The sequence below is a fragment of the Choristoneura fumiferana genome, chromosome 20, assembly GCF_025370935.1.
Source record: "Choristoneura fumiferana chromosome 20, NRCan_CFum_1, whole genome shotgun sequence".
Classification (NCBI taxonomy): Eukaryota; Metazoa; Arthropoda; class Insecta; order Lepidoptera; family Tortricidae; genus Choristoneura; species Choristoneura fumiferana.
Window position 1 is genome coordinate 1,669,608 of NC_133491.1, and position 72,089 is coordinate 1,741,696.

The following is a 72,089-nucleotide window of genomic DNA, read 5'->3' on the forward strand; positions in this document are numbered from 1 at the left end:
GTTAATTTTTAGTTTTTTGTATGTTCTTTAACTTTAGTATAACTATATCTACTAATTGTATGTTCTATGGATACTAAGCAATGAGTAAACATACTTATAGAGATAAATAGATACTTATACTTAAACTTAAATACATATTAAACATTCAAGACTCGAGAGCAAATATTCGTATTAGGTATGCATACAAATATCTGCCCCGGCCGGGAATCGAACCCTGACCTCAAGCTTCGTAGTCAGGTTCTCTAACCCTTTGCTATCCGGTCATCTACCGGTCGGTATAACTATATACTTAAAAATTCGATTTCAAAATTAAAAAAAAAATGAAAATCGACGTCTATGAGTGTGAAATTGTATCTAGGTATGAAACTATGTAAGCCACTGGTACGTAAGTATGACATATATGTACATGTAGTAGCTAAGGTAGGTTGATGAAAATAATAATGAAGCGGCGTGACACCGTAGGGCGAGCGTGAGAAAATCAGTGCTCGAGAGCTATGCCTGGGCCTGGGGCCAGGAAAACCGTGAGCTAAAGCTGGGGCTGCAGAGAACAAAACGTAACTTTAGATAAATAAGTTTATGTTAAAATTTCATTTTTAATACTAAATTTTTTTGCTTACTGTACTTTTGGTTGACTGTACTTGCATTGTCATCTAAACTGCATAGTCGTACCTCAAGTCGGTACTATTAACTATTGAGGAGTTCCCTCCCGCGGAGACGATCCTGGCAGGATCACCAAGATGTCACTACCAGATTATTGTATTGTCACCAAATTTACATAAGTATTCCAAATTTAAAGTCAATTGGATCGCTGGAAGTGGGTCAAACTTAGCTTCCAAGATTAATAACCAACAAAAAGTTGGAGAACCCCTGACTTTGTCACCTTAAAGTTCCATATCTCAAAAACGGAAGAACCGATTTTGATGAAACATGTCTAAGAACCATTGCTAGAAAACCTGCTGGCAAATAAAAAAACCGCATTCAAATCGGTCCACCCGTTTAAGAGCTACGATGCCACAGATAGACAGACAGATACGCAAAGCGGTGAAACTTATAACACCCCTCGTTTTGCTTTTTTAATATAAAAAATGGCATAAACACTGACATTTGCTGTGGCAAAGGGGATGTACTCAGCGTATGCTGTGACTTTTACATTTTCATAACATTAGATAGGGTTCTTTTTTTTTAAACTGACTCCTGACTCCTCCTTCTGAGTCCTGACTTTTTTTAACAAACTTAGTGCTTAAGACCTAGACGTGGTTGACCTGCTTTGTTATTTTGAATATTATTTCAAAATTCTTAGAATACTTTATTCAATGAATAATTTGTACTTTATAAAGTACATTCAGCTATTATTGTTAGTGTTAATTGTTCCTTTCCTTTACGCGTACGCGATGGCTCAGGATGATAATTCTTGATTTGAGTAATAGCACCATGCGTAAATTTAAACGAATAGCCGTCAAATATGGACGAAAAATGAAAAGACACATAGAGTCAACTCGTACCCAGCCGCCCGCTCGTTCCTTGGCCTAAGTTTTTCTGCAAAATAATATCCGTCCAGTAAGGCATGGCCGGTTTTTCCTCGGTGAAAGGTTGCAGGTAGCTAGAACCGAGACGACGGCCAACGGGACGTGTTCTGTGGGAAATCTAGCAGTGCTTTTTGTGAAATCCCTTGAAAAACTAGAAAGTAACGTTCATAAGCGATTTCTTGAATATAGAATATGTAGCGTTCTCTGTGTTGGTATTTTCCATTGACATCTGAGTACCTTACGGCACTAGACTGGCTGGCTGACTGACTGGCAGACAAAACACGCGGCGCATTAATCATCAATATTATACTTTGACAACAAACTCTGTCACGGACGTCAACAAACTATAGTGAAAGGTTCACAAAACCGCGCTGTGAACAAATTTTGTGCGCCGTTTTGATGTAAGAAACATGCACTCTATACTTTGAAGAAATAAAACTCTATACATTCAAATTCATATATTCTATATACTATATCAATCCGTACTAATATTATACTAGTAGCTAGGGCTACTACGAAATACGGACGGACGGAAACTACTATCCAGCGGGACCTATGCAATTTTCCGGGATAAAAACTATTTTCTGCCCTTCCCCGGGACTTGTACTATCCATATACCCAATTTCACCTAAATCGGTTCAGCGGTTAAGACGTGAAGATGTAGGTAACAAACAAACATACCTACTTACAAACTTTCGCAATTATAATTAATATTAGTGAGATTTACTTTGTTAAAAACAGAAATGTCTTCCTATAAAATACCTAAAGAGGCAGAGGTAAAGAACATTCTACAAGAAATGGAACGTTTATAATATTGTGAACTCAAGAAATATTCTGTACATTATTTATAGTTTTTAATCGCCAGTTTGGATCAAAATGTGATGACCTTCATATACGAATCTTTTCACAACTAAAGCACTGCATTAAATTTTATGAAATGTGGAATGGAAAAAAACTTGAACTTCATAGCAGAAACTCAAAAACTACGAGTGAGCGAATGAGTCCACGAAAGACAGTTATTAAATTATGTTATAAATATAAATCGAATTAATATTATGTAGCAAATTACGTATTAACATTGTGTTATTTTGTAAGTACCTACATTACGTATTTATCTACTTGCAAAGTAAGTAAAGAAAATTATGACTTTGTCTTATTACTTCTTTTATTCATCATCATCATCATCATCATTATTACTACGACTTCACAAAAAATGTTGGTGTTGTTGTTGTAACTCTTTATTGTACATAAAACATATGAAAATTACAATTAACAAGAGAAAGAGATGTACAAAGGCGAACTTATATACTACTACTTATACTACTTACTTTTATTACTTATTTATGTTATGATTAGAACCGCTTCTTCTGTGACCTTCTAGAGTCCAATGTTATCCTGAATGGACTATACATACAATTACTTTACTTTATCACCTATTAACATCTGGATATCGATAGTCAAGCGGCGGGGCTACTCAGAAATTCGAAAATCATTCGTGTTGTTCCGTCTCCCTCTGACTCTTATACTATTTAATAGGAGAGTGAGAGGGATGGTAGGATACGAACTTCGATTTTAGAATTTCGGAGTAGGCCCTCAGCACTTAACTAGTCCTAGTACTTTTTTGAAAGGTCAGGTCCAACCCACAGTCCTAATTCACCCGTTTAAATTGACCCTAGATTTAGAACCATTTAAACATCTAGGCCAACAAAAACTGATCGATTCGTGCCCCAATCAAATTAAAAATGATAATAGCCAAAGCTTAATTCGGTGCTGCGCTTTCCAGGAACATTGAAAAAACTAAAATGAACGCCGACAACGGTATCCGATGTTGCAAAAACTATGTTTCGAGATAAACGGGTTGGCTTGAACGCGCCAATTTTTAAAATGAGTTTTTTTTTTAATTTTAAATTTCTTTGCCGGTAAATTGCATAGATTAAGCAATGCTGCCAGTGATCGGATGAGGTTCAATTTTAAGAATAAAAGTTTTTTTTTTAATTTTAGTAACGGATTAAGACTAAGTGGCCACGGCTACTGTATGTGGTCGAAATACCGAGGTAAATTTTGGTATAATACCATCAGCCAAATATGTGGTCTACCACCCTAAAGTTAATAATCGTTTGTATGTCATAAAACAATGCCAATAGACGTGTCTGTCAACTTGAAAGTTCAACTTTAGCGACTCATTTGATAAGAACTGTTCTTGTATTGTACTTGTTGTTGTTCTTGTTGTTGGATCACTTATTTGGCTGACCGTACATCGTCGTAGTTTAGTACCGGGTACGCGGGTGTGGGTTGTTGCTAATTATGGAATGAGCGAGTTTTATGTTGTTTATTGACAATTATAATGTGATAAAAAATCATGACTTCATCAAACTCTTTTAAATATGTGAAAAAAAATGTAGAAACATTTTCAAGTAACAATTTAATCGTGCATTAAAAATATAAGTATCTAAACAAACGCAAAAAGTCCATTTTAAAAATTAAATCATGGCATTGTAAAGGAACGTCAATAATACCTAGGTAGAATTAAATCATAATTAAATTGAACTACATAAGTACTCGTACGTTCATTCAATATTTGTTTCAGCTGACATAAAACTACGTCCGAAATTTGATCATTTGAACTCAACTTACGAATCTAACCCAGTTGGCAGTTTAATCAATATGAAGATTTCATTTCAACCGAAACTTTACCCTTCACATAACCCACACACACAAAAATCGGTGAGTTTTTTATATACGAGCTGACGAAGGCAAGGAAAGCATACAGGGGGATTCGCGTGGGGTGCTGGGCGGGGCTTTGCCGTTGCAGCTGCATGGCTCAAAACCCCGTCAGTCGAGGCGCGAACGTCGAGTCCGCCACGACACATGTCAAAAGCACGCGCCAAAACCCGCGAACTTACGAACTGTCAAATTCAATTCGAACAGGTCATTGAATGAATGGAAAGGAGCACGTTGTGCTCATCCAGTTGTGAAACCATAGACTAATTGTTTTTTTCAGTGTAATGTAATTTTTGGGTTGTAGTGTTTTTGGAAATTGTTGATGTGTGCGAGCGAGAGGGAGATGGAAAGTCCGGGAGAGGAAGCGGGACGGAGTGCCGCCCCCGCGAATGGCTCCAATAAGATCATTGGGCGCAACGTGAATGGAACCAGTAAGTCACATCAGTCACATGCGTTTTTTTAAATGTTTTATTTTTAAATTCCACAAGTAGTTTATGTCCTGCATCTGTTTGACATTTCGTATGAGCTATAAATTATTGTTGCGTAAAAAAGATAGCAAAGGCGAAACTGATTTCGAACGAAATATTTAATATACGGAATTGAAATAACTAACTTGCTATGCCACCGTTGCACATAAAGTGCGTCTCATAATGCATACTTAGTTAGTTACTAAAATAAAATATGACACACTAGTCCCTCTTGTACTAAAAGCCGAAGTATGTCCGACATGTTTCGAACTAATCCGTGGTTCCATGTCAAGAAGAGCTCACGATTGGCTTTCCGTTCGAGCTCTCTTTGACAAGGAACCATGATTTTTTAATAAGTATGTCTGTATCACACGGTAGTTTTAAGTAACAGATTATGTTACTAATAATAAACCAATGCTTCTACATATTGCAGTTTAGTTCGCGCATATATTTAGACTTTCGCAAAGGAAAGCCTTGATTAAATCATATTTATACATTATATTTTCAAGCTCGCTTATGAAGATAACAATTAAGTTATTCTATATAGATTTTCTTTTCAGTAGGTACTTTTCTGTTTACATTGTATCCAATGTAGATTACTTAGTACAGTCAACGTCATAAATAAGTGATCACTTTTGTACCTAGTTGCTTTTCAATTTGGAGTTGAAATAAAAAATACAAAGACTCCAAAAATCAATCTTGAATTCTTAGCGGACGGAGTCGCGTTTACGGCTAGTAATTATTAAATTGTCACGATTACAGATACACAGTATCTTTTATTACTTTAGGTAATTGTATCTAATTAAAAAGCCCACCAAGTGCGAGTCAATGTCGCGCACTGAGTGTTCCATACATATCTATTAATAATTGAATATTCAGTCAGTATTAGCAGAGCTGACGAAACAGACAGACAGACAACACAGTGATCCTATAAGGTTCCTTTTTTTTGAGGTATTAATTATTATTAAATCTTGCAACTCTATTAGTTATGTATTTTATTTATTTATTTCAAAAACTTGACCTAAGTACATTCTAACAGTTTTGACACTAAGACACTGCACAAGACAAACACAAGCTTAGAGAGGGAAAGAAATTGAATAACAATATAATAAATAAGTATAACAAAAACAACTATTCTTAACTTTTCTTTACTTAACAAAAACATCCTGTACTTAACAAAACAAAAATTTAAATAAAGGTAGACATGTATGTATAGCATCCATCATCTCACAAAAGTTTAGACATTCAGTGCCCTTAGTGTAAGTTTTCGGTTACAAAATACGTCTCGATCGCGTTTGCGTTAAAATCTCAATTTGTATGGCAACACGAATAGCGACTCTGGCGGAACGTTTGCGAAGTTCGTGTTTCCATACAAATTGAGATTTTACGCGAACGCGATCGAGACGTATTATGTAACCGAAAACTTACACTAGGGGTACAGCACTTCTCTAGTCTAACGACCAGCCAACACATCACACTCTGGAGCTGATTATTAATGCAGAAATGTAATAGAGATCAATATAACTCTTTAACCCGAAAATATACATAATTATATTTTTTATGAGTTCACCATCAAAAATCCACCAGTTTTCTTCAACCAATACATAACCAATTAAACATATACCGTCCCTTCATTAAGAAAAGCTAGCTTTTTATGATATTACGCAAAAAACCCGGTTCGGAGAATTGACGGCGATGGGAATCGAACCCACTGCGGTAATTTGCGTTTTTCTCTCGCTTTGTCTTGGCGCCGTTTTTGCGTGCCCCTCTGACTCTTAATGCCCTGAGATCGGATGCTGAGCTCTTGATACTTGAAGTAAGTATTTGAATAAGGTGTGCTATTCAAGGAAACGTGAAACTTTGGAATATTTCAGGACCGGTACAATTTGGGGGATCTTCAAAAAAACCGGCCAAGTGCGAGCCGGGCTCGCGCACGAAGGGTTCCGTACCATTGTCTATACATTAGACATTAGCAAAAACGGCAATAAAATCAAGTTTGTTTGAGCCCCCCTTAAACATTTATTTCATTTTAATTTAATTATTTATTTTTAAAGTGATTATACAACTAAACATTCTGTGAATATTTCAAGCGTACCTGTAGCCGTTATTAATATAAAGCAAAAAAATGGCAAAACAATCACGTTTTTGTATGGGAGCGGAGCCCCCCCCCCCTTAAATATTTATTTTATTCTCTTTCTAGTATTTGTTGTTATAGCAACCATAGTAATACATAATCTGTGAAAATTTAAAATGTCTAACTATTACGACTCAAGAGATAGAGCGCTGTGACAGACGGACGGACAGACAGACAGACAAACAGCAGAGTCTCAGTAATAGGGTTCCCTTGGCACCCTTTGGGTACGAAACCCTAAAAAATGAGCCTACTTTTCTCAAAGGGCCAGCAACGCCTCCGTAACCCAGATTATGTTATGGATATCTATGGGCAGCGGTGATTGCTTTCCATCAGGTGATTCGCCTGCGCGTTGGCATCTATAATATAAATGAAGAGGTTTAGCATTCTCGACTGACATTAGATTTCCGAACTTCACTCAGTGCATCAAATACGTATATTATATCAAATGATCATTGTGTATTTCGTCCATTATTCTTTTTTAACTTTATGTAATTTGATATGCACTCGTTTCAGCGGATTAGACTAATTAATATTAGTCTAATTGATAATGATAATTCACGTAAAAGTATACATCGGATTTATTGGTTCAAAATCTAGTCACGACTTTGAACCAGTATATTATATATACATACTCATCATCGATCAATTAATGTATGTAAACATTTATTGTCATGCACAATTAAAAAAATAATGAAGTCTGTCGAAACGTTTGGGAAAAAATTAAACAATTTGTGGAATATTTTTTTAAAGATTAGTCCTTAATAACTAAACCTTAGGTATATACATACATAAGATTTTCCAGTATAAAATTAAATTATAATTATTCCTATTAGCATATGAACCATGACTTCAACTTTTGGCTGTTGTCCCTTTTATTTTTAATCCATTAAGTACTTAATTAATTTCTATTCTATCACTCAAGGATCAAAACCATTCCACGACAAATGCAATAAAAACCAGCCAGTGTATGCTGTCTGTGGAAAAACCGTGGAAAAGTCGGAAAAACTGCGCTCTCATTGTGCGCAGCAAAAACTTGCGTCTTGGGAAATCGCTAATGAAAACTGGCTGATTTAAAATAGGGCGGGAAAAAACAAAATGGCGTAAAGTTAGGTTACTTCATCAGAAGACACGAACAGACTAAACTAAAGCTGATTTCCTATCTTGGAATATGCAACTCGCGCAAAGTTTCCAAAAAGTTGAAAAAGTTCTCGGAAAATTCTGGAGATTTTCACAAGATACGACTTCATAGGAAATTTAAATTTAAGAAACGGAAAATTTCAATCCCCATACAAAATTGTAAGAAGTTTTCGTTCCTATACGAAAAGTTCCGCAATTTTGAAAAGTTTCCTTTGACTCATCAGTACTCGGTGAGCATACAACTAACACTGACAACCGGATGGCCAAGTGGTTCTCTAACCACTTGTCTACGAAGCTTGAAGTCCCGAGTTCGATTCCCGGCCGCGGGGCAGTTATATGTATGAATATTACGAATGTTTGTTCTCGGGTTTTGGATGTTTACGGGCTGTTTCACCATCCATTGATTAGTGTTCACTGACGGTTAAATGTGATGCCGTCTCTATTTGTTTTGTTCGAATAGACGGAGACGGCATCACATTTAACCGCCAGTTAACACTAATCAATGGATGGTAAAACAGCCCCTTAATATCTATGTTTATCCGTTGCCTAGTATCTATAGTAGAAGCTTTGCTTAGTTTGGGACTAGGTCAATTGGTATCAAGTGTCCCATGATATTTATTTTTTATTATTTTTAACTGTTTACCCTTTGGACAAAGGTGAATACCACGTGAACGTGTTGCTTAAGGTATTTTTAACCTATGTACAAACAGTCGATCACAAACATGACCGAGGAACCTTTGTGCTACTAATGTCATGTTGACATCTCACACGTCTAGTCATTGTCTAGGAAATCATAGTGAAATTGATTATTAAAAGGTTCCACCCTCGGTGGTGATTCAATTTGTTCGACTGTACAAACCTTCATACCAAGCGCCGCAGTGTTAATGGAGAAATGACTGATTTACGATAATGTTTCGGAACATACATTAATTTTATTTTAAAAATAAATGTATAATTTTTTTAATCAAACAATTCAAAATATTAGAACATTTCTGAGAAGTTGAAGTTGTAGATACTTACGTTGTATTTTTGAATTTATTGAAATATTATATTTTTATCGGAGTCATGTACCCAGGTGTCTGCAGACAGTGTAGAAAAATGTTCACTGCCGCCATAGAGAAAGTTTTTTTTTAAACAAATCTACTCTCAGTTTGAGACCTCGGCTATATAATACGATTAAGCCTTTTTAGGTGCCACCTCGCCTGTACTTACCGTATTTAAAGTATTCTGCATAAACAACCCATTAACGGTGTGTGGTAAAAAGAAAGATAAACGGCACGAGCAAAAAATAACTGTGACGTGACAGTCATACAAGTTGAATATAAACACGCACATTTAAGATTGGTTTTTGGAATCTTTTTGTATTTTTTATTTCAATTCCAAATTTTTACTTTTACGGTCATCCCGTAAAATCTAAATTGAAAATACAAACTGAAATATAGATGCACAGAAAAACCAGAAAAATAAGACCAGCACTGGGAATCGAACCCAGGTCCTCGGTATTCCGTACCGCGTGCTATACCGCTACACCAGCAGTGGTGACTGCTGGTCAACGGTACAGACACAAATTTCCCCTATGCACCTCATATCTCAGCTTGTTTGTTTCTTATTTAGCCACTTAAGCAGTGACGCTAGCGACATCTATACCGTAGCCCTCATCGAGAAACTTTCGGCACTCCATTTGAACCAACCGCTCACCCGGACAAGAGATGTCGTTACTAAGCAATCAAATTAAGATTGATTTTGGGAATCTTTTTTTTAACCAGCATAAATAAGACGCACATTTACTAAAATGGGTTAAAAAGCTGGCCATTTTTGAGAAGAAGCATCATTCTTTATTTCGCAACTAGCCTGTTCTATTGGCCGCGACTTCATCTCCTTAGAATTCTTTTCCGGGACAAAAACTATCCTATGTCCTTCCCCGGGACTCAAACTATCTGTAAACTAAATTTTATCTAAATCGGTTCAGCGGTTTAGTCGTGATGAGGTAACAAACAAACAGACTTACAAACATCTTACAAACTTTCGCATTCATAATATTAGTGCCAAGTGCAACTGACTCTGCACGTGGACGGTGTAATTACATTAAAACTTAGGTAGTTACGTATCACAACACATTTGAACACATCTTAAGAGAAGTTTCCCTGCTGGCCGCGCGGCCGCGTTATTTATTCGTTTGGGATATTGCTGTCTTTATCGCTCGTGACATAAGCGCTCGCAGCCGTCCCCCCCATGCCTTCCGCAACGACGTCCGTAATTTATATCGAGATAGATGTAGGCTTTTCAAGATTTGGGCGGTTGAATTTTAGGTTTCGTTGTCCTCATATTACACGAAAAGTGTAGCACAAAATCAATGATATTATTGTTCATTATATTTTCTATGCCTGTGTTTTTTTTGATTTTTGTAAAAATGCTTTATTACTCTGTAATTCTCGTGCAAAGTTGACATCTTTTTTTTGTCGACTTTTGAGCTCCTGTAATTCTGATAATATTTATATGAAAATCTGAAAAACTACAGGCATAGATAATTACGTCTAGTCCAAACTGACAAAATTTCATCTTTTTCTGTTGCCTAGTTTTCAAATGAGACTGGGACTACGTTTGTTTGGAGAATGGAACGAAGAGACTTCTCTTAATGAATCAATCAACCAATCAATCCTTTATTTGATAAAAGTAGGTAGGTATTATACAGGTGACAAAAAACAATAAAAATGTAAATAATCGAGTCTAAAATGACAGTTTTCTATGAACCGACATGTTTTTAAAGGCTTCCTCCTTTCAAATAATCTGGTTAAATATTTTTGTAGCGACCACAAATAGTTTTTCACGGCACTGCTCGAAAATGTGGTCATAGATAACCTAAATCCAGTACCCGAAACTGCATATATATGTACATTTAACAGCCGACACATTTATGGCGCGCAAAACACGACAACAATGTAACACATTACGAAAACAGGTCGTATCAATATATGTATTTCATAATAATACGATACGACTTTTTAGAATAATTTCTGAATTTCATTCCTGGCGTGCTGGCGTGGCGTGCGGGAGGGGTGACATACTATTTCTATTTCCTCGCAGTGATCGTGAAAAGCACAATGTTTAGTCTCGGCTAAAAGTGCAATAGATGAACTCGTATTGTCGAAGGACTTCAAACTAACTCGTTCATATATTGCTTACTTTCGTGCCTCTACAACTATATACTATTGTGTAATCTTAGTTACAATATTGCTGGCTGAATACCTCAAAGGAAACAAAATGAAATTTAAGCAGGAACGAGGCATACATGATATGAGATATGAGTATTACCTAACCCCATGTTGTTGTGTTATATATAGGTGACATAATATAACACAACGTCTTTACAAGGCACAATGTCTCAGATCATCTTTAAAGGTATTTACGAGTATAATATCTATTGAATATGTATCTCGAGAAAAATATGTAAATAAATTCGCCTTAAATGTATATTGCTTCACAAAAACCGCCCCTTAACCCACCACGAGTGAAATCTACATATTATGCAGATTTGCGCCAATTTTTACACAACTTCAGCATAATATCATAATAAACGTATATGGTTTAAGAATGCACACCTATATTCTTGATGTACAGCCACGGAAACACTTCCTGTTTTGTTTTTAAAAATGCGGCTGTATGGCTGTATGCAGGAAACGAGCGATGTTCTGAAATTAAAAATAAATACGGGTGTTTTATAGGGACAGCAATGCTGTAGGTATTGAAGGATAAACAAAAGGACAAAAACAATGTTTTAATATTTTTAATTTCAATGAATTCCATTTTCAAAATTGTAATCAGCTTAAGAACGATTGAATGGTTCGTTTTTATTTAATAATCGCAAGGATGTGGTTATAAATATTTCTACGAAACATATTGTAAAATGTAAACAATAAATATTTGTAAAATTAACAGGCGTACTTAAACAAAAAATACCAACTTAAAAATAAATGAATACATAATCATCCAGACGTGCCGGAAAAACACCACGAAAGTTGCAAATCCCGTCAAAATATGTCATTTCGGTAGCGAAATAAATATGGCGACGATCGCTAGCGCTTATTATAAATAATTAATGATTCCACCCGCTCTTATGCACGATAAAATGCCATTACGGTTTTCATCGGGGCCGTGCAAAAAACCGAAAACCGCCGACGGCCGAGCGCGCCCAAAAAAATACCTTTAAAAGCGCGCGGACATCGCTCGAATTCCCGCGGTTTTACGGACGGTCATTTGACTCCGCCATTATCTTGAGAATTAAACTGTAAAAAAGCAACGGGCCCGATAAAGGTATATTGTTTTTGTGACATAAATAAAGGGAATATGGAAAGGGCGCAAAGCCAGCCACCGCCGCCGTTTAATGGCGTCAACACGATAAATATTGTACTCATGAAAATTCAAGTCTTCGGAGACGAGACGACGCCTAAAAACAAGATCATTCCGTTTTTATTGGGACTCAGCGTGCAATACTTATATATGGGGTACTTTAATAATCATTTGATGGCTTTAATGAAGGCTGACAGTGTGACATTAAATACGTTCTTAATATAAATTTAGTGTGACAATATTTAATATAAATTTTAATAATGAATAATTATTGTATTGAAATTTAATCGATATCTATAGGTACATCAAGTTTTAGTTAGTGAACAAAGTATATCGCATTGTTAAAAATATCGGAAATAAAACAGTAATTGATTTGGTTATCGATTCGATTCGATTAGAAAAACATCAGTGTCTATGATGATTAGGTCCAACAGTTTTCTAATAGATGTATTGTTTTAGATCGAGACGAAAGTTCCTAGTTTTCTAATTTTTTTATTTATTTCAGACAGTATTTTTTAAATATTTATATTTGAACTTTTTAAAGTACGCTAGGATCCAAGCCGCTAGTAAAGTAAATTTTGAAATCGGAATGTACTTATTCATATATTTTTTTGAAAAATAATACCTGTATGCAGCGTTTTTTTCTAAAGAAGTAGGTTGCATTGAGTTGGTATTGGTAGTACTTTTTACCTTAGCGCCACATAAACATGGCCATTATAATATAATGAATGAGATGCTACATTATGTCTCTACTGTGCGTGGCTCTACTTAAAATAAAACTTATTTGTACTGCAAAAAAGTATCTGCATCATCTCTTTCATTAAACCCAACGCGTCTTCAGCAAAACAAAAAACGTCGTTGCATCGTGGTACGATAAAAAACCTAGCCATTTGAGTTCCGTTCCTTTTGAATGTAGACGACCGTTTTAATATCAGAAATGACAGATGCGTCACTACCACTTACCATTCGGTCAGTACTCTCCAAAAGACCATAAAAACTGCATGATACAACAATTAAAAACCATTTGCATAAACACACATCGTATTGTAGAGCCGGCAAATTTATCTGACCTAGTGGCAGAAACTGGAAACTGATCAAGCGACATGTAGATTTCTCGTTTATGCGTAGATGACAGCGCCACTAATGTTTGTTAGATTAAGTTTGCAGACCGTAAGAAGTGAATGAAAAGAACAGAAAGGCTTAAAAAACATTAACCGCTGTTTTTGAACGCATCTTTGCGTAACTACGTTCTTTATTTGAATTGAATAGGTGAAACGATTGTCTATTGTTCTGTTGGCGGGGGTGTCGAGGTTTGGAGTTTTTCATATGGATATCTGGAATTTTTGATATCACGTACAATTCTTAAAATTAATTACAGAATTTTATACCCTAACTCTGACATTTGCTTGATACTAGACTTTTTAAGGTTAAAAAAAATTAAGATGGCTTTACTAGTTTACTTTCTCCTTGCTCTACATTTTTGCTGCCACTTTTCGTGGGGAAGGTAACACGTACAGAGGGACTACTCCGAAATTCTAAATACGTATAATCGTATCAAGTCACCAGGCTAGTATTAAAAATAGGTTTTTTTTGTGTGACTAACAGTTTTTGTGGAACTGAACATTATTTAACTAAAAATTAATTATTCTGTGTACCTTTGGGATCCTTTCGACTGCCATAATTTTATAAGTCATAATGTAATATTTGTCATAATTATTGTTAGTCATATTTTCTACCCGCTGAAACCGTACATTTTTCATATATTTTTAAATGGTCATTCTGTAGAAATCTACAGATTAGGGTAGGTTTGTTTTATAAAAATTCTGAAAAATAAATGGTTTCAGAGAAAAAAAAGAGTTATTTATGTCAATCATGACTAACAATTTTCGACCAGTCGATATAGACCTGTGTAATACATATTTAAAAATTAATTAGTAAATTTATTATTTAGTATTTAGTAGTATCTTAGTAAAATTAATCTCAATTTCAGGGCTAAAATAAGGTTATCACTTCTCATGCTCTAAAAGTAGGTCAATATAGCCTTACGAGGCGGGAGTAAAGTGAGTACTTTAGTCGCTAGGGAGTAATAATATTTTTTTTTTTACTTTCTTAGTTTTTGGCATAAAATAAGATTGTTTGGGTGTATTTCATGACGAAAATGTTACGTTCTTAGTCTACGTGGTCTTAATTCTATGCTCTTTCCGCATAGAAGGTGGCGCCATTCTATTTATTCCAGCTTGTGTATGGACCATTTCGCCGATGCGATTTTGTTATATACCCGTGTATGGTTGGAAAAAAATATTTACCGCGAAAACTTTGAAATTGTTGTAGAGCGTAAATCATAAACGATTAAAATAAATTGTTTTTTCTCGTAATCGAAGTGCAAATAGAGTTTTAACCTCGAGACTAAAAGTCAATATAAATCTTCGGATAAATAGACACCCTCGCTAAAGCTCGGGTGGCTAACCACCTCGGGTATATATTGCCTTATTTTAATCCCTCGATAAAAAATATTTTTTTTTATTAGAATGAAAGAAAATACATTTATTACAGTTGTGTCTTAATTTTTTTTTTACAAGGATTGAGTAAAATCTTTATTAATAGGTGATCATAAATCAGTAACTGCTAAAGAAAACACAAACAAAATCGTCTGGATAGAATGCGAGTGCTATGCTCAAACGTCAATCTCAAAAACAAACTTAATAAATCAAAAGACCAAAAATCACCATAAAAATTAAATCAACACCTGTCTTTGAAGTCAAACAATCAATAAAATATCAATCTGAATCCACGTTCGATGAATTTAAAATGCAGGTCGATGACCTTCATACAACATGTTGAAATAATTACCAAACATTCAAAACTCATCTTAACTTGCTTTTGATAAGATTTAACTAAACCGCACTATTTAACTTGGTAATAGATTTACACACAACTTAAGCAAATCACAAAAAGAGCAAAAAAAAACTCTATTTCGATAGCATTACGAGTGTATTGAATCGTAAAAGTATCCTTGCGATGTCCGGTAACATCTGCCAAGACAGCTGCTGCCAAAGATTAGATCCTTTTTCGAACCCTTTTGTTTCCTGTTTCCTTCTGACGTATGGAGTGTGACAAGGAGTACCGAAGGCATTCGAATCACGGTCAATGTCAGACGATAGCGCTACAAAATCTGCGGGTCTTATTTCTGGAAGATACAGAATACCCACTAAAATAAGTACACGTTTTAGCGGTATAGCACGCGGTACGGAAGTACACGTTCTAGTCTTTAAAAGGTGTCGGGTAAAGTGCATTTTCGGTTAATTCATAACATTGTTTAAGAATCAGTTGATGCAATATCATAGCTAAGTTTTTCTTTAAAAAATTGGCCAAGTGCGAGTCGTGCTCGCACACGAGGATTTTACCGTTGCAGGCACAATATTTAAACGCTACTTTAAAAAAGTTAATAACACCTAAAAATACTCTCATTATACCTGTTTGATTTTTCTGATGACCATAGTAATATACGCACTATTTTATGTGAAACTGAAGTGTCTGCGGTTCTTAGGACACAGTTTTGTGACAGACAAAACAGTCTGAGTACTAGGGTACCAAAGTCACCAACACCAATATCTGACACAACAAATCTTGCATAGATCTGATACGACTCTATTTCTGGGGCTTGTAGGTGTCAGATATTTTGGCACGCTCCGTTGAAGCAGGTATTAATGCAGGTGACTGTATCTTTGGGTATGGGACCTTTAAAAAATACGAACAGCCGAACATAGAACCTCCTCGTTTTTCGAAAGTCGTTTTTGAAGTCGGTTATGTTATAAGCAAGCACTCGATGTCACTAGCGCAAGCAAAAACTAATTGGCACACTCCGCAGCTACATAAAGGCACACTTTTCAAGCACATGTGTTGAAAACTACTTTTTTAAACATCATTATGTTGGCAAAACCTTGGATGCCGGTCTGTCGCCTGACCCACAAAACGTAGAGCATTAACTCTAGAAAACCAACAATCACTTACCAACTAAATATAAACCTTACTACTATAGAAATAAACGTGACAAAATATGGGTCAGTGTTACATTGAAAAGGAATCGTAATGATAGGGTAAGAAATTGTATTTATTTTACGGCTTATTGTTTTTTTTCGTAAAGGAAATGTGACCGTAAAGTTTAAATTCTCTTTAAACTCTTTTACTCGATATCAATTACAGTTTTTTTAGTTTGCTTCAAGTCTGATATGTATTTTGGACATTGGCAATACCTAATAACTTCAACTGGATAAACTAAATACGAAAAATAAATGTCTACTTTTTAATGGTAATTAAGAGACCACCAAAGAAAGGGGTAAACTTTCAATTTCTTCACTAAATTAATTAACGAATACAACACATGCCAATATTTTGTCTGTTAGTTTGACACGCTTTCACCCAGGGATAGGCATTAGTCACCTTAACCCTTTGCCACCTGTTAGACTAAAAAAAACAAACGTCAGTTGTTTCCCGCCAAGCTGGCCATAGAGATTTGTTTTATTTCTTTTTAATTGTTAATTTGAATGATTGCGGATGCCGCTGTTGTGTTTTTAAAGGGTCTTGATTTTAGTGGCCAGCATCGGAAGTAACATGTGTCTTTGGATTGTCGTTCCAAATTTGATCGTCATTATTTTTAATTTTATTCAACGCCCGTTGAGACGTGAGTCGAGGCTGATATATTTTTTCTTGATTTCCTAGATATTTTATGGTGTTACTTAAAATATTATTTATGGGTTTTTTATAGAGTTCGTAACTACAGCCTTTTTTATATGCTAGGTACAGAGTCTTTTGGCAGAGTTTCATTTTAATTGAACGCCAGAGCTGGTGTGCACTGGTACAGTCATAGTCATAGCTATGCATAAATCTTTTAAAACTTTTAAGTGTCCATGATAAGTGTAGATATAAATTAATTAAAAAAATGTCAAAGAATTGTTTTAACATTGGAAACAGTTTTTTCTAATAGACTGATAATTGCCTACAGATTTGTTGTATTACTTCTGCTACTGTATTAGCCTCAATAAAAATCTATATAACAACATAAAAATTGAATTAACTTCTCGCGGCATTCTCACACTGTTTTTCATTTGTTTCTAAAAAAAATGATAAAAACGCGGGAACCCACATCGCTCTATAGTCTATGGTTAACGCTTGATATGGGTTTTTTATAGATACACCTGTACTGAGAAGGTGAGGGAGAGGCATCAGAGGGCGAAGTAATAAAGGAGTGAAAAAGTAACGATAAAAAACCTAATGATGTGACGTGAGAATGCGTTTATAGTCGACGTGTAATGTTACTATTACAGTGGATATTTTTATCTGGTTATTGAAGCTTATTACCCAGCTCTAGAAACTAAGTTGAACATTCCACAGCAAATTACCTACATGTATTTTTATTTATTCGATACAAATTTCCTCTGCAGAAATCTCGTAAAGTTACATTTTTTTCGCTTTTCGGGTACTTGCGGTGCATTTACGTGCCGTGTTAGAAATTAAGTAGAATTACTGACTAAGCAAAACACACCAATATCTTTTAAAATAATGAAGATATTGGAAAATAAATTCAATCAACTTACTTAAAATGAAAAAATATTTTTGGGGTGTCTGGGGTTTTCAGTTATTTAATTAACACCTTGTAAATGCGAAAGGTTGGATGTTTGTTACTCCATCACGGAAAATTATCAAACATTAACACATTATACCAACAAAACATTATAATTAATACTTAAAGTTTATTAAAGACAGGTAGAGTTATGAAGAACGAGATTTTTTTACATATTTTGTTCATAGGAACCAAAATAATACCCGCTTCTGAAAATAGCCTTTTACATTCTGATCCCAAGCGATTACAATTTTTTAATTCACTTAACTTTTTTTTATGACACTCTTTCCTCCGTCTCACACACAACAATAAGACAGGTCGTAATCTGCCATGGCAAAGTCACTTTTCGTATCTCAACTTATTATTAAGTTAGAAAACATAAACTAGCTTCTGTTTTAAGACATCACAAATCACTGTTACAAACATTTAATCTATAATCTTTATTAAAAAACCGACCACCTTTCTATTCAAATCAGATAAAAGGGGATTTTTATCTAACGTACTTAAAGTAACCGCCAACTGTCCAGTCGCCCCCATTCCATTTTTTACCGACCTCCTTACTCTATGGTCATATTTGATGTTCTCACGGAAGAGGCTGAATGGAGTACTCCTTGTCTATGGTTAAAAAATACGGAAGGGTTCAAATTATTAGTTTGTTTTCGCTGGCCGTAAGGTGCGGCTCTGTGGGAATTAGTGACCCCTCTGACATGATTTTTTAATTTTTTTCCAGTTCCGGTAAGATGTTTCTGGGTTCCAATTAGGGTTGGCTGGACCACGGGTGTCGAGTTACTCGTGCAGTTGTCTTGTCTAGAAATGTTCTTTCTTTGGTGTCGAAATAGGGTGCTACGTTAATTCATTTGAGTTAAGTTTGACCCTAACTCAGATGCTTTCTCCTTATAAGCTTATTCTTCTACTATATTGTAACTTTGCTTTCACTTAAGTATATTTCGTTCATATGCATAGAGCAAGCCACCACTCTAAAGAACCGGTATGAGTACCTATAAACTGATGTGATTATTATACCTACTTATTTAAGATTGGCCTTTTCGCAATGTAATACAACTTGCACCATTTTTCTCGCAAGTCTAAACTAGGCTTTTGATCGGGTTGAGTTGTTTGTTAATGAGTTAATTTGAAAGGAATCGCATCTTTCAAACCTATTTGTCGACCGATCTTTATCATTGTATGTACATGTACATTGTAATATATTTTAGTTGCAGATATATTTATGGGTACTGATTAAAATCCGACTAAACTATCGCCCGTTAAAAACTTTGTAATCTGCGCTGCTCTAATGCTTATAACAGACCTTAATCTCACCTAATCCTAAAAACCCAACTTCCGATTCAAATCAGAGACAAAAAACAAAAGAGTGACTGGCCGATTTACATACGAGATTGGACCAGAAAAAAAACTCCAGTTTTTTTTCAATCGAAAGTGAGATTTGGGCAGGTGGACGTTTTTTTAGTAATTAATCAGGTTTGCATCTGTTTCGTAATTACGCTCTGAAGGGTTAATCAAACATAATAAAGAAATTAGAGCGACGGTCGACATGTGTTTTTGGCCTTTCCGATTCGGGTGTTTGATACTGTTTATAATTAAATGTGGAATTAAAATGCGTATAATGATAGCTTTAAGAGTTTGACAGCACTTACACCTGCATTAAAAAAAAATCTGTGGAATTAGCCAAAACTTTTAAGCGTTTTAACGTTTACATTTCGCGACAAATTTTGACGCTCGTATCAGTTTTCAGATGCCATTCAGTTTTTAAATTAAGTTTAATCGTAAAGTCCTTCGCACATAGGGAAGTAAATCTTCGATGAACGACAGAATTATCTAAGCTACTACCACTATACTTCATAAATGTTCGTAGACAGGCACGCGTACACATAGTAGATGTGCCACTTACGTATTAGAAGTCAAATTTAGCCCGACATGTTTCGAACCAATCCTTGGTTAATTTTCAGAATGGATTTGTAGAGAAAGCCAACCGTGCCACTACTGCAGTGCGTATTGCATCCCTACTTGTGACAATATTAATAGTGAAGAAGACGACGGCAGTTTTCCCGCTGACGCTGAGTTACCGAGCTTTCCGATCGAGCTCACCTTGAAAAAGACCCACGGATTCATTCGAAACAAGTCGAGCACGTCTCGACTTCTAATACATGAGTAACCCATGTACTATATTTTAATAATTATGTCTGTGTCTTACGGTAGTTTTGATTCTAAAAGAATTGCGGTAGTTGCATGGTTTGCAGACTAAAAACGTCGGATGATAGAATTTGCAAATCCCAGTGTTCATACAGTCAGAAGCAGAAGTAGACTCAAAATTATGTCTACACACTCTCTTATTACCTTGGCAGTAGAGTTGTGTGTAGATCATTTTGGCAACCGTAACTGCTCATCCACTTCTGCTGCTGACTGTACAAAAGGGTCCTAAGTACGTTTTGCAACTGTTTTAGTAAACGAAATTCGCAAACGGGCGTTACAAATAAGATAAACTTCAACCGGAAACAGAATAAAAAAAAATCTTAACATGGACAACAGTATGAAATGAAAACCCTCAAACGATACGCATTTCAATTACATTTTTTTTCGAAGCACAGATGCTCGACCCAAAACAATTACTGGCCGCTAAGACACCGACGTTTAAAATTAAAAAGTTTCAATTACCACAGACAATGTATAAATTGAAAAGCCACCGTGCCTGAGGCGCCACTTATGCGTTTTACACATGTTCCCATTAGAATGACTAATTGGTACCTCTGGGGATAGTTAGCACCTCACCTACTATCGATATTCAAAAGAGTGAGTCAAAATTGTTTCACCCTTATGTTGCGTTTTGCATAGGGTTGGTAAAGTTGCCTAAATAATCGAATTAGTGTTAGAGCCAGCAAAAACGAGTTAATTTAGGATTTCAATACGGACCCTAATACTTTGTCCTGTGTTCCCTCCTAGACTTTCTAGTGACTCACCAATAGATATTATCTATTGTTGTAAGTGAATAGCAATAATAGTCGTTTACCACGCGTGAACGTGTTAAAGGGATGTGGATTTTGTGGTGTGCGATAATTATACTTATAGAACATTGAAATTTTCACAAATATTTTTTGTTTTTATTTAATGATACTCTTATTACGTAAAGTACGTAATCAAAAAGGGATAAATGTTTACGTGAAACTTTTCAGCATTTCCGGTGGGTTCAAATCCGGGCTCTTGCGACTCCGAATTTTTCGAAATTCATGTGCGAAATTACCTACAGCTGAAATTTACCACGAGCTTTACGGAGAAGGAATACATCGTGAGGAAACCTGCAGAATCTGCTAAGCAATTCAATGGTGTGTGTGAAGTTCCCAATCCACACTGGGTCGGCGTGGAAACTACGGCCCAAAACCTTTCATGTTGACAGGAGAACTGTGCCCAGCAGTGGGATGTATATAGGCAGGGATGATGATGAAACTTTAACAAGATTTGTTATTTATCCCACTTTTGTAATTCTGTTTGTTTGTTACCTCATTACCACGTCTAAACCAAAAAACCGATTTAGATAAAATTCGCTATACAGATAGTTTGAGTTCCAGGCAAGGACATAGGATAGTTTATATCCTGAAAAATGCCATAGATAGCGATAAACGAATGAGGGCTATCGCGTATGTATTCGCCGCTAGAGGCGCTAGTTTAGCGCGAGGTCTTCGAAATGTCTTAGTTTTTGGGTGAGCTACGCGGGTTTATTTATAATTAGAATATTTTTTTGAATATTTTGCATTACCTGAAATTAATTATAGCAATTATGCGATAAGGGGCAATGAATCTCTGTGTTTGGAGACAGTTTTGTCTTTCGGAAACTTTTGTCCTCCCTTTTTTTCCGAACAAAACGGGACTACGCAACACTGTGGTTGCTCGATATTTTTATGGTACGATTTTAAGGTGTATTAAATATGATTTTAATCTAGACTTTGAAAGCCACACTTAAAAACCTCACGCAATAGTGGCGCCATCTAGAAAGACAAAAAACGATAGCCCTCATTCTACGCAGATGGAGTCGCGGGCTAGTTATCTTTGAAATTCTGTAAATTCATAAAAATAGCGATTGTACTTATTACAAGGAAATTTGTGCTGCCTGTCTAGGAAAGCGTCTTTTCAACTTCAAAGTACCATCAAGCAAGCCCCATGCGTTTTCAGATTTGCATAGTCTTGTAAAAGGCGGTAAAACAAATAAAAACATGTAAGTAATTCAATAAGCAGAAAAATGATCCACCCATTTTTTATGGCAACCCTAGGATTGTGCGGCCATCTGTCAGTCAACGGTAGAGACGGGTCAACCCTTCCTTTAAACATACTGAATTATACACAAAGCTATAGTACATTTTCAACCTTAATTTTTGTGAATATGGCTCTGTTTGACTTTGACTGCAATCGTATTTATATGGTTGCAGGTTTTTTTTTCAATTTGAATTTAGAATGTATTACGCGCCTAAATATTGACCACAGGGCAGGATAATATTCTGTTTCACAGACAAAGGAGGTTTGTTGAAAAATAAATAATTTTAAATGTACTGGCCGTTTTATAGATCGACTTTAAACTCTATGAAAAAAAAAGTAGAGGTACATAAAGAAAGGATGAGATTAGTTAAGTTTTATTTTTTAACCGTGCGAATTTCCTTTTATAGGTATGTTATCTTTATCTATCATAATAACAAACAGAAGAAAAAAAGAAAACTTAGGCTTTTCACACTCTTCTTACCAGAAAAAAAATCGTTTAAATAATTAATAAATTCAATAAGTCAGAACTGGTTTTTTTTCGTCACAGCTTAGCATAGAAACTTTTTTTAAGCTCTAAGACGTTCACGCGCAAGATTCGCACGGAAGCTTCTCTATAAAAACAGACTTTTTCAAGTCGTTAGCGGATGCACAATGGATATTAATATTCATAAAAGACGGTATTACGCATATCAATCACATTGCAAGTGCTAAAAAATATCTAATCGTATGCACGCACACATCCCGCCATTTCGTTTTGTTACCCTGTCATTAGCGCCTTGCGCTTTTTGATTCAAATTTCGAACGACAAAAGCGTGTTTTTGTTTATCCGCTAAGAAATTGTCTTTGATTTTTAACCAGGGTGTTTTTAGGCTAATTATCTTTGTATTTTGTTTGAATTAGTTGCGATTTTCGCACGGTAGTGCACATGTAAGCGAGAAGGTAATTACAATTTGGGATCTTTGTGATTTAAATTAACTGGTTAGTTTGTTGGTTGATGTTCGGTTAAATATTGTCATATGAATCTTTGTATGGCCTAATAAGATTATCTTCAAGTGATTAGGATGACTTGTAACTATTTCTAAATTAGGATTAGGTACTTTTGTGTGCAAGCACTGTGCAAGACTTGCTAGATCGAATAAAAAAAAATCGATACAATATTTTTTTAACAGTAAAAACTAGAAACTTTTTTTTTACATCAAGTTGAGGTTTTTTTACATAAAACTATCTGATTTGGAATATTGAAATCACACAGAATTTAGTACCGCAGTTAATTTATGACGTGGCTGTTACCGGCCAAGTTAGTGTCTGACTCGAAAAAAGGACCTAACGAACAAAAAAAAAGTCAGCAAAAATATTATTTTTGTATGAAGACTCTAGTCTTTAACTTTCTTTTTAACCCCCGACGCCAAAAGAGGGGTGTTATAAGTTAAACCGCGATGTGTGTGGTTGTCTGTGGCACTGTAGCTCTTAAACGGGTAAACCGATTTGAATGCGGATTTTTTAATTCTTAGACATTTTTTATCAAAATCGGTTCAGCCGTTTTTAAGATATTGAACTTTGTAGTGACAAAGTCGGGGGTTTTACAACGTTTTGTGGTTAGGTATACTAACATTATTTGTTTTGATATGATTGTAGTTCACATGATACAGCTCTGTGACAGACAAACAGCAGTTTGGATACCGATTGTTATGAATCCATGACTATTAACCAAAAAGTTCGATGGCCGATGCTGCTTTAGATTAGTTCAGATCTAAATTAAATACCTATAATTCATCATCATCATCATCATCATCCCAGCCTATATACGTCCCACAGCTGGGCACAGGGTTCCCCTCAGAATGAAAGGGCTTGGGCCGTAGCATGCCTACACGCGGGCCCAGTGCAGATTGCAAACTTCACACAAACCATTGAATTGCTTCGTAGGTTTGTGCAGGTTTCCTCACGATGTTTTCATTCACCGTAAAACTCTTGGTAAATCTGAAATGTAATTTCGCACATGTATTTCGAAAAACTCAGAGGTGTGAGCCCGGGTTTGAACCCACGATCCTCTGCTTGAGAAGCAAAAGCAAATACCACGTCATCTATACGTTTTTAAGATTTTTTATGAAAATTTGTTATAATTTTCATCGTGTAACTTTCTTGTGCTTTTTAATCTTATGTGTCACAGAACTTAACTTACCTAATTATTTCCAGTTTTTCAATAATTAAGTATTTAAAAACGTTATTATATCGTGAGACTCAACAAATTAAAATAATGAAATAAAAATATGTAAATTTTGATTTAAAAAAAGTACAGTGAGATATATGCGAAACAACAGTGTCTGAAAGAAAACAAAACAACAAAAATGAAATGCAAAGAATGTCTTTAAAAAAATGAAATAAAAAGGATACCTACCTACTGTCATATGCCGCAAATGCATAAATTAAATATTATAATGATTCAATAGTCGTACACTGTTTCTCAAGACTTTTTTACAAACACTAAAAAACTTTCTACACCGTGAGACTCAAGAAATTAAGGACATTGAAATCATATGCAAATTTGTGACGTGACCAGAAAAAAAGTAAAAATTAAAAAAAAGACAATACGCGCGGGTTAGCGTCCCTCAAGCGTCCCTTCATAAACCCGATGCGTGGCGATTTTTTTGCGAGCACAGATTATGCAAATATGTTTTTTGGACATCGGATCGTGAGACAGGTTTTTTTTTTAATTTAAGAAAGAGTTGGGCATGGGCTTGTTAGGGATATTCTCATGGTTTTTTTCTTTGAATAAAGTGCAAAACAAGAGAAAGGTATGCAGGATGTTTTAGTTTCGTGAATTATTACTTAGCTTATGATTAATTTTGTATTTTGATGGGCATCTACTTAATTGATTACTTATACAATTTTGTTTAATTTCTGGTAGGTACTTTGTTTACTTAACTTTAACTACTTAGTTGTTAACTATTAAATAATATTGCTACTTACCCACATTGAATACCTGTGTAAATGGAGCTTACAGCAATTTTTATTTTATTTATCAACTGACGTAAGTTTAGTAATCTTAATAGATTTCCAGTATGTAACAAATTGTAGAGTCAAATAACATTTCACGTTATGTGAAGAAATGGGACGGAGCTCTACCTACATTATTTACATCACAAAAAAGACCCAAATTTTTTGCCATATTTTTTTCTATTATCTACAACTTTTACCCGCTAGAGGTGGAGTCATAGACCCACCCCACATTTTTTTTACTCACAAAAACCCAATGGTGCACGCGGGGTGCCATTTTTGGGGTGGCAACATTTTTTTATACATGACAACGATCGATATTTTTCCCGCGCGCCAGGGCGTGGGGTTTCAACCCGTTCTGCCTAACAAAAGACGTCCCCTTTATATAAACCTTTGAATTTTTTCGCCCGGTAACGGTCGGAGCGATTCTTTTCGGTAATAGGTAGGGTTGTTATTAAAAGGGGTTGTTTTTTGTGTGCGCTTCTCCTCACGCGATCCCGCCGCCAAATTGTTAGGGGCACGAACGTTAAAACTTTCTGGAAAGCCGATGTGATTGCATTTTTAATAAATTAGCTCGTTTTAAGCGTTGTGTTTATTTCCGACGAACAGACGGAAGGTTGTTTTATGGTATACTCGCGTGTGATCGTGTTTTGTTATGCAACGAAGCATTTCGACACAAGAAAGGTGTTTTATAAGAGGGTTTGTGGTTTTCCGTAACATAAAGTTGTACATACATACGTACCATAGGATGTGTTGACTCTACCTACTGGGTATTTTGGGAGTCGTGAGCAATACCAACCCTACCTATAACACGACCAAGCTAAGTTTGCATTTCGCACTTAACAAGAACAGTTCTAAAATTTATTACACAAGAAGGAGACAAAAATTATAGCAAATTTTCGTCTCCTTTTTGTAGAATTTTTAATTTTTGAACTGTTCTTGTTAAGTGCGTGATGCAAACTTAGCTTGGTCGTGTTCGTATTATACACTAGTGATTGCTAATGGATAAATTGTTTTGTTTTTACGGTTTAAGCGGACCAACACGTCGATGTCCTGGAACTCAGCGAGCGATGGTGATTATGATGATGATATGGTGATGATGATGATGGTGATGATGTTTGCAGTGGTGGTGACGTCTGCGCCGGCGAACGAGGCGGAGCTGCAACTGTACCGTGTGATGCAGCGCGCCAGTCTTCTGGCGTACTACGACACGCTGCTCGAAATGGGTAACAACCACAGATTATTAAAAAAAAATAGTTTATTCATAAACTTAAGACATAACACCAAATCTGAGTTGGTGCCTCTTTTTAAGCATTAATATTGAAAAATGAATTTTAATTTTGACTTTAATTTGATTGTAATTTTGATGTATTTTATTTTGATTTTGATTAGTAATTTTGATGATAATTTTATTTCTTTGTGTTACTAACCCTTTTAAATGAGATTACATGTTACTAACAATCTATGGACCCTGGTCTGCATAAACGTTATTATTATTATTAATATGCTTGTGTTAAGAGACACCGCTCCTCAACATAGCAACTGTATAATTTTAGGTGTACAGGTAATTTAATTATACAGGGTGAAATTTAAATCGTGGATCCAAATTAGTGTTTCATGCTCAGTTAATGCCGGGACAATATAATGCATTGACCCATTTGTTGAAAATGGTCTGAAAAAAATTGCGGTTTCCATACATTGTCTTCATGATTTAATTTGAACAATGTATGAAAACCGCAAATTTTTATCAGACTATTTTCAACAAATGGGTCAATGCATTATATTGACGACCGGATGGCCAAGTGGTTAGGGAACCTGACTACGAAGCTTAAGGTCCCGGGTTCGAATCCCGGCCGGGGCAGATATTTGTATGAATAATACGAATGTTTGTTCTCGTGTCTTGGATGTTTAATATGTATTTAAGTATATATTTATCTGTATAAGTATGTTTATCCGTTGCTTAGTGTCCATAGTACAAGCTTTGCTTAGTTTGGGACTAGGTCAATTGGTGTCAAGTGTCCCATGATATTTATTTATTTATTTTATTTATTGTCCGGCATTAACTGAGCATAAAACACTAATTTAGATCCACGATTTAAATTTCACCCTGTATACAATACAATACAATACAATACAATACAATGCAATGCAATACAATGACTCTTTGTTGAACACCGACACGTAAGCAGTACAGAAAACAGACATTTTTTGAAGTAACTAACCTAACCAACGAAAAGTTGGAAAACCCCGACTTTGTCACTTCAAAGTTCAATATCTCAAAAACTTCTAAACCGATTTTGATGAAACATGTCTAAGAACCATTGCTAGAAAACCTGATTTCAAATTTTAAAAAAAAACATTCAAATCGGTCTACTCGTTTCAGAGCTACGTTGCGACAGACAGACACATAGACAACCATAGCGGTCAAACATATAACCCCCGGGGGTTACAAAATAGGTAGCCTTATAGCTTCACAGCGATCTCTACATAACAAAGTAGAGTACCTTTGGGAAATAGGGATTTCTTTCTAAAAGATGTCGGTAATAACCAACTTACTAAAAGTTGAAATAGGACAAGTTGTTGTTCCGTAGGACTGTCCGACTGTCATTTCAAAATATTAGCATGTTGTAAATGAAGCAATTTTAATTAAACTTGCCTAAAAACCATCTCAATTAAACTAGATTTCGTTAAAATAACCACATCAAAATCGGCCACCACACCACAATGCGAAAATTAATGACTAAAGTTATAAATTGTTGATTAAACTGAATATTATTATTATTTAGCTAGGTGTATTACCTACCCGTAAGTACCATATTAATCGTAATAGGTTACGCGCAATTAAGGTAGAACATAAGAACATTTTGTAGCACTAAGACCTTTTGTATTAACTATGTTCTGGCAACATAAACCTATACAATTTATACAACATATAATGGCGCTGCCAAGAGCACAGCCTAAGGTATCGCCAATATTGGAAGATATTTTTTCTTTTAGAAATATAAATTTACTCGCAAATGTGATGAAAAACATTGTATGTCGCACGGGCGGTACTAGAATTACGAACAACGTCTTATTAAAGCCCTCAGTCTTCGAATCGGGCTTCTAATAGACTCTCGTTCATAATTCCTTATTTACCGCCCTTAAGACACAATGTACCTACTAAAACACCATAAAATATTTAACAGTACAAAAAATACAGATGCATAGAAATTTTCCAGTAAGCAATAGTGATCTCTGCCAGGCCACCTTTACAATAGTACCTAACTATAGTATAATATTCATACGGAAACGGAATATTTTACTTTTAAAATTACAACAGGGGATGGCTACAAGTTAACTCAAGCTTGATTCGGATAATGAACCAGAATTCTAATTTACAAATGTATAGATAGTTACTTAACTTTAGGACATTTTTAAAACTATATACTTTGATTGTTTAAAAAAACAAAACTGACTTTGTTCGAAACCAATGCTGGGAAAATCGAAGTTCGTATCGTACCGTCCCTCTCACTCTCGTATTGAATAACATAAGCGTCAGCGGGGCGGCAAGAGACGAAGTTCGAATTATGCCACAATTTCGCACTTCGTAGTATACCTATAGGGACTGATCCCCAAACACTCAAAAGTTAGCAAAAGGAACCCAAGAAAAAACACTTTCTCATCACAAGGGATGCGCAAAAACAACATTTCCATACAGAAAGCTTAAAAACGCAGTCGCCTAATGCAAATTTATTTTTTCTTAATTCTAACTTTTTTATCTGCAATTACGTCGGATGGAAGGGTTTTGGCCGGTCTGCCTTTTGTTTTTTTTTTCGCCCCTTCGCAAAATGGTCACGTAAGACATTTGCATATTTGCCTAAATTAAGTGTGTGAATTGATGTTTTTTATCGAATCACACGTTTTTGTTGAACAATGACAGCAATGAACTCGCCCCGCTAGTTTTGCATATTAATATAATGTAGAAAGATTAGTTTTTTTCCACTTTTGTACTGAGGGAGCTGATGAAGATGGTTAATCCTATTTGTGAAGTGGCTTCTTTCGATTATGCTAATTTTTTTGGGTTGCGTGTTGTGGCTGGTGGAAATGAAACCCAAAATGAACAAGTATAAGATGCTTTGGCTACATAAGTCTTTGAGGATCAGAATTGGTTTCAAACAACGCCAGTTTAGTTTAAAAAAGTTTCTGTTAATAATTTCATTTTTGAAACAAGCTTTTTTGCCGACTGTACTTGTATTATAGTTTAAACTGCATATCCGTACTAAATTTCAAGTCGGTACTTTTAATCATTGAGGAGTTCCCTCCTGCGGAGACGATCCTGGCAGGACCACCAAGATGTCATTACCAGAATATTGTATTGTCTCTAAATTGACATAAGTATGTTAAATTTTATGTCAATTGGACCACTGGAAGGATAAATTTAGCTTCCAAGATTTGACCCAAACAAATAAATAAATAGACAGGGCAAGCTAAAGAAAAGCTTGTAAGTGTCGTTAAGTTATTGTTAGGTATCCTTACATATATAAATGAAAATAAGCTAGATTCCTAAAAATATATGACTACAAATAAAAAAAAATACAAAAAATAAACATATACTAAAAAATATGTCGTTATTTTATACAAAAAAAACATTACGAGTACATACATAATTTTTTATAAATATTCAGTAAATATTTATATACTAGTCAGTCAGTATTTAAAAAAAAACGGCTACGTACATACTTTTAAAACTTATGAAGATATAGCCGCTTTAAGTTCCGTGTGACGTCAGCCTACGTACACTTTTTACTAAGGAGTGACGTCACGGGCGGGCCCCCCACTTCTTTGTAAATTGCTTGATTGACAAAAAAAAAGTGTCCAATATTTTCTGATAATGTAACTGACGGACTATTTTAATTAGAATATAATTTTTTGCTATACAAAGTATCCAATTAGGTACAGTCGAGTTCATAAACTAGTGAGTAAAAATTTGATTAAAAATATCTGAACCGCCTCTACGCCGTTAACAATAGAGTCGTGTTCAGATATTTTTGATCAAATTTTAGTATAGACCTAGGTTTCTAAGTAAATGTATGCGAAATAATAACAAGCCTGTGTTTTAGAAGTTCAAAGTTGTATTTACAACAAAATACGGAAAGATTTAGAAATATTTTTGACTCAATAATGATGTCAATGCGACCACAGATTTACTTATTTCTTATTTATGTTTATCCAGGCGGTGACGACGTCCAGCAACTTTGTGACGCGGGGGAGGAAGAGTTCCTAGAAATAATGGCTCTAGTCGGCATGGCATCCAAACCCCTACACGTCAGGCGGCTACAGAAAGCTTTACAAGAGTGGGTCAACAACCCCGCCCTATTCCAGATCCCTATAGTCCCAAGCATCTGCCCCTCCGACAACCCCTTCATCCAATGCAACCAAAGACTCCTCCCTCTTCCTAGTTTACCAACAACTTTACCAAGATCGGTAAATTCGCCGGAAAGTCGTCCGGCGTATAGTCCCTCCCCTGGTGCTCCCGAAAACAGTTGCGGTTCAACGACGTCCCAACCTAACGCCAGTCCTGTCCACAACAACTTTTCCAAGATAGTCTTACCTCCATCTCCTGCTGCAGCAACTCCCGTCACTTCCACAGCTTCTAGAAGCTTCTCTCCGCAATCCGCATGCCCACCTTCAGCAGGGTCAAGTCCAAGCTCTGTTACTTCCCCAGTGCAGTTAACGCCAGCATTATTAGACATTCATGTACAAAAGTTAGCCGCTGCGGCAGAAAAACTAAGCAAACACTTACCCCAGTTAGAGCCAAAGCCTCAGAATACGAAGAAGAAGATGTGTAAAGACCTGGAGCTGGTAATGATGATGCCAGAGTCAGACCCTAGGAGGATGGAGGAGATTAGGAAGTACGCGGCGATATACGGGAGGTTCGATTGTAAAAGGAAGCCGGAGAAACCTTTGACGTTACATGAGGTGAGCTTTTAATTGTTATTGGTGATATTCGGCCCAAGCTGTCTCATTCTGAGAGAAGGCCTGTGCCCTGGAATGAGTCCTATATGTATAGGCCGAGATGGTGTTGATGATGATAATTAATTCTATGTTCACAGTAATAGTGGAATTAGAAACAACACAGACAAACAGACTTATCCCTATTAGGCATTACGTTGGACGCCAAATTGACATAAAATACTACCGGCGATCATTGAGTCAAAGCTAATGTTAACAGTAGGTACCTATGATTTTACTTTAAAGCAAACAGCTTGTCCCTCTCGCCAGATGAACTTATGGATTTTATGGGGCTTTGTTAAAGTCCTCCTTTGCTTCTGGCAACAAACTTGTACTGTTGCCATCAGATACTTCGGAGCGAGGTGATCAAAAATAGCGGTACACCTAATTAAGGTATTATAGTTAGTGTATCGATATTTTTGATCACCTTGGCCGCTCCGAAATATCTAATGGCGACTGTACCAATAACCCGTTGATGACCAGGTGATGGTGAACGAGGCAGCTGCGCAGCTGAGCCGCTGTGTGCCGGCGCTGCTCACGCGCCGCGACGAGCTGTTCCCGCTGGCGCGGCAGCTCGTTCGTCGCGCAGGTCTGCACTACTCCAAGCACGGGTGAGTCCTGATGATCAATGGCATACATCGGCCAATGCACGCCAGTTCTTAAAAAACCTGATCTATTGATGCTTTTGTTTGGCTAAGCGAAGATCTTAACTTACGCGCTAGTGATGAATCTGCCAACCATTGTTCTACATGACATAATACAAATGAATAAATTCCTAGTTCTAGTTCAAGGCAGTATCCAAGTTTCTAAACTTACATAGAATCATAAATACAACTTTTGATTCTCCTTCTTCGGATTTTGTTTCCCAAGGGATAACATCTATCGAGCTGCTAGGAGATCATAATAAATTAACTGTTAAATTAATTTGTTCACCCGCGACCTTATAACAGCAACAAACGACAGCCAACCACCACCACACTATACTAACGCGTTTCGAACTCAACCAGAGTTCATCGTCAGACCAACACAACCGTTCACCATGCTACCAGATGTTAGACTCAGCGTCGTGTAGTGTGGTGGTGGTGATAGATGGGTTTGTGTGATGTGTGTGTACACGTATTCTTACAGCGTGGAGGCGGAGGAGGGCGTTTTTTTAAAAAAGGTGTACCATTTCCTTTTTTTAAACCGTTGGAATAATTATACTTTTTCTTACTCAGAATCCAGGGCACAATCGATTCCGATCGCTTAAATAAATGTCCCCATTTTTTCATACAAAATTTTACGAGTCAGTTTTGTCACGCCCCTACCGAGTGTGTGAAAAAAACATCGCAAAACTGTCATTTTTTTGGGGACATTTTTTCAAACTATCAGAATCGATTGTGTTCTTGATTCTGAGTAGGAAAAACCATATCTTTTCCAAAATATTTTATAAAAAAAGAAAGCGTACGCTTCTTTTAAACGCCCAGGAGCTGGAGGAACACACATTTGTTGCATAGACGTAGCTATCGCGTGTGAGCAAAGTAATTGTTTTTAGTTCATCAATATGGTCCTCCGCAAAGTACCTAACGCCTGGTGCAATGAATTTACTGGTTTTACTTCTGCTTTCCAGACTCCCCCCCACGGCGGCGACGGAGGAGGAGGATGAGCCGGCGACCAAGCGCACCCGCCAGGTCGCGCACGTTGACCTCACCGACTAGCACTAGCATAACTTGGAGTAGCGCTAGCATTTGCACTAACTGACTTGGCATAAAGCAATTGTAGGGGTCGTAGTCTTACCCCCTGTCTCATCATTGATCAATTTTATGTGACAGATATGTGTGATGCCATCTCTGTTTGTTTTGTCCGAATAAACAGAGACGGCATCACATTTATCTTTCGCATAAAATTTATTAATGAATGGTGAAACAGGCCCTTAGACCCTGGCAAGTTTGTACGTGACACTCGGTGGAGACCTGTCACAGGGAGCTTTAACTGCCCTTATCAAGATTTTTTTGATAGCTGCGGTAAATGCTGACTGCGACAGGATTCTATTGAGTATCACGGACGAATGTCAAGATATAGCGATTGAGGTAGTACTAACATCTAAATTAGCTCATACATACCAGGCTATGGGATAGAGATTACCCCCAGATGGGGTAATTTGTGCTAAGAGATGATTGCACGATCAACCCGAAATTGACAATGAAAATAATTGAACTAACACTTCACAACGGCAATATTACTAAACTTACTTTTAGTCTAGCACTGTGCCTGGACTGACTAACCCAAGCATTGGTAATAACAGTGGCCTGTTTACAACTCTAAAAGTAACTTTGACTTAAGTGAATGCAAGTTAACTAAGGACAATTAACACGGTTATTTGTACTAATTAATGCACTAACATGGACGAAAACTGGTATTTTATCGTCACAAATTCCATCTTGAAGTCGAATGATAGTTATTGTTGGAAGGTCAATGGCTACTTTTTACATATAATAATTTATAAGCTAATAAAATTGACAATTAAAACCCTGGTAGAAATTCAAAATTCTTATAAAATTCTAGTAGAGTTTAATGTTCAAAGTCTGGTGGAAATTCTTGTAAGTTTCTTATTAGAATCCTAATTTTGTTTTCTGCTTACTAATAAGAAATAACTTATATTTTATTACAAAAACTATAAAAAAATCTAATACCTTCATATTTAAACTTAAAGGACCAAGTAGTTAACCTTGCGGCATGAACTCGTGAAATTAACTACCAAAACAAAAACTTATTATTTTATGAATATGTTAGAAAAATACAAATGTCATAAATAGTATTTCGATATCAATATTCATTATCAATATATTTCATATCATGTATTTCAATATCAATTTCAAAACATTCATCTTTTTTATTTTCTCATATTAATGTTAAGGTAAGCATGTTAGAAAGTATCAAAAGCTTTGTCCAATTCAGTTGCAATATTATTGTAGTTTATTTTTAATTTAGCTCATCTGGAATGGCATTATCCTGGCTTTGGTAAGTAGAAAAAATATTTTCTAAATCTGCATGTCGGTCTTTTCGTTAGTAATTGATTCTGGTGCTTTTAACTAACTTAATTAAACTATTTTTGTAAGATATCACTTATTTTCATTTTATTTTGTTGTGACCTAAACAAAGCATTTAGGGTTCAAAGTCAACTCACACTCAAAATTCACATTACTGCAATGCCGTGCTTTTTTCACTGCTTCATCAATCACTTCATGTCATCTTAAGTATAAAATCATGGAGAAATTAACCAATCAAGTCCTAATCACTTATACTACAGCACTAGTTTTTCTAAATACCTAATTTTTTTAACCCTTTATGGATCGCTAACTACGTCACTATCGATCATAATCTCTGTAATAGATAGATATATCTTGCTTGACCTAGAATCAGGCAGTACTCTTAAGACTTCAGCAATCGCTGCAGTAATAACGTCGATTTTTTATACAAATTGTGTAGCGGTCACTAAGGATAAAAGGAGGAGGAAGGATAAAAGAAGGGTAATTAGGTTGATAAAGTAAACGACCGTATTGTATGCTGAATGTGAACGCTCTTTTAATGCTAAATGATTGTTTCGATAGTAACGTACGTTATAGTCTGTCAAAAAAGAGAAGAAACTAAAAAGTGGCAGCACTGTAGTGTCATCCCTTTCAAACCCTGACAAACCAAAAAGGGAGGACACTACAGTGTTGCCACTTTTTAATTTCTTCTCTTTTTTGACAGACTATACGTGCGTTTGCAAACGCTTGCGCAACGTAAACTATGTGCTTCTTTTTAATGTATATACGAATAATGTACGCTTGTCCGTACATCCTGCCTGACGTTGACGTTAAATTATATTCAGTAATGATAGTGAACACTTGATACTTACGTTAAGTGGGAGCGAAATCCTATCTCTTTCAAACGCCACGTGCAAGAGTAGGATAGAACTTCACACGCGACGACCAGTATGCACGCCTTGAGGGTTCCTTTGACAAACTAATTGGCAGTTGTATCTTGAGGTCCGTTTGACAACTTTGATATTTGTGTCACTTTTTGTGATTGGATGAATAATAATTAAATAAGCAAATCGCAAGCAAGGCTGTAATGTCTGTAATATCAAACGGACCTCGCGATACTAACGCCATCTAGCGATATTTCGCGTATCAAGAAACCCTCATAGTCAGGGGGGCTACAACGAAATTCGAAAATCGAACTTCGTATCGTACCGTCCCTCTCACTCTCGTATGAAATAATTTTATACTAAGTTCGAATTTTGCACTTCGTAATAATATAGGGCCCGGTAATGATAACTTGTCAATAACGTAAGGGTTTGACTGCAGGATGGCGAGGAAGGCAATGGCGTCCGAGCCAGCCCTGAAGCTGCCAGGAGCAACTCTAATAACAGGTGATTTTAAAGACTGGCCACTATATTATAATAAAAATAAATCTGATTTGTTATTTAATGTCTTGATTTTCCGATTAACAATCTTTTTAAAGCAGAAAGTTTTTTTTCTGGAATTAGGTAGTGCTTATCTATGTATATTATATTGAAAAGAGCGCCATCTCGCGTTCTGATGAGCAGTTCCATAGAAGTGTGTGGTTATGTCATTCAGACATGTTTTTCATAGATGGCGCTTAGCGTAGTTTAATTAGCAATTAATAAATGTGTTGAATAATGAAGCACTATACAACAACCGTGGTGATCTCGTGGTTTGACCGATCGGCCTCGAGAAGAGAACCGTGGGTTCAAATCTGTGCTGAGCTTTTTGAAATTCATATGCGAAATGACATTTGAAATGTACTATGAGTTTTATGGTGAAGGAAAACATCGCGAGGAAACCAGCATGAACTATGCAATTTGATGGTGTGTGTGAAATTGCTAATCCGTATGGGGCTTTCATGGGTTCCCCACCAATTTCGTCCAATTATCTTATTAGGAGGCCTGTGTACAGCAGTGGAACGTTTACAGGGTGCCTCATAGGGCTTTAAATACAAGGTTCGATTCTAGTCGCATAACTGAGCTGCTTGAGCTGGGTATTCAAATTCAATTCAAATTCTAATAATTTATTCAGTAAATACCCCCTCCCCTCCCCTCCCTCCCCCCTCTCCCTCTTGCCCTCTTGTTCTGAGAGGAGGCCTGTGCCCAGCAGTGGGACATATATAGGCTGGGATGATGATGATGATAATGATGATTCAGTAAATAGGCCGCAGTGGGCACTTTTGCACGTCATTTTTTAACTACCAGTGCTTTCGGAAATACCATCATTGCCAAGAAGAATGCGCCTCGAGCAACTTGGCAGAGTGAGAAATTTTTTCAAAATAAAATAATTACAAATTAAATACTTAAAAACTACTGTGTAAAATTAAAGAAAAAATTACACGAAAAGAACAATAATAATACAGAGATGTATGGGATCCCGTAGTTATAATACTAAAACTAAACATTATCATTATCTACGTTCAGTGGAAGTGTAGAATGCTTCCACCGTCATAATTAAAACAGTCCTGGTACATTTGTTAATGTTTGTTTCCCAGCTGGTGGGGCGTGAAGGCAGAGAGCGACGACGCAGACTCCAGATGTTCCTACTCTAGCACCAGCACTCCACCACCGGTAAAGCACTCATCCATTAGTTCATGGCCTATGCGCTTGTTTCAGACAAATTTTTCAACAGTGCACGTTTTCCCATCTTAGGCCTCTAGGTTGACAAAGCATCTGCAATACCCCTGGGGTTGCCCCAGACCCATTTAGCAATTTTAGGTTTTAAGTTTGACAAAAACGGTATGATAAATGTCGCGGAATGCTCTCCCCGAACTTGTGATAAGTGCACCTTCAGTGAACAGTTTTAAAAATAGACTAGACAAACACTTACAAAAAAAAAGACTAAAAACACAACAGCTGTAAGAGCTGCTAGTGTATTATTTCAATAAAAATAATAATAGTGACAGGTTGCTAGCCTGCCGCCTACGGTATACCATACACACCAACACACAACACCACACATCACATCAGGACAATATACAAGAATTTAGTTTACAGACACTTTATATTAGCTCTATTCCAGGATACAGAAGAATCCCGTCCGCAAGTGGTCGCCGCCAGAGGAGACAGCATCATAGCAGTCGCAAATCCTGCTCTACAGCCGCCACCACCTCCGCATCCCGCGAGGAACCACTCCAACTGATGCTCCCAGATGACAACGAAGACCTTCCAACGGGAAGAGCTTATGGTTCCATGACCTCGGTGGAGAAGCTTCATCATAAGCCTTATAACCTATTGCAGACAAGTGTGAAGATGGAATGAAATGCCTTTCAGGTTGTGCAAGACAATATGACAGCGGCATATTCGATCACAGGAAAGAAAGAAAGAAAGAAGACATTTTTATATACATGCACAAAGACACAAATACAACAAAATGAAAAAAAAAACAATAAACAGCCAACACAAATAAAACAAAAAAGAAATACAAAAATATACGATTTTGCGTAAAACGGCCGCTGACTCAGGCGCTGGCTGAGGCGTTAGAACAGCAAACAAGCTAAGCAAGCAGGCAAGCCTAGTTAGTGTATCATAACTACAGTCAATTAAAATAAAAATAAATTAGCCCACACTTGCTGAACAGGAAGACGCAGCGTTGGCAAGACTTCCACTAGGTGGGCCGATGACACTGCAGAATTTGCGACTAACCGTTGCATGCAGGCAAATTTTCGTTTATTGCAGTAGAGGGGAAACCTTATAGCTAAAATACCCCAAAAAAGGACTTATCGCGCAAAACACACGAGTAATATTTACCTTGACGTTCCGACCACATTACCTACAGGCAAGCAAGCAATGAGGAGGCAAGGGGAGGCCTTTCTTTTAAAGTAGAAGTCTTTCGAATGATGATGATAATTGATCTCGGCTATGAAACACTCCTACTAACATACAAAAATTTTAAAAATAATCACACAGAGTCGTATGACATCGGTGGGGATGGTGTGTAATGAGCCTCCTTATACTATGTTCCAACGGCAGGCGAAAAAATATGGACAACCTTTCTCATGTATCTCTCAACGTCGTTCTAAAACATGATACAATAAGTTTTATTGTCTTGAGTGACCACTAACAGCCCATACTTTGTAAGTTTGTACCGAGAGCAAATGATAAACAAATGCATCGAACAAAATATATTATTATACTTCTTCAATGTACGTTTTTTCGCGTGCCGTTGGAACACATACTTATTAGGGTTCACCATCAAGACATTAAATTTTTGATGTTGATATTAATATGTCGATTTGAAGACGAGGAAGGGCAAGGCAAAAGTTTTTGTTCATTTTGGAATGGTGTTTTTACAGATGTCACAAATCTGCTTCAATGACGCGTTTGCTACCACAAGAACATGGCGGTGTACTGGTTAAAAAATATTAGAATTTTAGTTGCAGGTGGTAGGACCTTGTGCAAGGTCCGCCCGGATTGCTACCACCATCTTGCTCGTTAATCCTGCCGTGAAGCAGCAGTGCTTGCACTGTTGTGTTTCGGCGTGGAGAGTAAGACAGCCGGTGAAATTACTGGCACTTGAGGTATCCCATCTTAGGCCTCTAGGTTGCCAACGCATCTGCAGTCCCCCTGGTGTTGCAGGTGTCTATGGGCGGTGGTGATCTCTTACCATCAGGAGACCCACTTGCTAGTTTACCATCCAACCGAATAAAAAAAAAAAAAAAAAAAAAAAAGATTGTCATAACATATTGGGCACGTTTTTTACTGTATTCAAACAAAAACACAAAAAAGAGCGCAAATTTCGCAACATAAGGTCAGTGACGGCACATCTACCTAAGCAAAATAAGCAAAAACCCGATTGCCTCAAAAAACTGTAAACCAAGTCTAGCCTACAGTACTTTCACTCTAGCATGGTGCGGGTGACACTTGATATATGCGTTTCGTTTTGCTCAAAAAAAGTTCTCAAAATATAGTATATGGTACAATGAAAGTACTGTAGTCTGTATATATTGTTACAATAAAAAAAGCATGACGTCACACGGAATTTAAAGGGGCTTATTTCATATTTTTGTTCAATTGACAAAAGTTAAGCGCTCGCTTGTTTTAGGCGATAAATTCTGCGTTAGCGCAATGCGTTTGACGCAAATCGATTTTGTTTCTGATAATCTATGCGCTTGCCGCTGCGCTCACCACGGGCCACGGAACACAATGTTTGGTAATGAACTAAAATAGTTTCTTTGCTCACCCGCGACCTTATGATAGCTAAGTTTATTTAAAACATGCGTGTTCATGCAGTTCCTCCACCTCCACACTGTAAGAATACGCACAAATCACACAAACCCATCTATCACCAGCACCACAATACACTGACGCGCTTCGAACTCAACTATAGCTCATCTTCAGAGCAACACAACCGTAAACCAGACAGATGTTAACACACATGATGATGATGATGTAGAACATCTAGCATCTGGTAGTATGGTGTACAAATTCAAATTCAAAAATTCAAATGATTTATTCAGTAAATAGGCCGCAATGGGCACTTTTACACGTCTTTTTTTAAACTACCAGCGCCTTCGAAAGACCATCATTGCCAGAAGAATGCGCCGCAAGAACTTGGCAAAAGTCATTTTTTCATAAAAATATAATTACAAATAAAATACTTAAAAACTATATTATACAATTAAAGAAAAAAAAATCAAAAATAATAATAAAAGAAATACAGGGATGTATGGGGTCCCTTAGTTACAATACTAAACACTATATCTAAACTATATACGTTCAGTGGAAGTGTAGAATGCTTCCACCGTCATAAATTTTAAAACGTCATTAATTACGGTTGTGTTTCTCTGAAGATGAGCTCTGGTTGAGTTCGAAACGCGTCAGTGTATTGTGGTCTGTGTTCTTACAGTGTGGAGGTGGAGGAACTGCATGAACACGCATATCTTGCATAAACTTAGCTATCGTAAGGTCGCGGGTGAGCAAAGAAATTCTTTCAGTTCATTGATAAGGACCTCCGCAAAGTAACGCCTGATTCAATAAATTACAATGTTTGGTAGTAAGATCCTTCTTCTTCGTCGTTTCGACAGAGTGGTCGTGGTCATCATTTTCTAGATACTGGTAGCAAGCTTAACAATCCGCCTCCATTCCTCCCTGACAGCCTTCCTTATGCTTGCGTGTAGTGGTCCTTCTATTGCTGCTTTGACCTGGTCTGCCCATCTCATAGGCGATCTACCTCGTGGCCTAGTGCCTTCGACTTTCTCCTGGATCACAAGTCGCTCTATAGCTGCGTCTCCTTTACGACATGTGTCCGAAAAAAGTAAGGATTGGATGATAGACGCTGTTTAGTAATAAGATTATCTGATGCAAAATTGATGTGCGTCAAACGCATTGCGTTTAATACAGCGTTGATCGCTTAAACAACCGAGCGCTTAAAACTTGCGTTTTTGAAATAATTTTTGATAATGTAACGGACGACTTATTAAATTTTTCATGAATGTAGTCTATTGGTGATGCAAGTTGCAATTACCTTAACCATGTTTAGACCTTAATATGCACAAAGTGTACAACTAACATTCCACCAAAACTGGCTGACTGGACTGGGAACTGGCTCATGCATACATGTTTATTTAACGTTTGGGCTCCACAGAAAACCAGCGTTACTGCACATAATGTGCGGCAACACATGCTGAGTGGAGACCCTTTTTGGTATCCTGCTGTGTCACCTAGTAACATAGTTTTAGTGCTAGTTCTAGTCTTAGTTTTAGGTGGTACATTTTTGGAGCCAAAATAAACTTTTCTTTCTTTCTTCTTTCTTTCAAAAGATAATTTAAAATGTAAATATAGATGTAACTTTATGAGTAAAGCCATAATATGCCTTTTAGTGTTAAAGTAAAAGGCCGCCTACACACGATGTTGCTCTTGGCATCTTGAGGAGACTTGTACAAGCTTTTATTTTGCTTGCAATTTTTTATGTAAATTGTAGGTAATAAGTTTACTTTGTTTTTATCAATAGAACGTTTTCAATAAAGTTCAAACTATTTTTTATATAAAATGTACGCCATCCTACAGCCCAATGAGGGCTATCGCTTATTGATTCGCCGCTAGAGGCGCTAGTGTAGCTAGAGGTCTCCGAATGTCAAAATGTTAAAAAGGTTTATTTATAATTAGAATAATTTTGTGAATATTTTGCGATACCTGAAATTGATTATGTCAAATATGCGTTATGGGGCAATGACTGTGTTTTGCGACAGTTTTGTCTTTCGGAAACCTTTGTCCTCCCTTTTTCCGAACAAAACGGGACTACGCAACACTGTGGCATGCTCGATATTTTTATGGTACGGTTTTAAGGTATTAAATATGATTTTTAAATGTAAGTTTTGTTTTCACGCCCGTAATAACAAACTAACCGTCATACTTCAGGCAGGACCTTTGTCTACAGTGGCGCCCACTGGTGAGCGCGAAAACGGTAGCCCTCATTGACGTTGCTTGTCTACAAACATCAAAAATGTTGCTTTACATTCTTCGAATAAACTTTGCAGTGTAATAGAAATAACAAAAAGTAAGTAATTTTGTTTTCGAAAGTCGTTCAGTTTGACGAGTAGAATCTATACTTTAATTATTTGTTCCTCTAAAGGGCCCGACTGTATAATTACTCCTTGAGTATGTTTTGTGTGCAAGCAGCCTTAAACCATATCTCTTTACTTTGTTATTCTCATTGTTAATAACAAAGTAAACGAACTATGTAATCTGTACATATAGTTATTTACAAAGTAAGCATAGGTAAGTGTATAAGTATACTTGACATTGCGAGCCATAATGTATTTACTTAGAGTACATAAGGAATTTATATAATACATAACGTTTATACTATGTTCTTTCGTTTTATTACTACTTAATATACTTGGGATAGTTGGGAATTTCCACGGGAATTCAATAAATTCCCGGAATTTCAATTATATCTGCCGAGTTTGTATTGTAGTCTACGCGTGTGAAACCGTAGGTAAAGACTATAGTAGGTAGAACAAGAATGAACAATTCTTGACGCAAAAGACAAGGATGCATTTAGATTCTAGATTCAAAAGATTTGAATGAAGACTCAAGAATTTTAAATTAAAAATAATGTTTTGGTCAGAGAAACTCAACGTTCTTTAACAAAGACGACAGGTATTTATTAAATTAAATATGCGGTGATGTTTCGTTCAAAATTAAAATTCTTTGATTAAATACCTACGTAATAGAATGTTCACTTTAATGTTAAGAATTTATAGACAGTAGATTAAAGAAAGTCATTTTCAGTTTAAAACTATATTTTTTGTACAAATTGTTTTGGGAATTCCTAAAAAGATTTTTTTTTTTAAACAATGTGGATTAGTAATTTGAACCAAGTAAAGTATTTTTGGATAAGATATATAATAATTGCTTTAAAAAATATGCTTCAAGATATATTTACGTCATAAAGAAAGATATAATTTCTATCTGTGTAGTAATTTGTATCCCGCATATCGCTTAGCATCAACATAAAATGGTGAAGAAAAAACACCTAATTAAGTAAGTAGTTATGTATGTTGGATGTCATCATGGAACAAATGACCGTGGAAAGAACGGTGGTGGAAGGAACGTGGATGCGTAGTAGCAAAGAAAATGAAACGCCTTATTATGCTTATTACTACCCTGGTGACAGATACGAACTCTTGCAACTGATAATGATGGGCAAAGTGGCAGGCAAAAGAGCAGTGGGTCGTAGGAAGAAATCGTGGCTACGCAATATCCGGGAATGGACGGGATAGATATGCGGAGCTGACTGCCAACCTTCACTAGTTGGAGAGGCACTTGAAGAGAGAAGAGAGACTACCCTGGTCAAAGCGAAGGGCGCGCGAGCGACTAGATCAGCCACATCTTCGAGATCCAGTCAACCTGTGAGCGGGGCAATCCACAAATTCAAGGTCGCTCAGCGAGCTATGGAATGGAGAGAGCAATGCTGGGGGTTTCTTTGAAGGATAAAATCCGAAATCACATTATCCGACAAAGAACGAAAGCCACCGACATTGCTCAGAGAATTAGTTCGCTGAAGTGGCGCGGGGTAGTCACGTCTGTCGCAGGACCGATGAACGGTGGAGTAGACGAGTCCTCGAATGGAGACCACAGATCTCATTCTCTTTGGCTGTCGCCCTGTCGGAGGCTGAATAGCGCTTTAGACTCTTGCATGCGCCACGGCAGAAAAAAATGGCTGTCTGTCAGTGCGGTTCCTTCGCGGGAAATTCAGCGGACTTCGTATGTTGTGTAATTAAATAATAAGAAGCTCGACTTGTGTGAATACATTTTAAACTGTACTTATTATAAACCTCGTAAATAGTGTTAAATACTTAGTATGATTTTTTTAATGTAAAAAACAATAGGTAAACATAGTGATTATACGGTGTGGATTTGGCGAGCGCTTTATCAAAGTTGGCTTCATTGAGGTTTGTGGTTCATAAATTGCTTTATTAATTTTGCACAAAACGAATAAACCACTATATTACACTTGTCACTATATTATATTATCGAAGCTTTTATAAAACATCATTAAAATCGCAAACTTAAAAGGTAAATATTCAAACGAAATAGCTAAGTAGTCGTTGCTAGGCGACTCGGTCGCCTTAGCAATGGCTAATAACGCCTAGCAACCAAAAAACGCTGAAAAAAGCACGTTACTTGTATGACGACCCCTTTAATTTGTAACTTTATTTTATTTTTAGTATTTGTTGTTATAGCGGCCACAGTAATAGGTACATAATCTGTGAAAATTTCAAGTGTCTAACTTTTACGGCTTAAGAGATTGAGCCCTGTGACAGACGGACAGACAGACAGACAGACAGCGGGGTCTCAGTAATAGGGTCCCGTTGGCACCCTTTGGGTACGGAACCCTAAAAAAGCATTTTAAATAACTAAATGACCTTTTTACGGTAACAGAAGTCACAGGAAGTTAATTTTTATTGACGCATATCCGCCTCTTTGCCTTCTATCAGCTACTGCACGACTTTTTCAGTACCTACTGTAACCGGGGTTTTTCTTCAGGACATTTTTTAGTTTAAAATGAACTTTTATATTGTCTTTTTTCCTTATAATGTTGACATAGCAAATAGCGCCTTCGTCCGTCGTTATAAAATCCGGGTATTGTGTCAAATCAATATTGTGAATGTAAATATCATACGAGCACTTTATTACGACTCCAGTTGAAATACTTGAAAATTATGAACTTTAAATAAGATGTACATTATTTAGATTAAAATAAACACTTCTGTAATTAGATTTTCAACTAAACTTGTATTTTTACGACATAAATTAATGTAATTTGACATCATCAACATCATGTCAGCCGAAAGACGTCCACTGCTGGACATAGGCCTCCCCCTAGGCTCTCCACTCAGACCGGTCTTGTGCTTTTCGCATCCACCGCGATCCTGCGATCTTAACCAGGTCGTCGCTCCATCTTGTTGGAGGCCTACCGACAGCTCGTCTCCCGGTCCGCGGACACCATTCGAGAACCTTTTGACCCCATCGGCCATCAGTCCTGCGAGCAATGTGCCCCGCCCATTGCCACTTCAGTTTTGCAATTCTTCGAGCTATGTCGGTAACCTTAGTTCTATTGCGGATATCATCATTTCTGATTCTATCCCGCAGAGAAACCCCAAGCATAGCCCTCTCCATAGCCCTTTGAGTGACTTTGAGCTTCCTCATGAGGCCCATCGTAATTTGGCATATTGTTTTAAAAATATATTAGGGCGAAAAAGGTGTGTACGGTTGTAGGTACCGTACTTACAGAGTTCTAGAGGTGTAAACCTAAGAAGGTAAGTATTCATTTTATAAACAAAACAAAAGTGAATATTCAAATGTATTTGTTTTTTCTGCCAACCATACCCTTTGCTACGAAAAGTGCACGTTGATAACGATCACTTAACTTAGAACTAAAACAATGTGAATAGAATAGAATAGAATAGAAAATATTTATTCGCTAAACGCACAAAAATAATAACGAAAATACAACAATATGCGAACTCGCGAAGCGGTCCCAGCTCAGCATAGTGTTGGCCGGGTAGGCCAACGCTGGTCTTCCGCTGTGACCGCTCCGATGTGCGGGCCAAGACGCGAGCAAAAGTTATTTTTCTTATAAAACAACTGTAATTGCATTACAAAGCACTTATATAAACAAGATAAATGAAGTCATAAGCTATTATTTTAATGTGATAAGTACATACATTATCTAATTTGCGTCTACAAGTGTTATTAAGTATTCCAATTAACTTCGCAGTACCGTTTAGGTATGGAATCGTGAAGAAACATGACAACTACGAGTATAATTAACTATGGTTTACTATACTTATCTACAATTGCATCTGAGGATCACAGTAATAAGTCAATGTATACTAAATAACTATTAGTTCGAAGGACTCGCGTTGCTAGGCACACTTGACACCCCAAACTTCAGTCTACTCCTGACCACGGCCACTGCAATGATGCCGAAACGTCGAGGTATTGATGAGGTATTATATTACTCGTGTGTGTTAGCGTGATAAGTCCCGTTCATTGTATTTTGACTATGAGTGAAAGTCACGAAGTTTAAAACGTTTAAAACTATTAAACTATTTCATCTCACACACCTAAATATTTACTGAGACAATAATGAGTCAAAAACAGCGTATAACCGCCAAATATCTCAAATGATGCTAGACACTCTAATTAGTATTCATAAAGGATGGCAGTGACACAGTTCCATTTGCAAGTGCAGCCGAGGTCCGAATCACAAGCAGGTGATAGATTACATCGGGATTTACGATCAATACCTACCATCCTTGAAAATAAGGATGACTGCGTCTGCACGATAATCTATGCTAGTATTAACAAAACAAAGAGCGTATAGCCAAAGTGGTTAGACAATCTGACTACGAAGCTTGAGGGCCTGGGTTCGATTCCCGGTCGGGGCGATATTTGTGTGAATAGTTAATACGAATGTTTGTTCTATAATAATAGGGTCTTAGAGGTTTAATATATATATAGAAGTATGTATCTATTACCTAACTAGTACCCATAGTACAAGCTTTGCTTAGTTTGGGACTAGGTTAATGAGGGCTATCGCGTATGAATTCGCCGCTAGAGGCGAGAGAGTCACTGTTTTTGGGTAAGCTACGCAGGTTTATCTATAATTAGAATAATTTTGTGAACATTTTGCAATACGGGTTATTATTTCGAGAGGTTCAATTGTGTTCAGACTCAAATTTTCAGTTATAAAATTAGAAATATATCGTTTATTATTTTTAAGTTGCTTAAGATTTCTCACTGAAACTTGTGGTAAATATTGAAGTTATTAATCTTACATTAATTAAATAATTTCTAGATAGTATTTAAAAGTTACAAAAATGACAATTTGTAGTCGTCATTTTCGTGGTCAAGTTTTAATTTTTTTTTTTTATATAGATATCGATTGTCTATTTCTGTTGATACCTGATTAATTAATAATGCTTATTCGTTTTCTCATTATGATCGGATTTTCATTCAAATAGTACAATTATAAGATTTGAAATAAACAAAATGTTCTTTTTCGTGGTCTCGGTGCTATTTTTTGTTACCGTTAAAATTGGATTTTTGCTTTTTTTAACCAAAATAAACTTTATCGATCTCTTATAATATAAAGCATCTTATCGGTACATATCCTTATGTTCAAAATAAACAGACCACATCAAAATGTGTGTTTTTATTTCTGTAACATTTATCTTACACCTCAAATAATTACCCATACCTACCTGAAATTATGGCAAATAAGTATGCGTTACGGGGCATTGAATGTCTGTGTTTTGAGATAGTTTTGTCTTTCGGAAACCTTTGTCCACCCTTTCTTCCGAATAAAACGGGACTACGCAACACCGTGGCATGCTCGATATTTTTATGGTACCTACGGTTTTAAGGTATAAAATATGATTTAAGTAAATGTAAATTTTATTTTCACGCCCGTAATAACAAACTTAGGTACTTAACAAACTTATGGAATGGAAACCACCACACTGACAGAGAAATTTCTTTAGTTTTCTCCTATATGTATTTTGGGTAATGTCAGGAATAATTGTTTTCTTTCTTTTCTTTTTAGGGTTCCGTAGTCAACTAGGAACCCTTATAGTTTCGCCATGTCTGTCCATCTGTGTGTCCGTCCGCGGCTAAGCTCAGAGACCGTTAGTAGGTTCTAGAAAGCTGTGATTTGGCATGAATGTACATATCAGTCACGTTGACAAAGTGGTGAAATAAAAAACTAAAAAAAATTTTTTAGAGGGTCTCCCATAGACGTAAAGTGGGGGTGTTTTTTTTTCTCTCGACTAAACCTATAGGGTGTAGTATCGTTGGATAGATCTAAAACCATGGGGGGTTAATAAAACGATTTTTCTATTCAGTGATGTGTTTGCGAAATATTCAACTTTTAAGTGCAAATTTTCATTAAAATCGGGCGCCCCCCGCCCCTTCTAAAATCTAAATTTTTGGGAGGAAAAATATGAAAAAAATCAGAATGATAGTTAATATATCAAACTTACAAGGAAAATTATAGCGGCTAAGATTGCTTGAGAATTATTAGTAGTTTAAGAGTAAATAGGAGCCTAAGGTATAAAATATAAGTACCTAAACAAAATCCTTAGAAACACATTATTTGATTTTCTGCTGATAGGGACGCCCCTACCCCCAATACTCACCTTTGACGTTTTAGCTTCGTAATTTTTTGTTTGATTGACAAAATAAACTAACAGATTACCTAATTATGCATTATTTATTTACCTGGAACACCTTACTCACTCTTACAAGAAAATTACGTTTCTATTACCGACCTAGACTTTTTTACAAACCGGATTTACATTAATGGTTACTTGCTGGAAACATATAAATCTCGAGTTAGCGTTAAGCTCAGTTTAGTAGTGTCAAAATGTATGGAACTGTCAAGCTTAAGCCAGGTTTAACTACTAAATCTAGATTTATCTTTTCATGCAAGACGGCCTTAAACATTAAAGCATTTCTGACAGGAGTTGGTGCTTAATGTACGCTTTTTTTACTAATAACCACACTTAGAAAAGCAAATGGCAAATTTAACCCTTGTAGGATCACAATGAACCCTTGGAAGAGGGTAGGTTTGTTTGTCCGTCTGTCAGAACAAGTTTGCTTCAAATTTACTGGACCGATTAAGTTGAAACATTTTGGAAGCAAATCTAAGTGTTGCGAACTGTACCGTGTGATGCCAAACATATATTTAAGTTTTATCATCAAATAGAAGTTGCATTGACCACACTCCCATTTCCAAAATATTACTTAGGTACTTAATTTTTTTTAAATAAATACCTACACAAAGTATTTTTTTCTTGTAGATTACAGGAAAACTCTAAAAAAATATGTGGCTTAAAAAATCCGGCCAAGTTAGTATAATTTGCGCACCGAGGGTTAGTAGAGCCCCTTCTCTAAGCAAAACGTACGCTCTCTGGGAGCATTTTAGATGGTTTCATTTTATTATGGACAAGCCAACATAACTCTTGTCATAAAGTTCTTGATGGCAATTGACTACCGGTATATTGACTATTCAACAATATTCAACATTCGCTAAAGTCGTATGACTAAAAGATAATAAAAATCCCTCGCGGTTGAACAATGACAATAAATGACAGTTTGTCATTCATTACTTACTAGAGAAAAATTCCGCTGGATGAATCATCTGACTTAAACTTGACTTAGGCACTTGTCCCACCGCCGACGATGAGCGCGAGAAAGCGAGCAGGCGGTAACTAGAAAGAGTGTGTCTGAGCAGCGAGTAATTTAGTCGAGCTATTTTTTTTAGTAGTTTAGTAGTGAGTAGCACCCCCACCACGCGTCCGTGCTTACTGCTAAGTCCGAACCGTCGATTTACTCGAGTTCATTAGTTGGCGTGAAAATGTCGTTTCGCTGGAGCGAGGAAACCACTTTAATACTCGACTGTAATGCGAACGATTTTTAGGCAGTAGCGAATAGTTTAGCTACTAAATTACTCGCTACTAGCCTAGTCCGGCCTTAAGCGAGTGTCCGTGTGCGACGGGCGATTACTCGCTAGTGCGGAGCGGGCGTCAAGCTGACATCGCTGAGCGGAGTATCTATAGCTCAGCGAGTTTTATAGCTCTTGTCGCTGCGACAAAAGATGTAAGAGCGAGTTCTCGCCGACAGTGTGAACAGCCAGCGATCAACTATTAATATATGTGTCTCTTTTACTCACACAGTATCTTATATCTTTTGTTCGTTTCTTGAGCGAGAAAATAGTCGATAGCCAATCGTTTCCTCGCTGGCGGTGAGACAACTGCCTTAAAGGAACAAAATCAACCAGGATTTAAGGTTTTCAGGGTTTTGCATCTCAAGAGGGGAAATACGGAGCCCTTACTTATAGGATCCGGTAATTCATATTCTTCTGTGCACTACTCAAGTCTAATTAGTAATTGGCATTGGTCTCATAAAAAAAACAATATTTATTAATAAGCAAATTTAAGACAACTATATGAAGGATTTTGGTTTCAATTGGATTTTCAAATTTTTATTCTATTTATAAGTTACCGGAATTATAGCTAAACATAGTTGCCGTGGCGTTAAAAACTACGTTTATCTTTTGCCTGTCACAATTATTTAAAAAAAAACCTAGTGTCATCTGTCACCTGTTAGTGTTAGGATTACTCGTGTAGGCGGTTTAGTTAAGTACATAACGTTAATTTACGTTGAAGGTCAAACAAAAGTCAAACGTTATTTTGCAAATATCACGATCATTTAGAATTTATTTAAAAAAAATGTTTTAAAATGATTTAATAAAATCGAAATGGTTTTGGAATTAGACCACATGCAAGGTCCACCCGGATTGCTACCATCATCTTGCTCGCTAATCCTGCCGTGAAGCAGCAGTGCTTGCACTGTTGTGTTCGTCGTGGAGAGTAAGACAGCCGGTGAAATTACTGGCACTTGAGGTATTCCATCTTAGGCCTCAAGGTTGGCAACTCATCGTGTTCCAGATGTGTATGGGCGGTGGTGATCTTACCATCAGAAGACCCACTTGCTCGTTTGCCATCCAGTCGAATAAAAAAAACATCGTAAAAAGTGACCAATGCCAATTGCCGTCTCTCTATTGCGTGGAAAAAATGACACGGTAATTAGACTGATGCACAGAATGAGAATAACCGGGTCATACGTTTGTCTGTCAGTTTATCCGTCTAGCTAATTTGCTCCGAATCTACTGAACGGGAAAGTTGAAAGTTAACGCTCAAGAAATACATTAATTATTCCTTCTATTTATTTTTTATTTAGGGATGTACAGAACTCTCGGTGCGCGAGTCTACCTCGCTTTGGCCGGGTGTTTATCGGTAATTCAAAATAAGCTGCAAAAACCCGACCGAACCTTATATGAGTTAACTTTTTTACTAGTTTTCCTTGCATTCTGGTTTTCTTGGAATCATATTCAGGGCCCGCAAATCTAGGGCGTTGGTAAGTACAGAGCTTTAGTCATGGCTATTCATCTTGCTGTAGATATAATTAGAAAGGCAACCATGCGTAATATAATAGGGATTATGTTGCACCATATTTCGAAAATAACTGCATTCTGTCCACGTTTTTACAAACTTTTATTTAATTTGTCCTGTTTATTGTTGTCGGATTGACTTAAAATTTGGTACAGAAATGTTTTTCCATTATATTTTGTCGGTTAAGTTGGTATTTATCTTTTTTTCTCAATTAGCTCCAGTAAACTTCAGTAAACTAGTTGAGACAGCAAGATAAATACGAAATTTACCGACAAAATACGATGGCAATACATTATTCACTACATCTGTAAAGTAAGTTGGATGCAAGTAAAATCAACAAAAAGTGCAGTCAGGAAAAAAGCACTTGGAATTTAAGTACATCGTAGAAATAACGTTAATTTTTTTTTTATTTGACTGGATGGCAAACGAGCAAATGGGTCTCCTGATGGTAAGAGATCACCACCGCCCATAAACATCTGCAACACCAGGGGTATTGCAGACGCGTTGCCAACCTAGAGGCCTAAGATGGGATACCTCAAGTGCCAGTAATTTCACCGGCTGTCTTACATCAAAACATCGTAGTAATGAGCCCCGACTGTTGTAGTTTAATTAGGTGCTTAACAGAGTTCTAGATTATTACGTATACTTTTTTTTCTTTTTAGTTTTTTTCAAGTTTTAGGCGGTTTTAGTGGGGTTTTATTAAAAATCAAATAGACCAAAATACATTATGTTAATATTAGGCAATATGAATTGTGTCAAACCCATTATAAATGTAATTATAATATTGCCTAATACAAAATTCGATGCACATGAATCGTCAAATTGCTGATTTCGAAGATAACCCCGATTTTGACAAAAGGCATTGTATTTGAACCTAACGCTGGGCAGTTATATTTGATCCGTGTAACTATTCGGAAGTTAAACCACTAAGTGTGTAACCCATAAAGTGCATGTACAGTTTTTTTTAATTTCTAAGCACCACTCGCATGGTCTAAGGTTAAAAAAAATAATTGTTCGTTAGCCTTGGGCTACGAACAAATAATAAGTCGTCTTGGGTTATAGATGACAGTTTAATGTATTTTGACATTACTTAACCCTGGGTTCATCATCATCATGTCAGCCGAAAGACGTCCACTGCTGGACATAGGCCTCCCCCAAGGCTCTCCACTCAGACCGGTCTTGTGCTTTCCGCATCCACCGCGATCCCGCGATCTTAACCACGTCGTCGCTCCATCTTGTTGGAGGCCTACCGACAGCTCGTCTCCCGGTCCGCGGACGCCATTCGAGAACCTTTTGACCCCATCGGCCATCAGTCCTGCGAGCAATGTGCCCCGCCCATTGCCACTTCAGTTACCCTGGGTCACTTCAGTTAACTGTTAACACGAAGTTATACATATGGCTAAGGGAACGTCCATAAATTACACAAGGCGATTTATTCGGTTTTAAGACCCCCATGCGGGCAGGCATGGTGAGATATATAGAGATAGAGTTAGCTCGAGCTCGATCCCTCCTCGCTTGTTCATCTCACAAAGTATATAAGTAAGTCTCACTCGTAAGATTTTTGAAATTTGTGTTTTTCGTTTAACCTAAAATTGCTAAAAGTGGCTCCGAAGCAGTAACGTTTCTTGTGCTCTGTCTACCCTATTTGGGAATACAGGCGTGATGTTTGTGTGTGTATTTTTCATGTTAATTCATTTGTCAATTTGATGCTTAATTTTACAAGTAGAATTCAGCCATAAAAAAAGCCATTTTAGTGGAGAAACTGCCATGTCTATTTTAGGACAACTTAACAAATCAATGTAAATTAGAAATTTGTGGATAAAAAATAAAAATTACAAGTTAATTTAATAGCTAACTCTACACATCTCAGGAGATGAGATTCACTAACCGTGATAAAATTTAATTAAAGTACCTACGTAGCTACGTTCAGTAGAAGTGTAAAATGCTTCCACAGTCACAAAAATTGGTTACTTATGTATAAAGCCATTATACGAGTATAAGGACATTCTAATTTTATTGTGTGAGATCGGGCTCAAATAACCACCTCCCCCCTAAACGCCTCACATAATTTATGGATACCCTAACCCTGCAATATGCGCAATTTCGTCTAAAGTCTATCATCCAAAGTTTATAGTTTATTGTAACTACAGTGTATGGATAAACAGTGTAAAGATGACAATAAGTGGCGACACGGTCTGTAGCGTAATCCAGGCATTTCCAGTGCTCTTGATCCTGGCACAGAACGCCAATCGCTGTCTTAAAACCCCTTTAATCTACAAACCGCCAAGCCCCACCCATTCTCCGGAATACTACGAAGCTCTAGACGCTTTGTTCCACACAATATACGGCCATAACGACCACGGTCATGATGACCACGGTCATGATGACCACGGCCACGACGACCACAGCCATGGCTGTGATGATCACCATCATGGCTACGAATACCACGGTAACTATGGTTACGGGAAGAAATCTGACCAGAAATACTACTACAATCAGAAGCCGTGCCATCATAACAAGCCGCATGGAACAAATGGGCATGGTTATGGCCACGGTAGCCACGGCTATGGCCACACTGTCCACAAATATGGACACTCTGGTCACGGATATGGATATCCCGTGTATGTGTACAAAAAGGTTACCAATAAAAGTGGCCAGGGTCATGACGCTACGAAGGTACATGGCCCACAAATACGTAATATAAAGCATAAGTATAAAGTGGTAGTGAAAGGGAATAAAGGTGCGAGGAGGAAGAATGCATCGATCAAAATGGAAGGTAAGTGGTTAATTTATATCCTAAACTATGGTAGCTTTTGCCCGCGGCTTCGCCCGCGTGGAATTCGGTTATCGCGCGCTGTTCCCTCGGGAAAGTGCATGTTTTCGGGATAAAAAGTAGCCTATGTCACTCTCTGAGCCATAAACTATCTATATGCCAAAAATCACGTCGATCCGTCGCTCCGTTTCGACGTGAAAGACGAACAAACATACAAACACACTTTCGCATTTATAATATTAGTATGGATACAGCCCATTGCAGGGCACATAGGCCTCTTCTCAGAATTGGATTGGGAGCTTGGAACGTGAAGGAGTCACATAGACACACGTACGTACGCATGTAGTCACAAGAACTTTTGCGCTAAATAATGTTATGAGATAGAAATAAGTCGCAGCCAAAATAATTACGCAAATTACGCGTATGCAATTCAATTGCGTCCTTAAACTTAAAAATCTCGGCCACTGAGGTTATCAAGTTATCAACGACGTAACATAAACAGATATCACAGTTTAACTCGGTCTTACTGAGCAGCGGGTCAATACAAATCTCACTTAGGATACTTTTTACGTATTCTGTGTTTAGGTTGCACATATTATTGTAACTACCTATCATCATTAGCTGGAAGTCGTCCACTAACTAACTAATTTGGCTCAGGGACCCAAAGAGGGTCTTGGCCTCCGAAACGAGAGCACGCCATCTGTCCCGATCGTGCGCAGCCTCTTGCCAGTCGTCGACTTGGAGACGTCGCAGATCCGCCTGGACACTGTCCTCCCAGCGGTACCTGGGTCGCCCAACCGGGCGGCGACCAGTCGGTCGTCCCACGTACGCTCTTTTGGCAGCCCGATCCTCTCCCACTCGTAGTAGGTCAGGGTTTCTCAAACTTATGGCTCCACGTACCCCTGTTAAAGTTTCTAGACGATACCGAACCCCTACCCCCCCCCCTTCAAAGAAAGTAATAAAATTTACTGTTGGAGAAACTAAGGTAATTTTTATTTCAATCATCATCATAATATAATGTATATTATTTATTTCAATAAAAGGTAACAAATATAGGTAAGAATCATCTTGCCAACGAAAATACAAACTGAAACAAACAACAACAAATAACAAACAAATAAGTAACAAATTTGGAGTTGAAATAAAAAATTAAAAAAGACTCCAAAATCCAATCTTAATCATCTTGCTAGTCTTGCAGGCTGGTGGTTTTTGGAGTCAGTAAACCTTGTCTCGAACCGTCGAATAGCTAGCCCACTTGAGTAGTGAACCAGTGAAGTCTGGAAGACGTCCACTGCTGAACAAAATTCTCCCCTTTAGAACGCCATTAATTAACAACTCGTCACTGGCATCAAGCAGTTGCTCATAATCTGACGAATCACGATATCGTCAGTCCATCTATAGTCACTAAAATCTAGTAAAATATTTTCAAGAGTTTTGTAGTGTTCCAGATGTTTATGTTTCCTGTTATGTGTACGTTGATGTTTATGTGAATTTTTCCCTGTTTGTGTGTGTGTGCCTGTGTTTTGAAAAATAAAGTCTTATCTTATCTTAACAGACCGATGGACGGACAACAAAGTGATCCTATAAGGGATACGTTTTTTTCTTTTGAGGTACGGGACCCTAAAAAAGGTAAAGGCATCTCTTATCAACGTGATGGTCAGCGTGCGGCCGTCCATGACGAAAAATAAAACTTCATTTATATTTTTTGCGCATACGTCGAGACGTCAAACTGACAAGCCACTGCCACAATGCATGGAAGAAAGCGGGTTTTTTGGCTTTTTTCTTTGGTTATAGTATGCTTCTATAGAAGCGGAGCGAAGCTGAAATCCAATGGTTCTGCTGACGTAACGAGACGTGCTTTTACTCTCTTAAATAATATTTTAATAATGAGCAGATGAATTCAAAATGAAGGCGTGTTAATATAAATACATGTGCATGTTTGAAGATATTACTTATTAACATGACTTTTCAAGTGTAAATGTTTGAAGCTAAAACTTAATATGACGTCACTACGAGTATGTCTACCTACAACCTGTAAAAGGAATAAAACATATTTTGGTCTTAGCTGATATATCTTGGGACTTAAGCACGACTAATTATTATTTAATGTTGTATTATTTCAGAAACTTCCTAAGAATTTAATTTACAAACAAAAATATTTTGTTGTACTTAAAAAAACACAGAAAGTAAATTAAAACGGGCTTCCTATTCCAAAGACAGCGCAGCGCAGGGCATTGTACCCATGACGCTGGCCACGTTGCCCCGCTGCGCTTCATTTCTTAACCAACAAAGGGATAAGACCCACATGTCGACATGTTTATACCCGAGATTGATTTCAGCTTAAGATGTATTTTCGTTGAACTCGAGAGTGTGCTCAGCGTGCTCACAGAGGACGGCTTAGTAGTAAGAGAAGCCGCTCAAAGACGCGACGCGATAACTTTAAAATTTCAAAAAATTTCGACGGATTTGTGATAACCTGGATCTTTAAGACCCAAGCATGCGAAGAGTTAATTAGTAACCCAGGACACATTGCCATGGCAAGCTACACTTAAAAGTTGACTCAACCATTTCCACTTTTATAATCCTGGACTAATCAGTGACAATGCGAATTCCTCTCATTTTGTAGGGACTTAACACTTTATTATGAGGCACTGGTAAAACCTAGTTCCTTAACTCAATATTGATAAAAATAGTTGTTAATGACAGCGTACTACACATGAATCACGTATGACGTCCGATCTCAAGGTACCGCAACTATGTTATTAATTGCGTATGTTACGGCCTTAGGGAATCAGAATTAAAGTTGATATTTGTTTGACTTGTTGAGATATTTCCTTGTATAAAATGCCGGACTTTGTCAAAGGCTGCATGGTCAATGAAATCGGATACGGAAAGTAAGAGGGTCCGATTACACCTTGTTACGTCTGGTCAGGATGTTGGACTTTCGCTACCGCCTGTAGTTTGAGCCACCGATGCGTTCAAGCAAGTGCGTTGGAAGTACAAATATACTCACTCACCGACGATACAATACAGTAAAAATGACGATTTATTGTACCCTAAATAGTAAGCAATACAAAAATAAATACATAGAGAAATTATGTACCTATACATTACATAGAAGTTACATGCAATAGGCAATTTCTGAGTTTTTAGAGTTTATGTCCAAATTAATTTTTAAATAACAGCGAAGGAAACATTTTCAAAATATTTTTCGTCAAACCTGAGAGTCACAAAGAAAGTAGTTCCCTCATTCAACATTTACACATGTCATGATATTTTTAATCAACTATTTCGAAGCTTAATAATATTTTGGACGTGGATCCTCAAATTGAAAATTGTTTTTCTAAACTTGTAATACTTTTAAACACATATCCATTAATTACACTTGATGCAGTGGGACAGACCAGAGAAAAATCATGCCCACTTAACGTCTCGAGAAGGTACACTATAAAATAGTTATAGTCTTGCAGATGGTAGGACCTTGTGCAAGGTCCCCCGGATTGCTACCACCATCTTGCTCGCTAATCCTGCCGTGAACCAGCAGTGCTTGCACTGTTGTGTTTCGGCGTGGAGAGTAAGACAGCCGGTGAAATTACTGGCACTTGAGGTATCCCATCTTAGGCCTCTAGGTTGGCAACGCATCTGCAATACCTCTGGTGTTGCAGATGTTTATGGGCGGTGGTGATCTCTTACCATCAGGAGACCCGCTTGCTCGTTTGCCATCCAGTCGAATAAAAAAAAAATACCACTTATCACCCATGTCAAATTGGTGGTGTACTGATCTTCCTTTTCGGCGGAATATATTTCGCCAAATTTCACTTAGCAACTAACTTTTCGCCGAAGTTTCATTTGGCAAACCAATCGTTGGCATAACTTTACTTCGCATTTTTCTTATTTCGCAACATTGTTATATCGCAAAATTTTACTTCATCACACTTTTATGTGGCAAATAATTATGTAGCAAATGATTGACTTAGGCAAATAACAAATTGTCAAATAACATTTGGCCAATTTTTATATTACAAAGCTGTACTTTAAAATTTGTGCGAGCGAGCGAAGCGAGAGAGTAAGACGGTTCGGAACAGAAGCGACTTGGATAGTTTAGGTTCAGAAGGCTAAGCCTTCTATGTTAGGTTTTTTTTTAATAGCAGCCAGGATAACTGCCACTAGGAAAGGAGGTTGGATGCCATTCAATATATTGCTAAGTTAAGGAATGCCAATCAGTACATTTGATCAAACATAAATGACATCTTAAAAAAATCCCAGGTAATAATTTGGATAATAAAAATTTATTAAATCATTGGTTCGGAAATGAATTATCTGTGCGAAACGTTGAGTTGGGAAATAAAATTTCGCCTTAATAAAAATTTGGGATAAATAGTTTGGGAACTAATAATTTGAGAAATAATTTTCGCCGAAACATTAGTAAACCCAAAATAGTACTTATTTAAGTTTTACACAGCGTTTTACGTACATGGCGAAACGATAAGGCTTCCGTCTTTACCATTATGTCCATAAAACTTCAAAAAAGCGATACAAAAAACAAATGAGCATTACCTGAATATTATCTAAGTGCTCAATTTACCTCTACTATCTATTCGAAATTTATTTGTGTTTATTCTTTCCTTCTAATGTATTTTGGTTTATCAAATTTGTATAGATGAATATGTCTATTTCTTTCTTTCTATTTTAAATCAGAAGCGCTAGCGTGTAATAATCCTCTACGACCTTTATCTACGTAGTTACTGACCGCTGGTCAATATATCTCAGTAGCATCCTCCACTAGCCTCAGTCCACTCTCCAACAGCATCGCTGCTTACGTTTCAGTTCAAGAGCAACCACCGTCGGCAGTGCGTGATGGCGAAGCTAGTTCTGTGCCTGTGTTTGTGTGTGCAATTAGTGGTCGGACAGTTTGGTGAGTTTGTGCTCTAAATTTTAAAGCTGATTAAGATCGCTGGAACTTTTGACTTGGCTCTTTTAAAAATAATTGATTTACAGACTAAAGCCATAAAATTAAGAATTAAAATTAAAGTACTTAATTTAAAAATATTACCTACTAAAAATAAAATGAAAGTAACTTAACTATTAACAAAAACTATACGTATCTAGTAAAAAAATGTGAAAGGATCCCCCGGGTTTGAAATCAGCTCCGAAATAAGCATTATTGGATGTTTTTTTTTGCTCAAGTTACGAAGTGGGATGTTGATAGCTAGCTAAGTAAGTACATATAAAAAGAAACAATTTTAACTCTAAAATTCGTTCTTTATTTAGGTATTATAAATAAATATGTATGTATTTTTTTGAAATGGTCAGAACGCATCAATGTTATTTTGTATTACAAACACGTAGAAAACATTCCATTCAAAATGCCCACGGAGTCAAACTTTAAGTATAAGTTTTTATTAGTTACTTTTAATTAATTAATTTTATTAATCATAATAATCATTTATTAATTTGTCCAACATAAGTAACATTGATTTGGTCTTAAATTATGTTTTTTGAGTTTCACTATGTGGTGCCCCAGGGCATACAAATATTGCCTTATATTATAATTATTATTTATTCTTTTCTTTTTAAGTTATTCGTATTTGTATAATAATTTTGAATTTAAATAAAACAAGTAGGTAGCATTTGAATACAGACCTACAAGCTTATTGTCGAATGATGACTAGAAGTGAGTGAAAAATCCGCTTGCACGATTTGAAAGAACTTTTATTACAAACTCATTACAAGCTAAATAAAAACTTGTAAAAACGTCACGCAACCAAAATTAATCTAAATAGCGCAAGTTCTGTTTACAAACAGTTTTTTTAAGTAACCTTCAAGCTTTAGTAATTATTAGGCAGCATTTATTATCTACCTACTTACGCGTAATAATAACGTACTGATCTTATTTTTCCATTGTATTTTGTCGGTTAAGTTCATATTTATCTTTTTTTCTCAATTATCTTCAGTAAACTTCATTAAGATGGTTGAGAAAGCAACATATACGAGCTTTACCGACAAAATACGATGGCAAAATATTATTCACTATAGGTAGTCATCTACCTACATATCAGAAAAGTAATATTAGGTATACCTTCAATCTGGCAGATAAAAAACTAGACAAAAAAACCATGTCTGTGTGTGAGGAGCGTGACAATTAAACCTTTTTTTATCTTTGTTATTATTATATTATTATTACTATTGTTACCTCTTCTAAACAACTAATCGAGAGAAAACCTGCTTTTCAAACTTTATTCACACCATAGTTACAAGATGTGTATTTATAAAAAATAAACCACACCTCTTATAATGTACCATCAGCCAAATATGCGGTCTACCACCCTAAAGTTGATAATCGTTTGCATGTCATAAAACAATAATGCCAGTAGACGTAATTGTCAACTTGAAAGTTTGACTTTAGCGACATATTCATTTGATAGGAACTTGTTTAGAAATTGATAGACCACTTATTTGGCTGATGGTACCTAAACACATAAGACTTTTGACATTATGAACAACAAAGTGGTCCTATAAGGATTATTTTTTTTGTCTTTTTAGGTACGGAACTCTACAACCTTTTTTGATCACAAAGGTCCACATCCACAAGAAACTATTTTCTGGATACTTTCTTGTTCTTCTTCTTAATCTATAAAAATCTCGTGCACAGCACAGCACAGTGTGTGTAACCGACTCCTCCGAAACGGCTTGACCGATTTGTATGATTTTTTTAGTGTATATTTGGTGGATTACTAATGTATGGGCAAAAAACTTTTCCCAAAGTTTTCCAAAAGTCCCAAAATATTTTATTCAAATTATCATTTGGCAAAAAAGCATTTGCCAAAAAAACTTATCGCAATTTTGCAGTTTAAATTTTTTTTTGGCAAGTTGTTGCAACATCGTGAGGAAACCTGCACAAACTTGCGAAGCAATTCAATGGTGCGTGTGAAGCTCCCAATCCGCACTGGGCCCGAGTGGGAACTACGGCCCAAGCCCTCATGTTCTGTGAGAGGAGGCCTGTGCCCAGCAGTGGGACGTATATAGGCTGGGATGATGATGATGATGATATTGTTTCACAAATAATTACTTAGTCATGTTTCATATTACCAAGTATTATTTAGTAAAATGTATCGTTTGGCATAACGTACTTTTCCCAAAATATCGCATGACATAATAACCTACTTTTCTGGGAGCAGTTCGTTTCTGTGGGGGGCGCAGTTCTAACCTAACCTAACCTACTTTTCTGGTAGCAGTTCGTTTCTGTGGAAGACGCAGTTCTGGTAGCACCTAAATTTTTTTGGAATACAATATTAGCCAAAATAAAACGTTTGCTTAATAAACGTTTGTCGTAATAAAATTTGACAAAGTAAAATTATGCCAAATGATAATTTGACCAAATGAATAAAATGCGAAATGTAAATATGCAAAAGATTCTTTTGGGAAATGAAACTACTGCGATAAGTTTTTTGAGAAGTGAAATTTGGCGAAAAATATTTTGCCGAAACGGCAGTACACCATATTCGGTAGGTCTGAGAATAGGGCTTAAACTATTTTTCATACCTCTACGCGGACGGAGTCGCGGGCAACAGCTAGTATTTTTATAGTTTTTATAACAAAGAGGTTAGTAAAAGTCACAGGGGACCATAGAGCTGGCAGCTTCCTAGGACAAAGGTCTAGCTTCCTAGCTATTCAGAGAGGGAACGCTGCCAGCATCTGCGGAACCTTGCTTAGGGGGACTGCTTTAAATAATTAGTTTTAAAATAAAATTGGAAGAAATGTGTTTATGTGGAAAATAATGCTTAGGTGCTAAAAGAAGCATCTAAAGCATAATATACTCGTACTAACTATATAGCAACACATCTTCTTTAGTAAGAATTTCATAAACACTTTTTTTTTATTAGACTGGATGGCAAACGAGCATGTGGGACTCAAATAATTCAGAGTAAATTTTAAATATTGACTCAAACTAATAACTAGTATGCATTTACTCGCAACTTATAACCTACCTAATTATAGATTGCAAAAAACTGTTTGATATCTCGTTTAGTCATGCATGAGTGTACATGAACTTCCGTATTACAAGTACCTAACTGAATTTTTAGCATACCTAATTAAAATAATCAGCTAGGTTTTGAGTTAATTATTTTAATGAACTTATTTTGCTAAAATTAAAAGTAATATTTTTCCTTGCTACTCCGCGACTATACGTGCAGGACGACTACGTCTGTGCGACATTGCTCATCGTCGTTGATACTGCAATACCGCGTAACTAGCATTTTCCATAAGGTACAATTTTCATTGTCAGATCAGTACGATGTTAGTACTCTTCTGACAGTGAAAATTATACCTTATGGAAAAAGCTAGTTACGCGGTATTGCAGTAGCAACGACGTCATGTTGATGCTTTCATGCAGACCATCCTCCTCCGTTTCCAAATAATCAACATATGTCACACATAATCAATTACCACAAACACCATACGAGATGCTAACGGGTTTCAAACTCTATACGAGTCCGTACTCAAAGCTTTTAAGTTATTTGTTTTGTTTGGAAACGGTTGCAGAGTTATCGCAAAGACGTAGCTATTTTGGACGTGTGGTAGTGGAGCAGCAAAGTAAAAGTTTGCAGTTAATTAGCAGGGATGTTATGGATATAACATTTCGGATCTGGATATGGATACGGTTTCGGTTACGGTTACGGATATTGGATTTTTAAGGAAGTGTAAAAGTAAAATATACAAATAGGAATAAATAAAAATACCATAAAAAAATTCCAAAAAAAAACAACTTAAACCTATACCTACAAACTGAGGCTTACACACCTACTCATTATAATTTTGTATTTTTTTATTGTATTTTTATTTATTTTCTTTTGTACAATAAAGTTTGCTTTCTAATAAGAATATAGATGACTTGACTTTAACTTTATTGTAATAGTTACGGGTCGTAAATTACGACTTAGCAATAGAAAATAATAAACAATAGATGCAGGCGCGGCTGTTCTGTCGGCTGGGCCGGGCAAATTTGACTCCGAGCATTTTGACTCCGCCCCTATCAGAAAGTATCCGAAAATTGTATATCGGCTACGGTTACGGATAGCTTTTTATTTCGGATATCCGATAGTTTCGGTTACGAATACGGAGCTCCATAACATCCCAGTTAATTAGTACGGACGGATACAAAGTAACATCTGAACCAATAAGTTATTTAATTAACAGTACCTGAATGACCGAGCTTCGCTCGGGTTAAAACTAAAACACACGCGTAATAATCACTTTGTAATAAAACTCATTTAGGTACATGTTCGCTGAAATCAACACAATTAGTCAAGGATCTAACCAAGGGAAACAATAACTAATAAGTAATAACTGCATATAAATGTGTACAAATTGTTCTCATGTCATGCAATGCAATAAATAACAGAGGTACATAAATATTTTCTTGCCAAGGTGATTTTGCATTACACAAAGCGCGGGTGAGATAGAGGTCGATGCTGGTCAGCTTTAAACAATAATTAAAAGCATTGCACCCGATAAAAGAAAACCATGACGTCGTCAGCTTCAACAATATCACAATAATTTAATATCAGTCTCAATTATTCGTCGACGTCAAAAGATTTGAGGAAAATTCAGTTCAAATCGTACAACCAGTCTGGTCAATTAAAGTCTGTACGTAGTTTATGTGCAAAAACTAAAAGACGGCAAAAAAAGACCCATTTACACATTATGGTCAGATGTGATACGCTGTTGACGTTTGCCTTGTTGTTTAATTGCATGTTGAAGTATGTTACAAGTTTTTACAACTTTTGGATTTAAGTTGTCCGTCTCAGAATTTGCTAGTCGATTTACCCGACTTCCAGTAGCCGTATTGACTTAAATCTTCAGTCAGAAAAAAATCGTTATTCTCTTTTCATTCAGCCGAAAGCCGTCGACTGCTGGACATAGGCCTCCCTCAAGGCTCTCCACTCAGACCGGTCTTGTGCTTTCCGCATCCACCGCGATCCCGCGATCTTAACCAGGTCGTCGATCCATCTTGTTGGAGGCCTACGTGCCTACCGACAGCTCTTCACCCTATCCGCGGACGCCATTCGAGAACCTTCTGACCCCATCGGCCATCAGTCCTGCGAGCAATGTGCCCCGCGCACTGCCACTTCAGTTTCGCAATTCTTCGGGCTATGTCGTTATCCTTAGTCCTACTGCGGATATCATCATTTCTGATTCTATCCCGCAGAGAAACCCCGAGCATAGCTCTCTCCATAGCCCTCCGAGTGACAATAATGAGGAAAAATTACACCACACGAGATGTCATGAAATATTGATTTAAAATCAAGCACAAATCAACACGTGCGATAAAATGATTTTCGAGAACATGCATTAATATCTAATGAAAACATAAATAAAGTTCCAATGTTAAAAGTTATCGCGGGAGTTCCCCGATATTCTTACACAAACAATGGGCTTTAGGCATTGTTGAACAGATATGTACGAGTATTGTATGTATGAATAAAGCAATAATGCATGCCTTATAATTTGAAGTTAAAGTTTCGTACATAAAGCAGACTATTTGCGCGCGCGCAGTTTGCACGCAAACCTGCTCCTGCGCATAAATCTAGTCTAGTGACCGTCACCGGTGGCAGTGACCTGCTGCGATGAAGGCCGCTGGTTCAAATCCCGCTCGGGCCAAACGTTGGTCATCTAGTACACCCTGGCTGTAAAAAATTAGTCTCATGTTGGAAGAATTATTTAAACTAGTCCATAGTCTAATAAACCATTGAAGCTCGTTGAAATGGCACGGACGCACATAGCACAGAGAAGAGATATCCGTTGGGGCCGAAAAGTTCTCAAATGGAGAACGCGGATTACTTAGGAAGGCCATCATCGAGATGGACGGGTGACCTGGTGAGTGAGGTGGATGCAGGCCGCTTCCAACCAACGCAACTGGTGGTCTATGGGGGAGGCCTATATCCCACAGTGAGCTTCCTACGACTTATGATGATAGTGGATAAACTATTTTGTAAAATCGAGCTAAGGATTGCTTTATATTAGGTTCAATATCATTTGTAGTTCAAAACATCAAAGACGTTGAATGACGTTGAATTTTGATGGTGTTATTGTATCAAATTGCTTTATTACAAATTCAAACTACAATTTTGTTTTTTTATATAAGTAAGGTAAAACTTGCTTCCTGGTCGCTGTTGAAACAAAGTTGCTTCAATTTACTCTTCAATACATTTGTCATAAGCTTTATAATTGTATCTGCATCATAAACACCTTTTACAGAACAGTTGTTATGCAATGCTTTTATATTTAAAGAATTAACGCTAAATCATATTGAAATGTGTTTAATGTTTTAAAAGCATTCTGTCACTGATCAAATAAAAAAAATATTCAAATGATTTATTCAGTAAATAGGCCGCAATGGGCACTTTTACACGTCATTTTTTTTAAACTACCAGCGCTTTCGGAAAGACCATCATTGCCAAGAAGAATGCGCCGCAAGAAACTCTCGCAAAGTAACAAAAAAAAATCGCAAAGTAACTATCATTTGAGTCACTTTGTGTTTGTGTATACTTCATTCGATCATTCATAGCCCCTTTAATGTGTGAAACCTATAAGAAAATGTGTACTTATGACATAAAATATTCATTCCTGTTTTCTAAAACACCAAAATTTCCGCAATAGGGTTCTTCAAACAGCAGTCCGAAGACAGACCTTTGGGCTTCCTGAATCCTTCTCGTATCAGGGACCGTCTCACAGGTCTCCTACATATCCATCGGGAGACCCCCAGTACGAACCCAGCGCTTGTTGCTGACAGACCCTCAAACGAATACGGGAGACCAGGGGTTGTGAACAATCAGAATCAGGATCAGTTTGGCATACCAAATCGTAATGGTTTCGTTGACCAAAATGCCGCAAATCAGAACGGAGTCTCTGAACCTTCTGTCTTTAATAATGATGGAGTACAAGAACCCAATAATGATGCTGATGCAAATCAACCAAAGGAAGAAAAAGATGGTGGACTTATAGTGATCCCAGGTGGTGGTGCACCAGCATTTGGAGGTTTCGTGTTCCCGGATAGCGAACCTACTGAAAAAACTAAAAAAACTGAAGATACTACTAAAGCTGCTGAATCTGCAGAGGTGCCAACTGAGGCAGAATATCCTCCTCTGACTCCAGTGCCCTCGACAGACACGAGGAACAATTTCAACTTTGGCCCGAGCGGAATTTTCCGTATGTTTTTTTATTTGAAGAAACTAACAAGAAGCTAATTTGGGTTCAACGGATGGTAGAAGTTAATTTATTTAGATGGTTACAGGGTCTTAAATGGTTACTATACTAAATTAACGTGACGGTAGATCTTTATTTTCATCCTTTAGAAAATTTTCATTCTGTCATAATAAAAAAAATGTTAAAGAAAAATACTATTGACGTCCTGTTATTTTTCATTGCTCTCTTTCGTTTCTTTCACTGTTCTTACCTTTTGTGTCTTTCCTTGACTAGTATCATTTAACTAGTTGTAATAATCATTTACATCACATTTGCATGTATGTGTAGTTTTTGTGACTAACATAAACCGTAACAAATTGCTTTTGTTATTTTTAATTGTTTGGTTTAATTAATATAAAAACCACATTGGTAAAAATTCAATCATGATGATGATGGTGATGATTTTAATGAAGTACCTAATTTTTTTTTAAATTGGTTGTTTTTGTTATTTTCGAATTGTTTGTTAGTACTTACTTTTAAAACCGCATTCGTAGAACTGCCAACTTTAAAAAATTCCAAAATATTTTACGTTTACTGAAAATTGAGATCACCCGCAAAGATATAATTAAAAACCAGCCAAAAGCATGTCGGACACGCCCAAAATAGGGTTCCGTAGCCATTACGAAAAAATTAAGTAATATTTTTCTAAGGATTTCGTATTTTATACGGAACTACTAATAATTTAGTACTCTTAAACTACTAATAATTTTCAAGAAAACTTAGCCGCTATAGTTTTCCTTGTAAGTTTGATATACTTACTACCATCCTGAATTTTTTCAAATTTTTCTACCCGCCGGTTTAGATTTTAGAGAGGGTGGGGGAGGGGACGCCCGATTTTAATGAAAATTTGCACTTTAAAGTTGAATATTTCGGAAACATATCACTGATTCGAAAAAGTCTTAGGAAACCCCAAATAGTTTTAAAAGACCTATCCAACGATACCCCACACTATTGGGTTGGATGAGAAAAAAAAATCACCCCCACTGTACGTCTTAAGGAACGCTAAAAAAATTTTTTTTTTTTTATAGTACCGTTTTGTCGGCATAGTTTATATATATATCCGTGCAATATTACAGCTTTCTAGCATTGATAGTCCCTGAGCAAAGCCACGGACAGACAGACAGACAGACATGGCGAAACTATAAGGGTTCCGTTTTTGCCATTTTGGCTCCGGAACCCTAAAAAAGGTTCTCTGACCTGGTACAAAGTATACTAAGCTTTAAAATGTACGTGACAACATAAACTGTACATTTGAAAAAAGTAAACGTAATGCCAGCTTAAGATTTGGAAATCCTATAATACAAGTAAAATTAAAACACCAGTATTAAACGTCATCAAAATCCTTCAATCTGATTTGAATTAGACGTATACCTGCGCGTACGCAGCGTTCATCGGGCGTGACATTGACAAGTCGGCCGGCCTCAGTGCAGTGTTTCGAGGTTGATCGGTTACTTAATAGCATAGCGTAATAATTTAGTAATGGTACCTACATAAAATTTAACCATACAAAACGATTGAGCGGAAATGTGGTACCAAAATGTCCCATACAAAATTGTATTCATTTATTGCAACTATCGTGTCACAACGGAATCTTACATACAAACGTTAATATGTCTGAACTTCATCCGCACACACACGCACGCTCACATAATTTCGCATTTATAATATTTGTAGGAAATTTCAACCGGGTTTTTAACCCCCGACGCAAAAAGAGGGATGTTATGAGTTTGACCGCTATGTCTGTCTGTGTGCCTGTCTGTGGCACCGTAGCTCTTAAACGGGTGGACTGATTCGGATGCGGTTTCTTTTATTTAAAAGCAGGTTCTCTAGCGATGGTTCGTAGACATATTTTATCAAAATCGGTTTAGCCGTTTTTGAGATATTGAAGTTTGAAGTGACAAATTCGGGGGTTTTCAACTATTCGTTGGTTAGGTTATATGTACATTTGAAAGTACCTAAATACTTATAGGGAACGCATGCCCAAGAGTGGATTTTCTACTGCTGATATGATGATGATGATGATGATGATGATGATGATGATGATGATGAAGTAGATATCTGAAGCGACAAATTCGCAACAAACCGGACGAAAAGAATTCGACGCTAATTATCACAATTTATTCAAATTAGTTACGCACATTGAATAGAAATACCTTTATTTACTAAGGGGCTGTTTCATCATCCATTGATTAGTGTTAATTGACGGTTAAATGTGATGCCGTCTCTATTTGTTTCGTTCGAATAGACGGACACGGCATCATATCAACTAACGCGAGTAATATAAGATAAGATTAAGATGTTGAAATAAGCTTTATGGCCTATTTTATAACCTACAACTTTTGAATAAATAAGCCTTCGCCAACAAACTTTTCGCAAGCAAAACAAGCAGCTTGGCGAAAATATTTTCAAGTTGTTATTTTTGTAAATTGTGGTTAATGAAAAAAAAAATATATATATTTAACCGTCAGTTAACACTAATCAATGGATGGTGAAACAGCCCCTAAGTGTTGATTATTTAAATGACATTCAGATGGGTACAAAAACTTGATTGGACAAGGTAAACCGGTGGTTATTACCCGACTGCGATACAGTAAGGTGTTATGTTTGGTTGTATGCGATGTAATTTGATAAATCTATCTAGTCTATACTTTAAAATTAAGCTTATAAGGTAAACGTTCGAGTGCTCGTCACTGTCCCAATAGTTGGCATCTTTAATCTTATGTCATTAGCAGGGATCTGAAGGATTAGCGTTATTGTTCGCAACAATGTGGACATGACTGCAAAAGTAATAAAATAATTAACCAATTAATTAATTTCTTAACTGAGATTTAACTTTGATTCAGTATCATTATCATCCCAGCCTATTTAAGTCCCATAACTGGGCACAGGCCTCCTCTAAGAATGAGAGGGCTTGGGCCGTAGTTCCCACGCGGGCCCAGTGCGGATTGGGAACTTAACACATACCATAGCCATACCATACCAGTAGGTAAAAAGATAACACAAATATTTTTATATTGAATAAATATAAATATTTTATATTTTTTATGTGTGTTTTTCTTGTCAATAAATGTTGTGAGTTTGTGAGTTTGAGTTTGAATAAAAGAAGCACTATTTGTTTACAACTTTTCTGTGATCAGTCCAAATATACCCATTCCAAGTAACATTTTACTAGGGTAATTATTTTTAAAACATCTGTAAATTGTTATCTCCAGTAATTTAATAGCAATTTTAAGAAACTAATTAATAATTAATTTATTAATTAATTAAGGCGTCATGTCCACAATATTGCAAACAATGACGCTAATCCATCCGATCCCTGGTCATTAGCAATAGAGATAGCAGGGTGTCGGCTATTGGGTATGAGCGTGACGAGGACTCGTACGTTTACCTTACTAGGGGGCGCTACATTTATTCATGTTGTGAATACCTTAGCCTTGTCTATTGCAAATTGTAGGAGAAGGGGGCTAAGATTAGGGTGCAAAAATCATTATTCAGTTTAGCAATGAGACCTTATAAAGCTTTATTATCAGAAAATAACGTAGGTTACTGTTTATCCCAGGAAAATGCCAAGTTTTCACGGCCGTTAGGCAAAATGACGAGTATGCTTAAAAAGTTGGTAAACCCCGACTTTGTCACTCCAAATTCAATATCTCAAAAACGGCTTAATCGATTTTGATTAAACATATCTAAAAACCATTGCTAGAAACCTTGATTTCATATAAAAAACCGCATTCAAATCGGTCGACCCGTTTAAGAGCTACGGTGCCACAGACAGACAGGCACACATAGCGGTCAAACTTATAACACCCCTTTTTTGCGTCGGGGGTTAAAAACAGTTAGTGTAAGTGCGACTCATACTACTCCACCTCTCTTGAAATTATAGAGACAAGACTTACTACCCAACCGATAAATAACTACAAGTTTAGTATATACGATATATACACACGATAAATATAACACCCCTCTTTAAGCGTCGGGGGTTAAAAAACACATAGAATATACACAAGTTTTAAGGGCTAAAATCCACTGGCCCGACCAGGGACCGAACCTAAGTCTTTAAGCTTCGTAGTCAGGTTTTCTAACCACTGAGGCTCTCATCGTCAAAAAAATGACAAATCCAAATCACTTTTGTCCCGAAGCACTTGTCTAACATCTTCATATTTCCAGAGGAAACATGCCAGACCGTGGATAATGACATCGGCAGCTGCATCCAGGTCTCAGAATGCCAGCCGTATGTGGCGCTGATCCAGCAGTCTCGAAGCAACCCTCGGGCATTGCAGCTCCTGAGGCAGGCGCATTGTGGCTTCCAAGGAAACTACCCTAAGGCAAGGCTCTTAAATGATTATGCTTACAGTGCAACAGCCAGCACTACGGTGTCACTTACATAGATGAGGAACACAGGTGTTCAGTGCTTACGTACCATCTAACAGTCAAGGAGCAACCCTCGAATATTGAAGCTGCTAAGGCAGGCGTATTGTGGCCTCCAATTGAAGTGCCCTCAGGCAAGTCTTTGCCGAGGAATACCCAGCAGCCAGCACCCAGCAGTGATGGATGGATGAATCAACTCTAGAACGCTACTGCTTCATTAGCAGACATGCTGTGGCGTTCAAAGGAACAGTTAAACAAGTCTCTTTCCTAAAGAATACAGATGTCCCATCCAAATGTGGTGCTAATCGAGCAGTAGTGTAGAAATCTTTAAGTTCTACAGCTGCGGAGAGATTTGTACTGCATTTTTTTTTACATGCTACTGACCGTGATTGACCTCACCTGATGTTAAGTACAGGAGGCCAAAGATGTAAGGAATTCTAAGAAAGCAGCCGTAAAGCAAGTCTCTTTGCTGAGGAAGCCCCGTGTTGAGTGTCTAAGATGTGATGACCTCATATTTTTATTAATTATACCTACAGGTCTGCTGTCCCCGCCCTGGGTTCTCCAGCGAGCTACCTTCAACTCCTTCAACCACCACGACCACGACTACCACAGAGGCCGCTGTGGTCATGCCCGAAGACCCGAAGCCAAAGCCTGCCGCTGTCCAACTGCCTGAGGCCCCGACCTGTGGCTTCAGCAATGCCTCCTTTAGCAGAGTTGTGAATGGTGTTCCAGCTGAACTCGGTAAGGAGATACTTACGATACCACTGAAGTATTAGAAGAATAGAAAGGCTTTCGTGCGTATTCTTTCCGGAATTGATTCCGTCATTTTATCGCCTCTGCTGTTTCAAGAGCAACAACAACAACAACTGCAGCAGTTTTACCTACATTATTTACATACTTACCCTTTTTGAATATGGTAAAATTTCGCCCAACCAAGCCACAGTTGCAAGTTAACGGGTACCTACATGTCCCAGCGCGCGACATGATAATGCCCAGTAGTTCCAGGAGATGACAGTCTGCTGCCACCTCTTTTGCTAATGATATAAAATTACAGATGGCAAATACTGGGACAGTGACCAGCCCGATGGGCGTCTACTTTATAAAATACAGAATACAGAAAGCACTTCCTAACTTTCATCAACAATTTCCATGTACAAATTCATAAAGCTTCTGTTCTAATGTGTAACATGTGGGTAGGTGACTTCCCCTGGATGGCGCTGCTGGGCTACAAGGGGCGGCGCAGCGGCGACGGCACCCGCTGGCTGTGCGGCGGCTCGCTCATATCTGTGCGTCACGTGCTCACCGCGGCCCACTGTATTCACACCAGAGAGGAGGAACTGTGAGTACACTGGGTCACTAGTAATGTGTGGGTAGGCTAACTTCGGCCCACTGCAAACACACCAGAGGGGAGGAACTGTGAGTACACGGGTCACTTGTAATGTGTGGGTAGGCTCACTTTGGCCCATGGCATACACACCAGAGAGGAGGAACTGTGAGTACGCAATGGGACACTTGTTACGTGTGGGCAGATGAATTTCCCTGTATGACGCTACTGGGCGACAAGGGACGGTGGGTCACTTGTAATTTGTGGGCAGGCGACTTCCCCTGGATGACGCTACTGGGCGACAAGGGTCGGTGGGTCACTTGTAATGTGTGGGCAGGCGAGATATTAGTATAATAAAGTATTCGTTTCAAACCTCGATATTTTTTCTGTGGTTTCAACTACACGTAGGTAAAAAATAAAAGTTATAGCATATCCTACTCCTTCTTTATTATTGCGGGTTCTACGGGGTTTCGGTCTCTGCAGTTGATGGTCAGTGATGCAGGGAAGAACCTCGTAGGGGGTAATGACACTAATGTCATAGTTTATTTACTTGTCGGGGAAAACTAATTTACAGTCCAATGAATCACTGCAAATCGCTAAAATCACACCTCTTCGCAAATTAGCTATATTTATACAGTGACTAAGTATATCGAGAAGCGACGGCTGTACTAAAATAGC

General features: G+C 37.1%; 2 protein-coding genes across 3 annotated transcripts in view; both read left to right on the plus strand.

Moving 5' to 3' along the window:
* Positions 1–4,374: 4,374 nt before the first annotated feature.
* nab (NGFI-A-binding protein homolog) lies at positions 4,375–38,761 on the plus strand. Its single transcript, XM_074103225.1, has 8 exons — positions 4,375–4,678; positions 26,334–26,435; positions 30,425–31,170; positions 31,687–31,814; positions 32,813–32,873; positions 35,535–35,599; positions 36,730–36,805; positions 37,257–38,761. Exons 1-8 carry the CDS (start codon positions 4,570–4,572, stop codon positions 37,374–37,376), a joined length of 1,407 nt encoding a protein of 468 aa, XP_073959326.1. The 5' UTR covers positions 4,375–4,569; the 3' UTR covers positions 37,377–38,761.
* Positions 38,762–58,260: 19,499 nt separating this feature from the next.
* The window catches only part of LOC141439088 (venom serine protease Bi-VSP-like), a 22,600-nt gene continuing 8,771 nt past the window's right edge, over positions 58,261–72,089 (plus strand). The window contains exons 1-5 of one of the 2 annotated variants that reach the window (XM_074103222.1): positions 58,261–58,388; positions 65,135–65,683; positions 69,887–70,044; positions 70,624–70,828; positions 71,285–71,426. In XM_074103222.1, coding sequence (XP_073959323.1) covers positions 58,331–58,388; positions 65,135–65,683; positions 69,887–70,044; positions 70,624–70,828; positions 71,285–71,426 — 1,112 coding nt within the window. In that variant the 5' untranslated portion in view covers positions 58,261–58,330. The remainder of the gene's footprint in view (positions 58,389–65,134; positions 65,684–69,886; positions 70,045–70,623; positions 70,829–71,284; positions 71,427–72,089) is intronic. The other variant, XM_074103224.1, reaches the window with a different exon arrangement.

Bases quoted from the DNA above. Each gene is read 5' to 3' on its own strand.
- nab (XM_074103225.1), top strand. From the start codon at position 4,570: ATGTGTGCGAGCGAGAGGGAGATGGAAAGTCCGGGAGAGGAAGCGGGA. The intron at 26,436-30,424 runs GTAACAACCACA...ATGTTTATCCAG, and splicing joins CGACACGCTGCTCGAAATGG to GCGGTGACGACGTCCAGCAA. The intron at 35,600-36,729 runs GTGATTTTAAAG...TTTGTTTCCCAG, and splicing joins AGGAGCAACTCTAATAACAG to CTGGTGGGGCGTGAAGGCAG.